General features: G+C 32.5%; 1 protein-coding gene across 1 annotated transcript; it reads left to right on the top strand.

The window, feature by feature from the left end:
• Window positions 1–30,512: 30,512 nt before the first annotated feature.
• On the top strand, window positions 30,513–71,749 carry LOC129958940 (glycine receptor subunit alphaZ1-like). Its single transcript, XM_056071695.1, has 9 exons — window positions 30,513–30,760; window positions 47,069–47,145; window positions 50,097–50,164; window positions 52,420–52,655; window positions 56,139–56,221; window positions 59,261–59,410; window positions 62,423–62,607; window positions 66,216–66,377; window positions 71,474–71,749. The coding sequence occupies exons 1-9, from the start codon at window positions 30,513–30,515 to the stop codon at window positions 71,747–71,749; spliced, it is 1,485 nt and encodes a 494-aa protein (XP_055927670.1).
• The last annotated feature ends 340 nt before the right edge of the window (window positions 71,750–72,089 follow it).

The raw sequence follows: 72,089 nt of genomic DNA, 5'->3' as shown, positions 1-72,089 counted from the left end.
ATCAAATAGCTGTTGTCCCATTTCATCGATCTTATCTTTGCATTTTAGCCGACATTTTTCTCCACAGGGCGGTCCAACTTTTCTCTGTGGCACTTGTTTCTTCGATATCGAGAAAGACTGGTAGGCTTTGCGAGAATCTCTTAGCACTTTTGCAACTTTCGATTTCCACTTCGCTGGTTTACGTATTCTCTTTCTACTCCTTTCTTATCTCTCCTCGGGCTTTTGGGAATTAGTTCCAGCAACCGTAACATTTTGAGGGTATACTTGCTCACTATCATCTTCGGTGTCCAACAAACTATTAGATTTCGATGAATTCGAGCTGCTACTGCTAGTGCTGGACGACGTCAACGATGCTATAGAAAGTACGACATTGGATGGGGTCTTACTTTTGTGAATCAATCGGAAATAAGGATCTTCATCGGAGTCTTCAATATCACTTTCATCGCTTCGGATTGGTGAAATAAAGTAGTTTGATTCACCAGTCTTTTGTTGTTTAAACGTGCTCGGAATAGAGTTATCAACCACGGATGAAGCGGCATGAGTTTCTGTAGATGAGACTTCATCACTACTTGATGACATCTTCAAGTCATCTTCCAGAGTTGCATGTTGAGTAAATATGATAGGAGTGATATTGCCTTTTTTCCCTTTCTAATACTATATTTATTAAAAACCATCCACGTTTCAGTGTTTGTCTGAAATAGAAAATGTTTATTTCACTAAATTGTAGGATCCTGTGCGTCAAATAAATTTAAAAAGCCATCAATATAATGTTTTCGATCTCATTAGCGATGTTGTAAAATTAGACTTGGGGGAGCTCATCTAAAGAGATCTAACTCAAAAATTAATCAGTAAAAAAGGAACAAACTGTGTAATTGCTAGAATGAAAATAAAATTATATTCAGATGAAAAGACTCCAATCGCCAATAGCCAAAAAGGTAAATTTAACTTCTTTTTTAAAGAAATATAAGAGTTTAAAAAATGACTCAACAAAACAGACTCAACTATAAATTCAAAAATGTTTCAACAATACGGCAAGAATTCTAAATAAAAATAAAAACTTTACTCTCCCTGCCAGAAATACTGGTTCAGCACAGAATGTTGCATTAATTTACTCAGCCCAAACCATCAAAATGGCGAGAACTCGAAAAAATTCTGCTTCAAATTTCGACAACACGGGTACAAATCAAAATAACTACAATTTGTTTACGACAGGAAAGTGCGCTCCGCTTGTAATACTGATTGCAACTAGAGATGTCCTGTTGTGGTGGAGAGAGAGCGAGGCTGGCTAGTTCAACAAAAGGGGCATTTGTCGCTATCTAGCGTTGAATAGTGAAGATTATTTTTAAATCTCTTTTATTAGTCGGTAGGTATTGAAATAAGAAATTTGATGGTGTGCATAACTCAAAAATTAAGATTTTTGAGTTAGCTCCCTTTAGATCTAAGTGTGCGATATGTCTACCAATTTTGGGAAAAGGGAGGCACAGACGGCTAACAGCTTATTAAAGGAAACGGATTGTATACAAATAGCTTATATATACTATAAGCTTTGTGGACTATATGCGTTGTTTGAGTCCTTAATTATAACAGGGTTCCATATTTTTTTTATTCATTATAACGTACGAACATGATGTTGTTTTGGTTTGGGCTACAAAATGCACTGGCAGAAAACTATCGATTCATCTCTTTTGAAGCATCAATTTTTCGCTTTTAGAGTTATTAAAAAATGAGAAAGAAGGTAGTTTCATTTGGCAATTTATCGCCAACAAAAGGTTGCAACTTGACACGAATGTCCACCAAGTACTAGATTCTCCTGTCTGGCCAATAAAGGTTAGGGTCGTAAGAAGTTATCGCCCGAAGAAGCACATAGAAGTAAATAGGAATGAACGCGAAACAGCGAGGTGAGGTTTCGATAGTAATATATATATATATATATATATATATATATATATATATATATATATATATATATATATATATATATATATATATATATATATATATATATATATATATATATATATATATATTATTGTATTTTTACTTTGTTGTGGTGATTTTCTTCTAATTTGTTGTTTTGTATTTTCCTTTCTATTAAAATGGTATATCTCTTGGGCCTAATTTCAGGGGATTTTCGGGTCACGAGGAATCATTATTAGACTAATGTCTGCATTTCCTCGCAGAAAAAATCCCTTTCTTTGAATCCCTGCCTGAGGGTGACCCTTGAAAAAGTCTTCAGACCGGATTCTTTTTTATATTTTTTTGGTTCAATGTTTATTTGGTTTTTTTTTTTTCCTATTAACTTGATTTTAATACTTTTGTATCAATTCATCTGTGTTTTAGAAGTAGCTGCAGTTGCGCTCTCTAAATACTATGAAGTCCTTTTTTGGTTTTAGTGTGAATAGGTAATAATTTTTAGTTGCGATTTCGAAACTGTTTTGTATTGTTTCGTTTTCATTTTAGTTTCGTTTTCAAACTATTTCTTACTATAGATTGGTTACTTATATATATATATATATATATATATATATATATATATATATATATATATATATATATATATATATATATATATAATATTTTCAATTTTTCTAATTGGCAAAAAGAAGTTTTAGAGCTCGAACGATTTTGAGATGGGGGGAAAAAACCATCGTTTCCAAATATCGACGAATGCGTCATCTGTTAGTCACGAGATTGTTTAAAACCGGTTCAAACTGGTTTTTCACGAAAAGAAATTCTGGCATAGAGAACAAAATTTTAGAACTCGATTGATTTTGAGAGGGTCGAAAACCCTTGCTTCTCTAAATGTTGGTGATTTCGACATACGAGTCATATGAGTACATTATGTTTTTCTGTCTGATTAATACCATGTGACACAAAAAAATAATGTTCTCACATGATAACTTGAAATTTGTGATAGCGGATTTCGATTTTTGTTGATTTGTACACAATATTTTTTATGTATTTATTTATTTTGTTCAAAATCTATCAGTACATTGATACTCCGATATCACATTGATTCTGCGAGTTCTTTTCAATGCATGCGACCCACAAAACACTTTAGGAACCACCGAAATAAAAAGCCCATCAAGCGAGAACCATCATTCATCCAACTTTCCCCTCACCAATGAAAACATCTCTTCCTCTTCAAAAAAAGCAGGGGCAGAGCCAGTTACTTTTCGATATCGTCATCTCAAAACGATGGATGGTCGAAGCTTCTTGTAGAAGCAAGGGAGTGAAGGTAAGGGGGAAGAGAGGAGAAATAACGTCAATCCGAAAAGATCTTGTCAAATCTCCCTCTCCAGACGACTTTTTACTTTTCTTCTCTGTGCCTCACCCTCCACCATCGTGCCTGAAGGAGGGCGTCCCCCTTCTTTGCCGGGTACCATTTCCCATCTGTTGCTCCGTTTCAATCTCCTCGAGAGGTTATTTCGATTGGAGAGGACTTATTCCGGAATCAAATCTTTGACTTGGACCTCTTCCAGTCTGAAGATGGGGATTGGGGGCCAGGGTAGAAGCAAACCGGGGATCTTTCTCCGGGAAATGGGGTTCATTCATTATGCATATTTACAAACATTCGCCTTGCTTCTCTTACGCTGGGCTTTTTGAGGATTGCTAATTTAACATTTTGGTATTTAAGTTCCATACAGCTTAAGAACTACTCGTTCAGGGATTATCTTACTACTTTTTTATTTGAATGCTGACTAGTTTCGTCTGATAATCACTTAATTCCCAAGGGTTATTGACTGCATTCAATTGTCAATATCTGAATAACCAAGCTTCACTAGACTTTTTTTTTTTTTTTTTTTTTTTTTTTGTAAAATCGTACTTTTGTTTCAAAGAAAATATTTAGATACGAATCACATACTGATTCCATACGAATACTTTTCAATCTTAACTACATATGAAGTGTGTATTTAAATTTAAAAAAAATCACGAATGCACTCAGTTTAACATGTTATTCGAAACAATCTGTTGCATTAGAGTATTCATTTTACATTTTTTTCTATTATTACTTTTGAATTATATTTTCGAATTTACACTCAGTTTTAACATAGTGAAATTGGGTCCCAAATGGCGCTATATGACATTATCAACATGAGAGCAGAAAGAAAAAGGTTCTAATAGTTATAAAAAATGTGTGTGTGTGTGTATGTGTGTGTAAAATCGAGTATTTTTCAGGAAAGACACATATATAGATAGACGTAAAAAGCAAAAATAGGAAATATACGAGTAAATATATAAGTAAAAAAATAAAACAATAAACATGACACGAACGAGAATCCGCAACACATGCTTCATTTATGTTTTTCTGGCCACTATACTGCTCTGCCAACACTTCGAAGCGGAAATTGAATATACATATTCTAACAGTTCATTATAAAAAATGATTTTTTTGTGTGCGTGTAAAATCTTGTTTATTCAGGAAGATGTCTATACTGATAAACGTAAAAAGCAAAAACTTATCGTAATATAAAATTTGATCATAAGTGTTAGAGCCGTTTCCGAGAAACACGTAATAAATTATAAATATATAATTAAATTATAATGATATTTTAATTCTAATTTGAATTTAATTAATTTCCAAGATTTTATCTTAATTTAGCCTATAGTAACTTCATTATAAAAATATTCTCTTATTTCGTGATCCAATTCCACTTTCAGTTTAATTCATTCCTCTGTAAAACTAATGCGCCTTCAGTATTACGTATCAAATGAAAGTGATACCTCCGTTGCCCTTGTCAAAGGTCAACACATGTATTCCATCTGCGCGTGGCAGAAATCCTAATTTATATAAGACTAGTGATCATTTGTTTCGCTCTTTTTCTTACTTCTTCTTTTGTGCCGCGCTGTGGCGGACGTGCCTTGTCCGCGTCTCTGCTTGTAAATAATTATGCTTTAACGAAACGGATATTAAAATTAACTTAAAAATATAACATGTCTCTTCATGTCTTCTCTCTTTCTCTCTCTCTCTCTACATATATATATATATATATATATACATATATATATATATATATATATATATATATATATATATATATATATATATATATATATATATATATATATATATATATATATATATATATATATATATATATATATATATATATATATATATATATATATATATATATATATATATTGAAGTATCAAATTGTGTAAAGCCGTGCTATTTAAATAGATTTGCATTTCTTTTGTTTATTAAACACATGAAACTTCTTAATGGAGTCGAGACCCATGACGCCATTAAATACTTAAGTGTCTTTCAGATTACTTTTGTCATTTGGGGTAACGTCTGCTTGGGAATCAGTGTACTACTCAGCTTGTAACCAGTTCAGATCGTAAGCATAGTCTCTCTTCTTTAGCATCCAGCAATGAATAAAAATCAAGCAATTAAATATTTGACGAAACAACCCAATAGTTTGATTTTCATCGCGATTATGAAACCTTTTGAAAAAAATTATGTGAAAAAATATTTTTTTTTAATTTATCGATATACTGATAAAAAATTATAAAATATAAAATTGATATTATTTTTTAAAAATTTCAGTTTTGAAATGATGTAAGAATCAGATTTTTTGAAATAGTATTTTTAGGAGTTATCGCAGAAAACGGCGAAGTTTTACTTATTTTTATTTAATTGATATTCTCATTAAAATTTCATAAATGTGCTCTGATATGTACATTTCTACTCTCTAACTTATATCTGTGCCAAACTCTAGATAAATCAAAGCTTTATTTTGTAGAGAAAGTAGAGCTTTATTTTCTACCAAAATATCTTTTTGTAGAGCTTTATTTTGTACCAAAGAATGCACACATCTAGACTCTCTCTCTCTCCCTCACCTTTTTTCTCACATTCTCCTTTATAATTAATTAATAGATATTTAAAGCATTTAAAAATCTTAACCTTTTATCCTTCTTCGTATAAGAATTACACAAAGAGAAAGTATAGCACTCTTTAAAAAGTTTGACAGAGATTTATACAAAAGTGAATAAATGAAAAGTTCTTTTTTGAAATCATTCCTTTCTATCTGCTTGTTAGAAACACAGCACCTCTAAAGTGCGATAAAACAGGTAAATGCAGTTTGATTTATGGTCATTGCAAGAAAAGAGTGTCGGCGTCTTGCCCGTGATCTGGGTTTCCGGGTTCGAGACCCGGTTCGGGCACGGTTGCTCTATCTGTGAGATGTGTGAATGTACCCCCCCCCCCCAGTAAAAAGGAGTTGTGAATGTGGCGCATGAAGGTAGCTTAGTCGTACTCTTGGCCCTAATTGGCGTTACTGAAAAAAACAAGAGACGCTCACTCGGCTTAAATCGCTGGCAGATAGCTGTCAGCGGGCTTGGAACGTACCATAAGTCACAACAACATGAAAAGTGTAGATTTCAGTCAAACAATTGCGAAAATTTCTTTCTTAGGAATAGGTACTTGATAACTAGAATATACATTGAGCTAAATAGATGAAATTCAGAATAGAATTTTATTGAGATAGATCCATATTTATATGAAATTTCTTGAAATATTCTGGTATGAAGTTTGGAAAAAAAATGTTCTATATTTGTTGAAGAATACTCAAAAATGTTTTGATCTAGAAGTAAGAAATTTGATACTTGTTTTTGCATCAAATTGTAAATTTATATCAAATTTTGAACTTATCCATTCAGAAGACATCTGTTTGTTCAGATATCCAAGAATAAGTTAGCACAATCACTACAAAAATGAAGACAGCTAGACGAATAAAATTTGGTGCACAGATTCAATATATAAAGCCAAGATAAGCATCAAATCCTTCAATGGGTCGTTCTGTAATTTTGTATGCATATAAATACAATAATTAATAAACGTAACAAATGAAATTTATCTTACAATTTTAACATCTAAGGTATAGCCGGCGTCCTTGCATAGGGGTAGCGCATCTTCCCCACCAGCTGGGAGTCCCGGGTTCGAATCCAAGTTCGGGCAGGGTTGTTCTACATCTGTGTTCTATCTGTGAGGTGTGTGAATGTGCCTCCCTGTAAAACGGGCTTGTGCAAGCGAATGTGTGAGTTTCATCTTCATATGAATTCGAAGTCAGACTTCTGCCCTCGTGTGCTCAAGTGTCTGTCCCCTCAGAAGCTACTGCACCCTCTTTCCGTGGTAACGCGGAGACGACGTCATCATCTAAAGTATAAAGGTTTAACAAAATTTGTAACTATTAACTGTATAACTAAGAATAACTATCTAAGAATTAATCAACTATCGGTTTATACTTTCACAAGCACGTAAAGATGATAGTTCAAAAACACAATGACTTGAATATGTGATATTAATTATGCATTTTCTGAGTGCAATTGTTGTTCTGTATCGTATTTGGTTTCTATCAGTCGGGGCGAAAAATCGACTCCAAAATATTAATTCGGTTTTTTGGTACTTGTGCATCAACCGCATTCCAGTAATTAATCGCCAAAAAAAGCTCCAAAAGTCATATGCTAATAGACCCTTTCGTACTTATTGTCCATTAATGTCGCATAATTAATAATACACAAATACATTCATTGGAAATTATGCGAGGAAGTTTTGAACAGACCACTCCTGCTGGTTTATTATGGTAACTAACTGATGCAGAGTACTAATGAATGAAAATAATTTACTCTCTCCCTACTTTCTTGCATACTTTATAATCTGATTATCTTTTAGTTAGATTAAATAGCACATTTTAAATCACTTTACAGATAATAGATATGTTTATTGAAAATGGGGGAAAATAAAAATAGATACAGGGAAAATTGCACGGAATTGAATTTGGTATGTATAATTGAATTGATATATATATTGATATATATATCATTGAATAGGTAAAATTTTGAATTTTAAGAAAATATAAAAATTATATCTTGTGGAATAATTTTCTCAAAAATCTCTGAGTAAAAAACGAAAAAATTTTGATTAATTTCTAATTAATAAAATAATTAATTAAATTTTGCTACTTGAAGAGTTGATAGTATTCTTTCCCCTGTTTTAAATAAACAGTGCGAAAAATTTGATTGAATTCAACGCAGTTGTTTAAGAAGTGACGTGGAACATATATTCAACTATAATGATAAAACAAAAATACTTTGAGCTAAAGAAATGAAATTTGGTTTGTATTATTCACATTAATTTTTTTATATTTCTGTCAAATTTTTAACGCAATAACAGGAAATCTTTCGGTTTGGCTGCATAGATATATTTGAACACTCAAACTACAAAACTGCTACATGGATAAAATTTGGCACATATATTTCCTTTTTAATATCTAATTAATTTTAACAAAATCCATCAAAAGTAGATAATCTGTCGGTTCATCCTTTTTCATGCAGATAAACATGATCACTTAAAAATGTAATGATTTGGTTAAATTAAATTTGGTTCACAGTTTAAGTATACAAAAAACAGATTCTTACTATTTCATCAAATACAGCAATTCCGTTTCAAATATTGGTCAAATTCAATTGTTTCAATTGTTGGTCAAATAAATTATCTAAATAAATGAAATTTAGTATATGATCTTGTGATTAAAATTGCAATTTTTTATCAAAATCTGAGTTCAATCGAGCGAAAAATGGCCTTTAAAATGAATATATAGTTTTCGTTACAAGGAAGTTTTAGTTTAGTTATATTAACGTCACGTTGTAAAGTAACACTTGGGCTATTTTGGGACGGACGTGGAAATTTTGAATGGCGGTCAGACGACGAGGACGACACCTGAGATGCCCACCCCCCTCTCCACACCAGAGGCATGACGCTTGGCCCTGACGGATTTAGTGAGCAACAGACCCCCATACACGACAGTTCTTCAGTGGAATCTGAAACCCTACGACTCACGAGCTGAGGTCTTACTACCAAGCCACCGCGGCTCTTACAAGGAGGTGCATAAATCTCATTGTTTTGAATTATGAAAATGACATCCATATGGCCACGGTCCATAAACTTATTTTGGGGGGGGGGGGGTCAGTGAAATTTATTTGAGGGTATGCAGGAAAGTTTCGGAGAGACCATACCTAATGGTTTTAATTTAAAGCAATATTTTGTAAACCTTGAATATATGTTCTAGAAATGCATATTATGGAAGGTGATTAATTTATTTGTGACAAATCTTAATTAAAAACTCTAACAACTAAACTTTTTAGAAAGCATGCCATACCTTCAATCCCCAATCGTTCGAATTATTCAGATTCTTTTGTATTAGAACGCAGAACAAGTAAATTAACTAAACACGAAGAACTCCCACACCTTCTTCTATTCCTCTACATTTATTAAATACAGCAGTCCCATGGCTTTTCCCTCTTCTTCTTAATGCAAATTCCAGTCGTTGCAATTGTCGAAAAGTTACAAAAAAAAGTAAATTATTGACTCACAAATTAATCCTAAACTTCTCAACGTAATCTATTTCCCTCACAAAAAGATATAAAATCTGCAAGCATTTAATTACTTAGGAAAGGCCTCTCCCACTTTCTCAGGGTTTAATTGCCAGAATAATCGAATTCCTGATGAACAACCCCAAGTATTATTGCCTTTCCCACCCCAATCAAACACTTTACATAAAACAATCATGAGAAACAAACGATAAAAAATAAAATAACAACCCCCTCTCCGCATTCAATTAAATAAAAATTTTAATAAACGAGTCAACGGGTCTCGCGGGATGCATTGTGGGAAAACAATAACTCTCATTTCCCATTGTGTTCCAAGAGGTTCGAAAAGACGCGCAAATTCGAAACGGGCGTCTGTAACCTAGGAAACCAGGAACTTCGCAGCTGAGACCAGCCCTTTAGGAAGGAGGGAGGACGAGATATGGGAGTGATAAACGGGGGTGGCTCACTTCATAGAGTCGTTTGCATGACACAAACCGTGACCAGAGGTCCCGATAGTCAAATTTTCCTCTTCCGAAATCGTTTGGTAGAATGAAATATTTTTTGAGCGTTATAGCCAAAACAGAGAAAACACTTTTGTTTGAAAAAACATATATTCCTTTTCCTCATTTTGTGAATGTATATGCAGATTTTTTATTTTTCTATTTTTTGGTTTTTATTTCTGGAAACTGTGTTGGAATTTGAAAAGAGGAAGGAATTGAAATGCTGGATGTTGAATATTATAAATTAATTTTTTTAAACATTTAAGTAATGAAAATAAAAATAAAACCTTTTTTTGAAGTAGGCGTTTATTTGTGTAATAAAAGGGTAGGAGAAGTCTTTTTAATTAAAAAAAAATATTAACATATAATTCGTTCTTATAAATTTCTAAATAAATTGAAATTGTATCATTGCAATATATAATCGTCGACGGCAGTCTGTAACTCTCGAAAGAGTTAACATACATCCTGCCTTTTGATCTGTGCCATAACCACTAGCTACAAACCGGAAGACACACTAAAAAATCTGAATGACCGGACCGCCGCAATAGCAACACTGGCGGGAACTGTGGTTGAATCCTAAGGGTCATCACCGACCACGGTACAACCTTGCCCTTGAGAAGTACACCCTGTCATCGATGGGATGTAGCCAATCCTTATCTTTTTCTGTACCAAACAGGGAGGCGAGAACCAACTACTATACCGGAAGTTTATCATCCTCAATTACGAGGGGCCGGCCTAGGGACTAATCTGTACCGTAATCGGATGCCAAATTCCAGCTTCTGCTTTGGAGTCTAGTAATTAAGATAAATTTTTTATGTTTAATTTGACTGATATATAAATGTTCAAATGACTCTAAGGATTAAAAAATAGCAAAAGTCAAGAAGCTGACGTCTGCATTTTTTAGTACTTTATATTTCTAACGAGTCATTTATTATTCATATTCTCTTCGAGAACCAAATTGAAAGTTATTGCTATTATTTTCTTTCGGCATGTTTTTCAGCGCATATTTAGTGGATCGCTATTTGTTTCGATCCGATTCGTTCGTGAAAATGTTATGAGAGAAAACAAACTTCTCCAAGAAACTAGAGAAAACTCCATTGAGAGAAAACCAACATCTCATGTTACTGTATATACACATTTAAACACTGCAAATAATATATATATTTTTTAATTTTTCACCTCTGCCAATGAATGGATTCGGTTTAAAATTTAACAGAAATCTATAATTTTATTGCTATGCCTATTATTCTATGTCTTGTCTTCTATTGCTATGAAGAGTTTTTTAGCTATCTAATCCCCCTACAGATACGTAGACATTTGTCAAAATCTTGAATTTGAATTTTTGAAAATTTACAATATTATCTCTTAGTATACTTTGCAGAAGATTACACCTCAATCACACCTGTTGCACCTCAGTTGATAAGTAATTGAGGTGCAGTATTAATCAATAACTATTCCGGTTCTTAGATATGTTACCATCAAATCCGAATTCGACAAAAAAAATCGTTAAATTATGATGATATTACCAATGGAATTTTGCTATAAAATATGTAAGAAGAAAAAATCGCATATCTCAGTAATTTATTATGATAATTTACTGGGCAAATTACTCAGTAATTAATTTATTAAATTATGATTTATAAATTTATAAAGTTGTTATTTTTCATTTATTAATTATTATTTTTGCGGTTGAAATATTTAGTTTATAAAAACTATTAAATTATTTATCAATTTCATGTTCTCCTAAAGTCCTTATTATAATAATTTGTGCAATGTAATTAATAGGTAAGGTCAATATATTTTTATTTTGTTGTACGAGATTTGCCCTGAGATCTCACAAATCAACTATGCATCATGTTTCACTTTTGGCCTAGTCGGCCCTGTTTCTCTATACCCAGCCTCTATTTATCCCATGATTTTTAAGAGGTACTCCATGATGAGCTTCCTGAAACCTTTAAAAAAAATTTAGGTGTTTTAGTAAATACTGGTTGAAATACCCAATGCTTCTCGTATGGGATTTTCACGTCTTTTAATTCACGTAAAACCTGTCATTGAAACCTAAATAAAAACTTACTTATACCATAGTATTTGAATAAAAATACCGAATGTGCTTCATAGGTGAATAAAATATTATTGATGCATCAAAATGCGAAGAACTAAGAATCTGTTTCGTATTAGAAATCGAAGCACTGGTCTTTAAATCTTATTTTATATAATTTAATGCAGTACACAAAATCTTGCTTATTATCAGAAACTTGGTTTTAAAAGAATAAACTTAAGAATTATTTTTAAATCAATAAAAAGATCATAAAAATTTTTAAAAGGATAGAAATATAAAAAAATAGTATTCAATGTCATATCGTTGCCTGGCAGTGAAGTATCTCTAAATTTTTTTTGTTTCAAAATCGTCTGCATCTATTAAATTATAAATAATTCTTAACTTTTTTTTTTTATAAAATTCATAATTCTTAAAAATTAACAAAAATTGAAGGAAAAGTGTACTGAAATTAAATTGCTATCATTGAAAAAGTAAAACTTCGAATTTTGAAATGGAACAAAAATATTTCTTGAAAGCCGAATTTCTTAAAAGTTAATACGAAGGCATAACAAAATTTCAGTTAATGTCTGATTAAATAAAAAAAATGAGAAGTGATTAGTTCAAAGATAAGATTGAAAGAAGGAATTGATTCAAAGATAGGACGAAATCAATCTCATTGTTTAGGAGATGAGGAGCATACATATCTACAATGACTTGAATTTATAATAAAACGATGATTGAAAACTTTCACAACTCTACAGGACGAAGTATTAGCTTTCTTTTTCTAGAATATTTCATCCGAGAAATTCTGATCATGCGCAAATTCTCTATTTCCCTCCTCCTTTTTCCCTGACCTCCTAATAAAAATACAGACAGGACCCTGGGGGTGAGGAAGAAAGGGAGAAAGGAAGAGGGGGGAGTAAACGAGCAAAGTGATCCGTAAAAACTGCAGCGATTCGGGTGCTTTAGAAAACATCTCCATCATGCCAGGCCCAGGGATGTTTTAAAATAATAATAATAAGCAAAAAAAAAGTAGAGGGGGTCGACAGGCACACACATCAAAAGGATAAAAAAAAGTAGCATTTGCATTTGAAGCGGATGCTCCGTTTAAAAGTTATTTTCCCAACAATAAAAACTTTCTCGTCGGGTCTTCTTTGCATAAAATGAAAGGGACTTGTAATGAGAAATATGAAACCGGCTCGGCCCGCCATGTGCCATTTCACTTCTCTTCTCCCTCCTCTGTGTTATTTATTTTTATCTTTTCCACCTCCCCCTTGACTAGGGATGTGAAAAGAGCACCCACGCTTTGCTCTTCTTCGAACTTTTGAAATTTTCTCTCTCTTTCAATCCCTTTTTTTCTCTCTCTTTTATGAAGGACTACCCCCTTGAGTGCTTACTCTCCTCTTCCTATTTTAATGCAAATATAACTGTTTTCGTGTTTGAACAATATCACGGAGAATAATCGTAACAATAAATAAATGAGTAGTAAAAAAAAGATATGGAGAATCGTGATTTTTTGAATAGATATTTGAAGTTGGATCTAGTTAAATGCTATGTTTTGATGAAATAATCATGAAACGTCCTTTCAAATGCTTTAATAACGTTACATTTCTTTCAGGAGAAAAACTTTGACATTTTCTACTACAAATGATGCGATAAATCTGTCCTTTTTTAAATAATGAGAAAAATTTAAATCGTTAAATGAAGTTAAAGGTGAAATGTTCGTTTGAGAGTTTTTATAGCATTAAAATTTCAAGAGAAAATCTTGGAACTTGTTTTGCTAAAAATATCGAAACGAATCATTCATTTTAAATACTTATTTACTGGAATGAAATTGAAATTATTAAATTGATTCGAACACTATAAATGTTAAATATTACAGATTGTTCGGTAAATATCATAATCTAAATCTGTTTATAGACATTTAGCAGACGATTCCTTTTCAGACATTTTATAAATGGTACTATTTTTATTTTGTTAAAATATTATTAAAAAGTAAAAGCAAAGGATATTTTTTAATAAACATATTTTGTTAATATTATTTCTTTTATTTTTTATATAATAGATGATGATCAATTGTAAATCTTCTGGAATCTGGCAATGTTTGTAAGATATGCTGTTAAGTTGGAAGAATAAAGAAGCCGATGGAATTCTAAAAGGCTTGGAGTATTATTTTAGTTTTAAGAATTTAAGATGATCTGCAAGCTATAGTTTGAAGCTTAAGAAAACGGGTTAGTATCCTAGAAAGCATGCAAAAACAGATCGTTGTAAATATCCTTTCAAATGCATTAATAGCTTTAACTTTCCAAAAGAAAACTTTGAAATTGATCTACTATAAATCTTTTACTTTTTTTCAAGTTATTTGTCCTAGTAAAATAGAAATTATTAAATAGAGTTTAAGATAAAAAGTGTTAAATATTATAAGTGTATATTTTAAATGTATCAAAAACATTATCATTTTCAAGAGAATGTCTTAAATGTCGAAATGTCATAATATATCTTTCAAGTTTTGAAAAAATGTTCACCAGAATGAAAATGAAAATGATTAAATGGAGTTAAAGGCTAAAGTTGTTGTTGTTTTAAACCTATTAATAGTATTAATAAATTTCAAAATAGCATTAATAAATCCATAGTATTAATAAATTTCATTTTCAAAAATAATAATTAGAGAATAAAATAAATGAAATTAAAATAATTAAATGGAGTTAAAAACAAAGTTAAAAGTGCCTTATAAGCATTTTTTAAATGAATTAATAGAATAATTTTTCCAGGAAAAAGACTTGAACGTGCTCGCTTAGAAATTCAAATTTTTAAAAAAATATTTACAGGAATGAAATTAAAATCACTAAATGGTGTCGAAATCTAAGAGTGCTGAAAGTGTTTGTCCTTTCAAATGTATTAAAAGAGTTAACTTTATTCGGAAGAAAATTTTTAGCATGTTCAATAAGAAATGCTGTGAAATATCCATTAATATTTTTTCAAATTTTCATAAGAATGAAATATAAATTACTAAATACAATTGCAAACTGGTATAGTTGAACGTTGTAAGTGTCAAACAAGTAATATATATAAAAAAAATTTAAGTCAATTCCTACTTAGGTCAACAAATTTTTTTTTGTTTTAGCTACATTTTATTAAATAATTACAATTAATATAAATATGTATATACATATGACAGAATTACAATATTAAGTGGCAAAATAGAGCTTGGTAACCACTCGGCGACATGTCGACGGATTTGGCGACTTAGGCTACCAAATAGAAATTACTGCACAAATTTAATTAATTAATTAATATTTGAAAAAAAATTGTATTAACATCAAGTGTCATCCACTACAAGTTTTAAAAAATTTATTTGAACTTGAGTTAATGAATAAAAAGAATTTTATTAACGATTTAAAATTTGAAAAAGATATATATATAGAGAGAGTGAGCTTAATAGTAGGAATTGAATGAAAAAAGAATGCCAGCTAAGTTTTTTATTTCACTATTAACTTATGTTTTATGTGTGCGTGTGGGTGTTTGAATGTATTGGAGCTATCATACCACACTGTTTGACCAAATTTCGCTCAGGTATACTTTGGAAAGTGCAATTGTATATCCGAGAGCAATTTTTTTTTTTGAAATTTTAGTTAATTAAAAATTAAATTGAATTTGGGAGTCTTGCTACTATAACTTCTTAAAAAAACTTTTGAACTTTTCAAAGTTTAAAAAACACATTTTAATAATACCAATTTAATAGGCGTGCGGTTAGTTGGTTTTAAATTTTTGCAAAACTTTTGGTTTTAATTTTGCCTGATTTCTAACAACCTGCAAATCAAACCATTTCCATTGTTTCTTCAAATATTAATCTCCTGATTTTTTTCATCGTTAAAAAGTAAAGAAGAATTGTATTTAATATCTGAGTAGTTTGCACCACAATTAAAAAAAGTGAAAGCTCAGTATCACGAAATTTGGAAGACAGATGAACCAGATATTTATGTTCTTAATAGCGCTATGACGTCATGGGATTAAGGTTCATTAAAAAGATTACACCATAAACAGAACTTAATTAAATAATTAAATTATCACGGCTTTAATTTCAGATAATTTGGTGAAATCATAAACATGAAATTATATCTAAACGATTTATCTGAAATCAAATATGAATAATATTTCCGGTGAACTAGCTAGTCACCTAAGGCGATTATATAGTAATATCTGTAAAAGACTCTTCTTTATAGTAAGACTAATTGCACAGTAAAACAATATTCAGAACTTTATTCAACAATTCTCAACCTTATTCGATATGCGCAACTTTAAAAAATAGTGAATAATTGAAAAAGAAATTTTATTTACAACAATTGATTTTAGCATTCAAAATTTCACTTCAGAAACTCGTTAAAAAGTAGATAAAATTTATTGTCTATGAAGAAACATGCAAGAGTGGTCTCTCCGAAAGATTTCTCGCTTACTCTCTACAAAAGATGTTCCGCACTTGATTGATTTGTGTTCCATCATATAAATAAAACTGAATATGCAATTTGGTTGATGTATTTTTCAATCAATTAAAAACAAAATGTGACATATAACTATAATTTTAAAATAAAAGCACATAACAAATTTCATTTATTGAAATCGTTGCCTCTTATGGCACTTGCTACGGACAATCCCGCTGTTCGAAGACAGCCGATTTAAGCCTGAGGGGGAGCGTCTTTTTATCGTAGAGTCAACAAGGACCAAGAGTACGACTTGACTACACGCACGTCACAATCCTTTTTACGGGGCGTACTTCATTCACTCATCCACAGACCGTAGTTTAGACCTAAATCATCGAAAGATCACCTCTGATCCAGTACCCCCAGTGGCATTACTCTCTACGATAAACTTTGTGACCACGACAGATCTATACGCGCGCCAGCCACCAACCACGCGGTGAATCATCGGCCTGCGGATTCGAACTCTCAACGTAAGGGACGCGAATCCAACGCTCTACCAACCAAGCTATCCCGGCCGTTGTAGTCGCTGTGCATTTTAGTTATAGTATTTACATGCATGTGGCGGTGCACACCGACACACGTTTAACTTTTCAATAAATTTGACTCAAAATTTAATGAATATCTATAGATGCCAAATCTGTGTTCTAAATCTAATTAATCTTTTGCATTTTGGCTTTCACGTCTGCATACATGCGAAAAAAACAAACTTTCAAAATTCTTTGACAGGTTTGTCACAAAATTGAACATGTAACTAATGCTAATGCTAAATGCTGAATATGAGTAATATTAATATGCAAAATATGAGTACCAAATTTTATTCATTTAATACAAGTAAACTTATATACAAAATTCTAAAAAAAATTGCAGTTATGTGCACTTGTACTCAGACAGAGAATGGATTTCGTCAAAATTTGAAAGATATCTACAAATTTGGAGTAAAGGCCACGTACCACATTTCAACCACTTAGCTTTAGACATTTATTAGTTATGGTATTGACGGATAAACATACAAAGTAGCAGATGCGTATATATACATATTTTCACAAGTGTACTTTTCAACCCCTGCGAGATCTGAAATGTTAAGAAATTCGTCGAGATCTCGAACTCGAACTTTTTGATAGTTAGATTGATTTTCTTTGTACACTTTGCTTGCAAGAAAGTATACAATAAAGAAAAATTTACAAGAAGAAACTAAATTTAAGGAATATTGATATGAATCTATTATGTTGTACAACAATTTCTCCTTATTGCCCTAGAAAGGTCAAAGGTAAAAAGAGTTATTGGTAAAAAAAAAAAAAAGTAATAGATAAAAATTCTGCTTCATACCAACATCTAAAATATGTTTTTTTTTTTTTTTTTTTTTTTGCATTTACATAAATAATGACACAAAATACCTGAGATGTTTATCCTTGAAAACAATCTAATGAACTGTTTTGTCTCTACACGCAAAGGTTACCATTCCATAAAAGGCTTTTTAGGTTATCTCTTCCAATGGGAATTCAGCAAAAATGTTTTCGCAAAATACATTGCAAAAATTACTTTAAAAAAAAAAACTTTTGTAAACTATCATAAATGCACTATTTGAAAGGTTGTGCATTTTGTTTCGTTTATAAACTACTTAGCAAAATTGACATTTAAATACTTGTTTCTTTTTGAGTGAAATGTATCATTATCGTTCGTCTGTAAATAATGATAATCGGGGGCAGGTGTTTTATACAGCTGTTAGTTATTTATACATCTCACTTTTTCTTTATTTCTTTGTAGTTTTATACTTATATAAAATAAGTTTTTTGAAAGAGTTTACTATTTAGAAAAACCTATGAATTGTAACTGAAAATCCTCACGCTGTTGCCTTGTCAACTATTGCAAACATCCTGGCAAAATCTCTGTAAATAATGAAGAGATTTATTCAATCTTTAATTCAACATTAAATGAGATAGAGCGTGAGGTTTCTATCTGACATATTTATATTTAGTGAGCTATTATGTGGCCATGAATAACGTAATCCTCATTAATTTGAAATTTACACTAGAATTTTTGATCGATTCTAATAATGGTATAAATATGCAATTGCGTTTGGTCATACATATTGATTTTTAATATGCGCTTTTGTTCTTGCAAAACAATATCCAATCATATGGCCCTCGCGTTAATAATTTAATATAAATAATCAACAAGCAATGCGAAAGTTTTCTTTCAGCAATGCACAGTCTTTCAGTTTCACATTTAGAAAAACTAAATTTAAACTAAGGAAAATGAAGTTTTAATGCTTCATTAATTAATTTTATCACTTCAATTAATTAAAAATAATGCTTATGTATATTGGCATCTGTAGAACTGATATCTTTCATACATATAACAATTCTGGCACAGATATACTTTTGAGGAAATAAACGTGTCTTTTGGAGTGATTTTTTTATTTTAATTCGAATTTTAGGTAATTAATTCGAATTAATGAGGATCTTTAATTATAATTGATTTATAAAAAATAATTTTCGTAAAATGTGATCAAAAAACCGTTTTCCAATAAATGAAAAAATTAAATTGTTTTGTAAATGTTTTTAAAGTTTAATGAATTAGTAAAATAATATTAAGGATTGCATAATTACATATGTTACTTTGAATAATAATTATATTACCCAGTTTTAATTACAAATAGCAAATTGTGATATTATATTCACTATTTAATTCAGGTTTTTCTGATGCGTTTACTTTCAAAAACATGTATGCTATGTGTCCTAAGATTGTTGCAAATAATTACTTAAACAACTGGATGTTTATTTAATTGATATATATTTCATTGATTTTTACTCATATTTATTTCTTGCTATGAAAAAAGATTAAATTTATTTTATCGAAGATTATTTTAAATCTAGATCAGATCAAAATGACACCCGCGCTAATAAGTCATTCTCCGAACTTCTGCGTCATTATAAATGAACATTTAAAAATTTCATTTCGATTCCTCTTTCTGTAAAATTAATATAATAATAACTGTATAATCTTAAATATACTGGCGAATTTTTAATAGTACAATGTGTGTGTGTGTGTGTGTGTGTGTGTGTGTGTGTGTGTGTGTGTGTGTGTGTGTGTGTGTGTGTGTGTGTGTGTGTGTGTGTGTGTGTGTGTGTGTGTGTGTGTGTGTGTGTGTGTGTGTGTGTGTGTGTGTGTGTGTGTACTAATATTAATATAGTTTATAAATAAGATTGGAGTTTCTGATAGTGTAATATTAAATAAGCATTTGTTTTTATGTTACAATTAAATGTATACTTGTAAAAGTTAGAGCATTTATCATTTTCTATAGTAAAATTTTGAAATTTCAAATAAATATATTAAAATGTCTTTTTTTTTTTTTTTTTTTTTTTTTTTTTTTTTTTTTTTGCAAATTTGAGGAAGGAGATGAAATATCAAAGGAAAAATTAAAATTTGTTCTAAAAATTATTAACAAAATTGCCAAGACCATAAACATTGACTTATAAAAAGGAAAATTTGAAATTGCCCTTAAAACCAAAGGAAACCATGTTTATTTGTTTATTTATATACGTCACGTTTTGTGCTTTATGAGACAGACAACACCTCCCACCCATTGAATCCAAACTCGACAATAAATTTACAATGTTATTAAACGAAGCAGATGTCATCAAAAACTGTAAATCTGTATTAAAATACAGTATACTGTTACAAATTTGTAATGCTGCTTCCCAGAACGGTTAATTTAATCATTGGAAAGACCCTTTTGTGATCAGCTTTGTTGGATGCTGATCGGATGGCGAATCATTAATCCCAGAACTTGGAAATTTGGCGATGAATTTGACGACTTTGGTGAAAAAATATATAGTTCTGGAAACTTCTAGAATTTTAGCTATTCAGCCAAAGAGACCTGAGATACTCCTGATTGGTCTACAATCTTCTCGTCCCGCCTCCGGGAACTATAAAAGGTCAGAAGCTGCAGACGTGTAGTCAGTCGGAGTCATGTATCGAATCTGAACTGAGCTATGTGCCGAGTTCTGACTTTTATTGAAGAAGCAGCATCGTGTTGCGTGTGGAGTAGCCAGTCTTGTAGTTGTGAGTCGGCAGCCAGTGATTAGAGATAAAGCGAGGAAACAGTGGAGAATTGCAGATGTTTGGAGAGGCCGTAGGGTGAAGCTACGTGAATTCTTTCCTTCTGCTGAATTCTGTCTGGACGTTTTGTGTGCTGTGGTTGTTTTTGCTACTGATTACTACTTGTGGGCTACTCTGTGTTGTAATATGCTGCTATGTGTTGTCTGTCTTCGCCTCGGCTGTATATATTTGTCGTCTTTATTTCAGTTTTTCGTGTTTAACAAACGCCGTCGTCCGTTACTAAAGGACTGTGTTTTATTTCATCGATCAACAAATCGCAAAAGAACCCCGTAATCCGTAACAATACCAAATTTCCTTTATCTAACTTGCTGCTTTTGTAAGTTATTGCTTTCACTTAAACGTGAATATACAAAAATGTGAATCGTTATTGCATCACAAATTTTGTGGAAGATTAATACAAATATAGAATTTTGATTAGTGGTTGCGTTTTTACTTTTTCGTTACAGAGCAATCAACGGCGGGTTGATTGCCTGTCGGTCTATACTTTCATGTAAACGCGATAACTCAAAAAATCATCAACTTAAATTTATCAAATTTGGTATGGGAATTTGTGACTACAGATGCAGTTTTGTGTCAAATTTTTGTTTTAATCGGTTGAGAAAAATATATCTAAAATACAAATTCGATTTTCGGATACTGTTCTCTGCATGCCAGGAACTATTCGCCAAAAAACTCGCCAAGGACGACACGATAAATTCAGAAACAGTGCCAAGTTCATGCCAAGAGTTAATATTTTGTAACTATTGTACGTCAATGTCATGCAATGCATTCTCTGGTATAATTTTATTAGAGAGTGTGTGAGAAAGTTTGGAGGGGACCACTCCCGCTAGGTGTATTATCGTATTTATATTTATTAGGAGAATATACAAAACAACACATCATCCTGTATATCAAAAATTTTGTCGAATCCTAATATAGATCAACAGTTTTGATGATAAATTTTCATACCAAATTACATCCATATAGCTCATTGTATTTTCGAATGAGCATATTCACATGATAAAGAGTTTTCGCTTTGATATATTTTTTCCACATTTTGATAGGAAGTTGCAAATGTAAAATAAATATTAATTACCTTGTGGTGGTAAATTCATAAACCAAATAACAACCACCGGAAAAAAGTGTACACTTTTTTCCGGTGGCTGTTATCTGGCTTAGGAAGTTACCATCACGCCCGGGCCCCCAATGTGCAAGCTGAGGTTAATCGCAACGTTAGGGTTTATAGCCGAGTAACAATGCCACTAGACAAAGATGTACACTCTTTTCCAGAGGTTGTTATCTGGCTTATGAAGTTACCACCACAACCTAATTTCATCTCAAAACATTTTTGAACTATAGTGCTTATAGACAGACATTATTCTAAAAATGTGTCTTTTGTACCCAAGCAGGTCAGAAAGTTAATTCATTCATGAAACCCTCTTATCGAATTCTTAGACAATTACAATATTTTTTCTTCACATATCTGGGATACGAGACAATGAAAATAAATAGTATTCTATTGTAATCTATAATGAAGAAATAAGTCTAAAAAAATTTTTTTTCATGTATAATTAGTTTTGCTTTGAAAAAGCAACGTTGTTAATAAGTAATGTTTATTTACCATTTTAATAGTAACTTATGAATTCGGAATGGGAAAACAGTTTCACTCTCGAAAACTGATTTACTTGCAATTTTAAGAAAAGAAATTTTCCCATTTTTTTCATTAATTTTTCAGCTTCTAAAACGAAAAGTATGTAAAAAAATGTCAGCGTTAGTTAACTAATATAAAATTTTCCTCTCTAATGAACTGGTTCGGAAATAAAATTCAGCTGCAACTGCTACAGCCGCAGAAAGTTATTGAATAAACAATAATTCTTCAATGAATATCATGGAAATGCTATGCATAATCGATTTCGTCTGCTCTTTTTGCATTTAAATAAACAAATGAATCGTCCAGATCCTTAACTTGTTTTCGAATAATGATTGTGAACGATATTCATGGTGACTTAGTAAATCGTTTTCATGCCGTTTTAATTTTAAATAATGTTGCAGCTCTATAATAATAAGTTTCTTTTTGAACTAAATCAAAAAGAAACTTCAAAAATTAGGAGTTTTAAATATTTAACTGTTAAGAAATTATACTTTAATTATCATGATGAGTTGGTTTTAATTATAACAAAATACTATAACTTTTTAAATTCTATAACTTAATTATACAAATGCTTTTTAAATACTATAACTTAATTATACAAAATACTATAACTTTTTACTTTTAATTTTTATATATATTTACAGTATGACAACCACAGGCTTTATTTATATTTTATTAAATGATAAGCCATTATAAGTATTTTTAATTTAATTGAAAATCGTATTTTATCAAAAACGTTAAGATTTTCTTATCAGGTTATTTTAAATATATAGCAAATCACTGAATTAAAAGATTTTTTTGTCTAAAATTTAGAAAAATAATTACTTTTGCAAAGTATAATGGTAAAAACGGTTAATGTAAAATTCTATTCTAAAATTTCAAACTGAAATGTATTCAACTTTTTAAAAAAATAGATGAAAACAAGCAGGATTTTTGAAAATAAACTTTCATACATATCTAATGTACGCACCACTGAACTGAATAAAGTAAGCTTTTTCTTTTTTCACATACAAAAAAAAGACGTGATAATGACATTTTAATGGGTTATTTAGAAAGTCCTTTACTATGTGTTTCATAAGTTCCGAAGGAAAAAGGAAAAAAAAAAGGAGTCGTTTCTACGTTAAAATAAAAACAAACAATACATTCCTTTACAATGCTGTTTATCACGTTTTTAAGAGAATAAAAGGGTTTTGAAAGGGGTGCTTGGCACGCTGTTTTGATCTAAAAAACGAAGCCATATTATATATTGAAAGGGAATTGAAAAAAGGAAGCATATAGAAAAGTAAGGATTCAAATAATAGTAGAATTGCTCATTTATTGGAATATGTTGATTTTTCAAACAAAAAAAAAACCATGTAGCTATTTTCTTTGCACAATTTGCAAAAAATGAATAAAAAAACTTGCGAATATCGGCATGAATTTTTAATGTGAAAATCCTTTTTCTACATATATGTAAACATATTTTTTAGCAGTTGCGTGTCCAAATAGAAGAGACATTTGAATTATTAGCCTTGATTTAATTCATCCCTGGAAGCATAATTTGAGTATAAAGAATAAGTGGTAAAAAATATGTCCGTCACCAATGCGATATAGGAGTAAAAGAGATTTTTCCCTTCGATTATTTTACTATGAGAGTTTTATAGGGATTTTTTTTGCCACGTGTCGATTTAGGAAAGGAAATTTAGGTATTTTTAAAAGAAGGTGCTAAGCGTCAAGGATTTTTATCCCTTCACTCGGAGCGTGAGAAAATGCGGAAGTAAGCACTTTTCCAGATTGCCTGTAAGATTAATTAAATAAAAAATTAGGAATTGGATCAGTAAATAAGAGAACTTTTTAAAATGAAGTTAATATGGACAAAATTAAGATAAAAATTGGGAAGTTAATTAGGATTTAAATTAGATTTTAAAATATCACTTCATATATATGTAATGATGTTTTAATTCTAATTTCAGTTTAATTAATTTCCAAGATTTTATCTTTATTTAGCCCATAGTAACTTCATTCTAAAAATATTCTCCCGTTTCGTGATCCAATTCCGTTTTTGGTTTAATTAATCCCTTTGTAAGAATATTGCGCAATCAATCTACATATCAAGAGAAAGTGATACCTTCGGTGCCCTTGAAAAGGTGTCAAAGGTCACCACGTGTATTGAATTGGTGCGTGGCCGGAAATCCCATGTTATATAAGACTAAGGATCATTTGTTTCGGCCCTTTTTCTCTTCCTTCTTACTTCTGCTTATGTGCCGCGCTGCGTCTGCTTGTAAATAATTATGCTTTCCCGGAATGGATATTAAAATGAAATTCAAAATACAACGTCTCGTCTATGTCTTCAAACCTGTATTCTGATTTAACCAAAATAACATTACATATATATAGAAAGAGAGAACACGAAATAAATTCTTTTATGATTCTTTTTTTACTATAATTTAAACTATTTCTTATGTTTCAAAAATGCAAACATGTTTGCACATTTTGTTAATGTGTTATTCATATTGAAAATTCAATTTATCAAGTATATATATATATATATATATATATATATATATATATATATATATATATATATATATATATATATATATATATATATATATATGGTATGGCCAAGTCAATGGTATTTTTAAATTATTACAGTTTTCTATTATTAACTGCAATGGCATTCCTTCGGCAGCAACGATCACATTTGGCGTCGAGACAGTTAGAACGTCGCCAAACTCCCATGGGATACGAGTGACGTGCTATTTCATCGACAATCTTTCCCGCAAGTCCAGCAGGTCAAGACACTTATTCGACAGCTCTGTCGACTCGAATTAATCAGTGACGTTGATTACTTGGACGGAAAATCAATCGAATACTATAAAAGAGATAAAAAGGGGTGGAATGAAAAAAATGGTGGTCAAGACAGAACGCTTGTTGCAAAATTGTCAAAACCTTTTTATTTGCCTAAAACATGGACATACTGAAAATCGTTATATTATCTTTGCATAAATGTTTGAATATTTCATTCTGGATGCAACCATATGGAGTTGTCTCCTCTAAACGTTCCCGCATAATAAAGATGTTATCCCAATAAATGCCTTGCATGGCATTGGCGTGCAATAATTATGAAATATTGACTTTTGGCGTAAATTTAGCATTTTTACTGAATCTGTAATGCGATCCTTGGTGAATGTTTTCATCAATCTCTGGCATGAGGTCAAAAGTGTTGCGATTGGTTATAAGCGAGGATCGAACTCGCAACCTTATAATTCGTAGCTGAGTAACATGACCACAAAACAAAAGTAACTACTCATGTCTCGTAGATGTTATCTGGCTTATAAAGCGTCACCACATTATAGTGACTCGGACGTGATGTTACTCGGCTACAAACCATAATGTTGCGATTGGTTATAAGCAGGATCGAAATAGCAACCTTATGGTTCGTAGCCAAGTAACATGACCACAAGACAAAAGTAATTACTCATGTCTCGTAGCTGTTATCTGGCTTATAAAGCTTCACCACAAAAGCATCCAAAAATGAAATTTGGCTTTCAGCCGCATTCTTCCCAACAGTTTGAAATAAAAACTTTGACATAAAACTGGATTTAAAGTTACAAAATCACTTACCAAATTTGATATATTTAAGTCATTGCGCTTTAGAGTTATCGAGTTTACATTTTTTTGAAAGTTACAGACTGACAGACAGTCAACACCTTGTTGTATTTTTCTCAAAATTTGTTATCTATACTAAAGAAGTTAAATCTGTGCGCCGAATTTTATCTATCCAACCCTCTTCACTTTGTAGTTATCATACTAACAAGCGGACAGACAGACTTCCTGTGATCGGAGTGTGCTCAAATTTTGATAGAAACTGCATATTTAGTTTTAAACCTTCTTTTCAAATTTCCTCTTTCTAGCTGAAATTTTTTTTATCTTTGTCATTGTTTTATCTCAAGCATTTTCCAAGAATGTGTTTCTCAAACTTAGGGAGGTCACAAATGTGGAGATTTGTTCAAATCTCATGTTCAAATTTTTTGGCGATTATTATACTTTCTGTATACTACGTATACGAGAAAGTAATGAATCGAACTTGGTCAGTTCGGTCATTAAATAATTCCAATTTATTTTTAATTACCACACTGTTTCCATTCAAGCTCATAACTTGTCTCATTCCGATTTTTCTAACTCAAACTTTCCCTTTATTTATAAACAGAACTGCTTATTATAAAGCCATTGGTATTGATGAAATGTTTGCAGTTATTTTATAACACATTTTATGATTTCAACAAGCATCGGGTCAATGTAGCATTACAAATTCATCGATAAAAATTAGTTCGTAATAATCTCTGAAATCATCCTCTTAGATTCTTAAAAGCCTCCCAGGATGTATTCAACAGTCGAGGAGAAACGACAGCTTCTCTTCTTCGCGAAAAAATTCAAATTTTGAAAGCACACCCTTCCAAGTCCATGGCTCGTAAAGAATCTCTATACGAGGCTCCTGAAAAACTCGTAAAAAGTTCTATGATTTACGGCGCCGTATTTTTTTCAATAAAAAGTTGGGAAGGGACTGACAAATACGGCACATAAACAAGCTTAAAATGTTTGCTGCAAATTTATGCTCGGCAAAAAATTGCCAAAAAATATAAAAAATTATTTCATTTAGTCCTGGCAATTTCGTTCTGGTATTCGCAATATCGTAACATTTTATACACACCCGTAAAGTTACTTTCGCCTTTCCGCCATTTTAAGGGAACAGAATTTTACGCATAAGGCAGCAAAAAGATGTCTCAACCCTGAGGTAAAAAGTACCCCCAAATTCCACGTTCCGGAAGTTGTTGATGTTTAGAGGTATTTTGTTTTGCCTTTGGTACGTTTTTTATTTAGTTGCGATATAATGAGTGCCAAAATTTTTGACATCGGTTACATAAAAAAGAAATCAATAGCTTTGCGATAAAAAAAAAGATTGATTTGAGTTATTTGCAGCCAATTTCCATATTTGATATCAAATGGAGTTTAAATTTTTCTCCGAAGTAATAAATTATTACGTCTATGTCTTTAAGTGAATTCATTTTGAAGTAATTTTAACGTCATGTTAAACATCTTCATGATCAACCATAAATCAAATAAAAAACTAAATAATGAAGAGAGTTAAATGCATCAAATTTGGCACACATATTAAACAAATAAAGTGTAACTGCCTGTCAGATTTGGAATTAAATTCGTCATTAAGTTAATTGCCTGATGGTCTGTATGCAAATTGTAGCAAAAACTATGAAATTCAATGGTTTAAATGTGTAAAATTTGTGTGATTTTGTGACTACTATTGAAGTTTTGGTAAAATCACAGTTTAGTGTGCCCCTTGCTACGCCAAGAATGCCAAGTCGCCAATAAAGATGGCGAATCAAATAAGCAATTCTGCAAAACAGTTACGGTTACCATTTACTGCATTAAAATTATATTCTTTACTGATAAATATTGTTTTATCTAAGAAGGGTTTTTTTAACCTTTAGGTCACTATCGCTCCTTATCTTTACAATTTTGAAATAAAGAACTTTTGCACACCAGCTGTGCCGGTCTGCTGTATACACAAAAAATGTGGAGCATGCGATTCCTTCGACATCTGACGAAGGCACAGGGTATAATTTTTTAACTTTGAAAAAACATCCTACGGCTTTACTAGAAGCGAGAGCTTGAACCTAGTAATTTCACTAGTTCATTAAATTTAAAGATTTTGAGAGTAAAAAGAGCAGCACTAGAAAAAATGAAAGCACCCGTTCCTAATAGCTTCGCTTTTGTTTTTATTAAGAAGAAATTTGAAAGAATAAATAATACACTTACTCTGTTGAATTAATTCTTCATTTGAGCAGAGAACCATTAAATATAATATCCCTCATAATAATTAATATTTTGTCCGTAATATTTTTGATTATCCCAGTTATTATATTGAATTCTCGTTGACAAATCAAATATTTATAGGAAATCCACGAAAAGAACGACAAATCGCAAAGAATTCCTTTAGAATGGTAAGATAATATTTAAATAAAAAAGTGTGAAATAAATACAAACGATTCAAAAAGCCGGAGCAGATGTTATTAGTTCCTGTACTGATGAAATTCGCAAACAGACGATTTTAATTAGAATATTATAATTCGGTAAGAATAGCAAAAGGATAAATGTTTTCCATTTATAATTCACTTTAAAAAGAACATTGAATGTTTTATTGGCAGTAATAATAATTTCAATTATAAAACGAATTTTAATTAAATTCTTTAATGGTTGTTTACCAGTTGATTATTTTTAATTTTCATTTCTTACAAAACTGATGTAGTAAATGTACAACTCAGCAAGTGAAAAAATTGTTAATAAATCAGTATTAGGGTTACTAGGGAAATTATTCGGCTTGTTTTTTGGGGGTTACTATATTGGCGATCAATTCGAAGGTACACTAAAGTAAAATGAAATCAAAGTTTTTCTATCAAATTTTAATTTCAATCCCGTAAAAAGAAAATCATCTGAAGCACAAGTGATTTTCGGGTATTATGAAAATCATGACATGGACTAATCGCCAAAAAGAATCGCCAAGGATCTCATTATAGATTCATTCAAATGCTAGATTCATGCCATAGATCTGCATCTCTTAACAACTGTTTGTCAGAGTCACAAAAAGGGATACACAAGTTTACATATTTAAGTAGGAGAGAGAGGGGAGGAAGATACCTTTATTATTCAGTATGTCGGAAAATTTTGGTGAGACTACTGCCACTTTTTTATTCATATGAAAGGTTTATCTAATGAATCTTTAATAACTGAACAGTCTCGATAATTTTTTTAAAAAGCATAAATGATCATATATGTATTAATATATTTCAATACTGTACATTGTAACAATTTTTCTGTTTCCATTTAAACAAATGAATAACCTTAAATTGGCAACCCCGATTCGCCTGAAGGCACAGGGAAAAATCTGAATGACCGGATCGCCGCAACAGCCACATTGGTGGGAACTGTGGTCGAGTCCTAAGAATCATCACCGGTCACGGTACAACACTTCCCTTGGGAAGTACGTCCCGTCATCGATGGAAGGAGCCAAACCCCCACCTTTTTTTGTACACACCAAGGGGGCGAGAACCAACCACCATGCCGGAAGCTCCTCATCCTCATTTACAAATCCCCCCCCACAGTGGAGAAAACAAATGAATAAAACGAATGTTGTTGTATGGTTTATTTTTTCTTATATCCTTAAATATCTATGATATGCTTTGGCTTTAGGATTCAAAGTATTCACTTCAATTGTCAAATACTATCTTTTTGAATTTCTGCATGAGACTTTTAAAAAGTTATGTAACAAAAATGTTTCATTTAAATACAAAAACTGTAAAAATTAATGGAATTGTTTTTTTTATTTATTTATTATTTTTTGACTAAAAAGGAATATAATGAATATGATTTTAGTTTAAAAGTTTGTCAAATTATTTGTTCATCAAGAAGCAAATAGAAAATTGGTAACATAATTCCATCTTTACAATTATGAACTATACAAAATGAAATTAAAAAGTGTCAAATATTGTTTAAATTCCAGAAATAGTTATTAAAATAAGAGTAAATTACTCAATTTTATCTTTCTAAGAGCCAAAAGAAAAAAAAGAAAGAAAATTGCCTTGGGAAAATTCCTGAGAATAATTCCAATTGAATGTTTTGCTCCATTTGATCTAATTTGCTGAATCAGCACATTCCTGAAATGCGAGAAAATCTTCTAAATGTAGCCGAAATGAAGCTGAAAGCCATTCTGGCTTAATCTAAATAAAGAACACCTTCACCATCAAAGATTTAAAACTCTTATTCGGTTATTTTCGAACTGAATAAGAAACAACAATAATAACCAGATAAGGAGCATTCACTGAATAAAAAACATCATTTGTGCTATTATCTGATGGCTAAATACACTAAATCTATGTCAAAATACACATATCTATTGTCTTACTTACTAGCAGCAAAACAGAATGCTTCCAAAATTATTATTCTAGAGCAAAAGATTTTGTTGTATCCACGAAAAGTAAATATTTTTCCATCAACCTAATAATTTAAAATGACTACCCAAGCATGACACATCGCGTGACCACCGGTCCCTAGAGAAAGCGATTTATTCTTAACTCAGAGTCAATTCGAAACGAGGGATATTTAACTAATCATCATTTCCTGTAAGAGTCAATTGATATGATAGACCTTGACTTAATAACATTCGGAATCGTTCGTACATTTTCTTCACTTCACATCACAAAAATATTCGGAATCGTTCGTCTTTATTCTTCATTTGCTATCTAAGGCGAAAACATTCTTTTGCGTGTTCTGTTTGTGCGATTTTTGCAACATCGGAAACAATGAAATAAGCGATGTGTTCGAAAGTCATTACATCGATTCAGGAAGTGACAATTGCCATTTCACAGATTCTTCAAAACAAAATCGAACAATGGAACGAGCGACTGGGATTATATAGAAATACTCGTTTTGTGTTCGTAGCACAATTTCTTGCAGACCACCAGCGTTGTGGAGTTATGCTTAGCAGCTGCAGAAAGAAAACGATATGGGAAACAGTTATAGTTACAGTTCTCTTGGTGTTAAGTGTCCGGAACTGCAGAAGGTGATTAAATTTTTCAGCAATTTTTTTTTAAATATAATTTTTTACATCATATGGCTGAATATCAATTCTTAATTTCTTTTAAAAAAATATGACTGCTATTATCATTTTTATTCTTTGATAATTTTTAATATTATACAGCAAAAAAAATTCTGAATTTAAAAAATTTTATTGCTGCTTACATTTTTTAGCTTCACCACTTTCTATTATTATTATTTCTAATGCATTTGATTTTTGGAAAATAAATAAAACAATTTGAACGTCAGAATAAAAGGTTCGTTCCTTATTGAAAATCAAATTAATGTTGAAATTGGTTGAATTTCAAAAATATTTAACAGGTATAAATAAAATTTTTGCGACTAAAAAATTCTGCTTTTTGTGTTTCATAAAGTTTTCAATACAATTTCTTATCATTACATAGTTTTAATTAGTTCTATTCATACAATATAAATTATTTACCAGAAAGTAATTTCATTTTTAATAGATACTCTCAAAAAAAGGAAGAATTTTCTGCTATAGTTAATTTTTAACAGATAATTAGTTAATTAATATTTTTCCGAATCTATTTCGAATGAAGTAGGATTTTTTTTAAAAGAATGATTCTTCGTCGGGAACTTCATCTCCTTAAATGATCCCGACTAATTAACTAGCTTTTTTCTTAATTAATTTGTACACATTTTCTTTAAATGTTTGTGGGGTTTTCTGCTTCATTTTAATTATTTTTAAAATCAAATAACTCCTTTTTTTTTTTAGTTTCTGAGATTCTGTTTCATAAAAAAAATTCCAGAAGGGCTTCCAATTAATTTTATTCCAATAATTTAATAATTCTTCTTTCCCCCCCCCAATTAAAATCTTTTTCAAAAAATGCGACATTTATCCAACAACTGAGTTCAGAAGAAATGTATTTTAAGTTTTGTTCTTATATAAAAAGAATATTTGAAGTAGTTAGTAATCTCAATAAACGATATAATGACTAATTCGCATTGTAAATTATTTTTATTAATTACATTTCGAAATATATTAACTCTATGAAACAAGTGAGTCTGGTCTCTCCAAAACTTTCTCGCATATTCTGTAATAAAGATGTCATACCAGAGAATGCTTTGCATGGAACTGGTGTACAATATTTAAGAAATATTATCCTTTGGCGTCAATTTAACATTTTTATTGAGTCTATCTTGTCATATTTGGCGATTTCATCCATCAAGCTCTGTTCCTTTTATATTTATCGCGTTATATTATCTGTGCACCACATTTTACCTATATAGCTCTCTTCGTTTTGTAGTTATCTTGTTAAATTATATTCGAACAACCGGACAGACAGACTTTCTGAGACAATTTTGCTCAGAATTTGATAGAAATCTACACATTTTATGTAAAGACCGTACACCAAATTTCATGCTTCTGGATCTAAGCGTATTTGAGTTAGCTTTGTCACAGAATGCAGACAGACGGACGGACATTTTTGGTAAGCAAGAAGGTCTAAAACGTAGATATTCGTCGAAATCTCGAGTTCGAATTTTTTGACGATTGCTATACTTTTTTATACTATTTATACGAAAAAGTAAAAATTATAACTTTTTTTCTTTATTTATGTTCTTGTAAATCTTTTTCAAACTTTGCAATAAAAACAAGCAAAAGTGTCTTTATCTATTCTATTTTAGTTACAAGTACGAGGCAAACACTATAAACGTTAATTTTGATGCATTTACACTTTGAATTTATTCATAATTACAATTGGGTCATGTTGGTTTAGGGCCAAAGTTTCAATTATAGAATTACGAAACAGTCCATACAAGACTAGATACCAATTAAATTCAGCAGGCAAGCGTAAGTGGCGCTTATTAAATTTAAATGAGTGAATTTAATCAATGAATAAAAGATCGAACTAGCCAGGACAAATTTAATTTCCAGTGTAAGGAGGAGTTTTTAAAAAATGAATTACGGCTTCCCCAAAGTGTAAAACTAATTTAATTCTTCATTGTCAAAGGTTCTCCATGTTTAAGTGCTGTTTCTGAGTTTAAATTTTCATATTTCTCTTCAATATTTTCAATCTATAAAGTCTTAAAATTCCAAAATAAATGAAATGTCATACAATTTTGATTATTAGAAAAAAACCTCTTAATCTGTATTCGATAAAAAACTTAAACTATTTTTGTCATTAAATACTAAGCTGTCTTTCACACTGTTCCCAAAATAAAAGTGTTCTTCAAGAAAATGCTAATTTTTGAATTGTCCCCGGAGCTCTCTTACGTTTTTGGAACCATACGCAAAAATTAATTAATTATTATTAAGAATAATAATTAATTAATTTTTGCGATAATAAGAAATGCGCAAAAGTTACTTTAATTTTATCAAACAGCCTGTAATGTTAGATTTTAATTTCTACCACTTATAAAGGAGAATCAGTTTGCATGGTGGCGCTCTTTAGACCAAACCGTTTAACTTAGAATTATGAAATTTAACACAGTTATAATATGGAAGAGAAAATATACACCTTGGAGCGATTCTTTTTGAAATTTAATTATAATTTTAATTAATTAAAAATTAAGTGAGATATTCGCTCTTTTCTACTGTAACTTCAGAAAGTATAAATGCACAAAAATGATTTCTGCAACATTTTAAAATTTAAAAAATTCATTTCAGTTCAGTTTCATTTTTTTGCAATAAAATCTTTTTTTTTTCTCTCTCTCTCTCTCTCTTGGAAAATTTGGAATCATGTGAAAAAGTCATATAACGTAACATATATATATTAATCTGAGCGACCATTTGGTTCGGCAAGATAATTGATTTTTTAGGCTGTTTAATGATTTATGAAATATGTTTTTTTAAAAAAAGCATCTTGTTATTGGATACGGCTAAAAAATGTGAAAATTCAATTTAATCAGAATATTACAAATTAAAAGATGTATATATCACGAAATAAAAGTGAAATTGAAAATTCTAGTACGAAGTTAATGATTAACAAAAACTCGCGATTATTGTTTTGCTGGATGACTTTGAATTTCTATTGAATTGAAATTGATATCATTAAAAAGATAATTTTCTGCATCCTAAAATAATGATAAAGAACTTTTTTGTGCGATTTTTGTTTTGGAAGATATGAATATCATTTTCTATTGGCAAATCATATCGATTACCCATCTGGCGACGGTTAAGCCTGTTTTTGCATTCTATTAAACTTATTGTTTGAAGCCTATTTCTTCGGGGTTTTTTAATCTTCTTTCAGTTGGCCGAATGCACTTTTTGGATGGCACTATGGACCATCTTTAAAACATTTTTAATAATATTTTGCAGTTCCATTAATTAGATAAGCGAAGCATATGATTCAGTACAACTGTAAAACGGTTCAATGAAACAGTTTGAAATGAGTGTGATTTCGTCTCGTGTGTCTAAATTTGACTGTTGCCATTCTACAATTAGTAATAAAGGCGATTTCTGTAGCACCAAGTTAGCATTTTATACACATATATAGATTAGTTTCATTAGAATTATTGAGCTTGTTCAAAACAATATTTGAAGAAATAAAGCTCACATGATCACAGTAAATCAAAAGGAATGGTCTCCCCAAAACTGTCTCGCATACTGTTTAATAAAGTTTCATTCTCCACATTGGAAAAGGCCATGAATTCCATTAATGCTCAAATTTTTATTTTCAGACTACCACATAATATAGGGAACATAGTAACCACATGATATGTGTGCTGAATAATATAGGGAAAAGACGGAATATATATCTTAGCCATCACTTTTTTCATTCAAATACAAATTTGACACAAAACTACAATTTTAATTACAATCTTGATAATAATAATAATCGTAATAATAATAATATATTTTAGATCTCCTTAATTTAAGTCCTTGTGTTTTTAAGCTATCTTGTTTACATGCCTGCTAAAGAACAATCTGACAGACGATCAGCCTCTTGATAGCTTGATGTAATATCAGCACTTTCTTTTTGTATGCTTCGTAAATGAAAATGTAGTCCTCTCTTAATAATGAAGAAAGTGTGCATCATTTGGTTCTCTACTGGTCAAATATATCCAATTTAATAGAATTACAATTTGTAGTCTAGGAAATATACATCTAAGAGAAATTTTTTGAAGTTTTATTTAATCTAATATGAAACGATATTCCGGAATTTTTCCACTACAACTTTCCACTATTTCCGGAATTTTTCCACTTTCGATTATTCGAGAACATTAATGTATTAAACTGATTTTGTTTTTTCTTATGGCACTTGCCATGAACAAGCCAGCTGTTACGAAGACGGCGATTTTAAACCCGTGGGGGAGCATCGCATGTTTTTTTAGTACCACCAACTAGGGCCAAGAGTACAACTTTGCTACTCACGCATCACTCATTCGCTTGCACAACCCCATTTTATAGAAGGGCACATTCACAGACAGAACAACGGAAGAACAACCATGCTCAAACCGAGGCTCGAACCCAGGATGCCCAGATGACGGGGAAGACGCGCTACCCCTATGCCAGGACGCCTGCATTAAATTGGTTTCTTACCTTTTTAAAACCCAAAACATTTAATAAATGAAATTTAAACCCGTTTTCATTGTTTCGTCAAATATTTAACATTGTGGCTTTTTCCGTCATTGAAAACTATATGAGAAATATTCTAGTATTAATTGCATAGTATAGAAGAAAAATCAGAACATGAAATTACATTACGAGAAAAGACAACGAGCAATTTGAAATAGATTGCCCGAACACTTAATGGCACTTCTATGCCATGGAATTCGGCTACTTTAGGAAGACTACAAAATCGCAAGTTCACAACTCCTGCATCCCCCCTCGATCCTCCTAAGGCACAGGTATAAGTTTAAATGGCCAGTCCACCGATACAGAATTGGCGGAAATTGAAATTGAGCCTTAGTGACCATCTCCGGTCACGGTACAACCCCTCCCGTGAGAGGTTATTCCCATCATCTGTCTATGTACTCCCCCCCCCGGGTTGGTGAGAACCAACTACCATACCGTAAACTTCTCATCGTTAAATCTGATTTGCCCCCTGATGGGGGCAACTCAGAATACATGACAAACAATAAAATAACATTTGGCGTTCACAACAAACAATGTCAATCTCAATAAACAGAATATTTATAAAGCTTCTGTTATGACACATTGTATTGGCCATTACAATTTAATGCTTAAAAATACTTTATTGAAGATCACAATAAATATTAAATTAGGCACAAGTAATTGAATGTAGATAAAAATCAGACACTATTCTCCACTAGTCAATTGTCGTCAAAAGAGACTAGTAAAATAATAGTTACTGAAACTAATTTTATGGGATTTTTACCCGCGAATCTTTTAATATTTTATTCCGGTATTTTCATTATTATCTGATATAAGACTATCGTATGCTGAAAGAAAATTATTATCAAATGGCAATACAGTCCCTTTGTTTTTTTTTTTTTTTTTTTTTTAACAAACAATTTCACTAAACATCTCTTAAACTCTTTAAAAATAAATGAAGCGCTGTAGCCGACTAAAATCGATAAGACGATTTCAGTTAAACGAGTTTTCAAAACGCATGAATAACATAGCAACTGTAGGAAACACCACTTTTTCGAAGAGGGTGCAATAAAAAAAATATTCTTCAGCTTAATATGTATACTTATTGAGAAATATTTGCATAATTCTAAGTTTTTAACGATAGAACTAAAGTATTTATAGTTAAATATTCATATTCCTAGTTTCGAATAGCCTTCTGAATATTTAACGAATGAGCTTTTAGTCTTTCTTCCTTACTAGATGCTTCATTTACTTTAAACTCGCAGACAATTTTGTATGCCTCTGCGTTATATAACATGTGCTACCACGTTCATTTAAATAGTTCTGAATACTTGGATGATCTTTACTTATTTTTTTAAAAAAGAGTTCGTTTTAAAAGAGTTCAGTTTTGGTCATCAGTCATTTGTGTAATCATATCTTACATTTTTTTACCGATAACCCTTTAATTTTGACGAACTGCCTTTATAGCTCTCTAAGGTACTTGAAAATGTGTGCTACTTTGTACAGACGTGATGTGATTATTGCAATTATTTAGGTAGAACGAGTTTGAGAAGTCTTTGATTATAGCAGTAAATAGCTATTACATCCTTTTATACCAATTATAGAGAAAGTATAGTAATCAGCAAAAAATTCGAACTCTAGATTTTGACGAATCTCCACTTCTTGAATTCGAAAAACACATTTTCGAAAAATGTCCTTCCATCTCTGTGCGACTAAAATAACTCAAAAACTCCTTGAGATATACGGATGAAATTCGATATACGGTCTTCAAATCCAATTAACAGATTTCTGTCACATTTTGTGTCAGATCCATTCAGAGAAAGTCTGCCTCTCTCGCTGCTCTAATTATAGTTAACACAATACAAAGCTAAGAGAACTAGATGGATAATAGAAGAATAAAATTCATTAAATGGATTTAACATCTATGAAGTAGACGTTTATCAAATTGAGAGTCAAATCCTAGAAGGGATTGACCGTCTGCGAATCTGTACTTCCAGAAACATGTTGTTGCTATTTCTAATGGCACTTGCCATGGACAACCCGCTGTTACGAAGACTGCGATTTAAGCCGGTGGGGGAGCGTCTCTTGTTTTTATAGTAGCGCCAACGAGGGCCAAGAGTACTACTTTACTACTCACGCATCACTCATTCGCTCGCACAATGCCTTTTTACAGTGGGGCACATTCATACATCTCACAGATAGAACAACGAAAGAACAGCCATGCCAAAACCGGGACTCGAACCCAGGACACTCAGATTACGGGGAAGACGCGCTACCCCAATGCCAGGACGCCGGCTCAGAACCATATCAACGCGGTAATTAAAATACAAAATGAGATAAGTATAGAAATTTGGTATGTGATTTTGAAGCTACAAGTGTAGTTCTGTGCATAGTTTTTGTTTCAATCGGTATGAAAAAATTAGAATGAAATACAAATTTGCTTTTCGGATCCGATTAACCGCATGCCAAGAAGTAATCGCCAAGAAAAAAACTTTCCAGTGTTGCCACCACAGATTCAGTAAAAAGTGCTAAATACACGCCAAAAGTCAGTATTTCATAATTATTGTACGCCATTGGCATACAATACGTTCTCTGGGATAACACCTTGATTAAAGTATATACGAGAAGGTTTGGGGCGGACCATTCCTTCTGGTTATCATATTAACTAGAATGTTAGCCGCCTTTCTCAACCAGCTTCCGCTCTGGCAATATTGGTTGTATTTCATTTATATTAAATCTCTGAGACCTTTCTTACTGCTCATGATTCTTTCAAGAAAATATTTTTAGGCATCAAATTATCACAGATGTTAAAAGTTGTTTTAATAACTTTAGACGTGCTCTGTTTATATTATAAATAAACCTTCCTAATGAAGTTCAGTTCCCTTATATCCAAGTGAAATTAAAAATTCTAATCTGGATAGATTATTAAGAGATAAAGATGCAGTTTAGAGATAGATTATCCTTCCAGAAAATCTATCTTTTGTTGTTGTTTCTTATGGCACTTGCCATGGACAAGCCGGCTATTTCGAAGACAAAGATTTTAAGCCGCAGGGGGAGCGTCTCTTGTTTCTTTAGTAGTACCATCTAATATCAAGAGAACGACTTAGCTACACACACGTCACAACCCTTTTTACGGGTTGTGACGTCACAACTCTTCATTCTCAGATCGTAATTTAAACCTGAATCAGAGAACGATCACACCTGATCCAGTACCCCCAATGGTATTACTCTCGACATGTAGGACTTGGACGGTAGACTTGCCGGGGCACCCGTCCTTGGAATAGGACTATCCCTTTAATGACATGACTGGCTGATTACACTTGACTTTTAGGTATGATGGCATGAACTGTGGGGGGTCCTGATGATACGGTGGAAGGAGAGAAACTGGCTTAATTCTTCAAACAAATTTTGGACTTTGCAGGTGAGGGAGAGTGGGAGGGATGTCTTGGCCAATAGGAAAGCAGGGTAGTAGGAGAGGGTGATGCAGGAAGGTCTTCTGAGTTCGGTGAGAGATAAACTATTGTTCTTAGGTGACCAATCAGGATGCCAGGTTATTGCAGAGGGATGTCTTAACTTTTGGTGGGGCTTAGCCGATCAGAGCGTTGAGGATAATCATCTTTTTCTTTTCTTTGTTATCTGTTTTATTGGCTAGCTTGGCTGCTTCTATTAATTTGGGGAATTCTTTAAGTACTTCTTTTAGGATTTCCAGGAGGGAGGGGAATTCTTCATTAGCTGTCAAAGTAGGCTCCGAGTTCTGTTTTCGAGGTGGGGAGATGGGTTGGGGGTCTTGATTTCTTTAAATTTTTCTTGATATCTCTGCGTAGGATGGACATGAAGAACTTTGTGATTACAACAGATTTATACGCGCGTCAGCAACCAAACATGCGGGGAATCTTCGTCCGGCGGGGTTCGAACTTGGGAGGAGAACCTAAGGGACGCGAATCCAACGCTCTACTAACCAGGCTATCCCGGCCTATCTATCTCTTCATTGCACATTGCCTTTCGCAGCACTGTGACCTCCCTTTTTGATTCCACATATAAATTGCACAAACATAATCGATATTTTTTTTTTTAATTTTTAACATTGGGAGGTAATTGTGTAGTTAAATGACAGAGAAATAAAGAATCAAAATTATAGTTCACTATATTGTTAGAAATTATGAAATAATTCATTATATTGTTAGAAACTGTGCAAGTGATGTTTTTTTTTTAATATTGACAGAATTCAGATAAAAATTAAACTTGATCGGTGCTTAAAAGGGTCAATTTTTAAATTTTGAAATAAGACAAAAATCATTTTTATAAATATTTTCGAAAGTGAATGAGGAAAAGTAAGAAAAACAATTTTAAATATTAAAGAATTTTGAAATATTATCGGTGAATTACACATTTTTATTATCTAAAGAATATTTGGAGAAAATTGGCAGCTATAGCTAAATTGTCTTCCCTGCAGAGCAACAACACACACATTCTGCTTTATCATTAACACAGAATTCTTTGATTTCTGTTGGTGGGCAATTGTTTTCTTCTTTTTATTTATAAATGTTAATGATTCTTCGAATTGCCGACGTCCTGGCATAGGGGCAGTGTGTCTTCCCCGTGATCTGGGCGTTCCGGGTTCGAATCCTGGTTTGGGCATGGTTGTACTTCATATGTGTTCTATCTGTGAGGTGTGTGAATGTGCCCCCCTGTAAAAAGGGTTTGTGCAAGAGAATGTGTGTGAGTTTCGTGAGCTAGAAGTTAGACTTCTGCCCTCGGTTGCTCAAGGGTCTTTACCCTCAGAAGCTACTGCACCTCTTTTCCTTGGTAACGTGGACACGACATCATCATTCTTCAAATTATTTAATAAATTCATCCCAAGGAACGCCTTGCATATCATTGCCTTATAATAATTATAAAACGTTAATTCTTGGCATGGAATCTATCGTTTCCTGCCTGACAAGTTATTTGGCCATTCATTTCTAGCATGCGGTTCATAGTATCCAAAAATCGAAACTTATTTCACCAATTTCATACACAAGTTTGCAAACATAGTTTACAGAATACCAAATGGGAATATAATTTAAAACGCTATCTTTATTTGGTGTGATGAAATATAATTAATCAAAGTTCATTCACAACACTTAATAGATGCTATGGCGCGAACAGCTCGTCGCCAAAATTAGTTAGTAACAACTTTAAAGAATAAAGTTTATTGATCACTTTGGGACATTACAAAGAAGAAAGATTACAAGGGAAAGAAGAAAAACATGGCAGCCAAAAATGTGCGGAAAAAAATAAATATTGTAAAACCAATTATCTTGATTATTTTAGTTCCTCAATCTAAGAAGTAGGCTCCAATATGATATCAGAAATGGTCTCTCCGAAAATTTCTTGAAAACTCCCTAATAAGGAAGTTACCCCAAAATAAAAACTATGGACTTTGAATAAGGCTGTGAACACCACAAGGGTTCAGATATAAATTTTAGAATACCACCGATGAACATTTTGTGCTTCGTAGTATAGTGAAGGAAAGCAAATATGCATTTTACAAGAAACTACAATTTTAATGATAGGATCAGATACAAAAGTTCATTTATTTAGGTCATTTCCTCTCTTTTCTGTTTTTAGAGAGTTAAATTCATGAGAAAGTACAGATACACAGATGAAAGTTGTGCAAAAACTGATGCGGATTTACACTTAGATCCCATTGCTATCAAATTCATTTACTTTACTTAGTAGCGGATTGAGATGCGCGAGGATAAAACCTGGGACCTTGTGGTTCGCAGTCCATTAACATGACCACGATACAAAAGCAATTGCTCGGGTAGCATAGTTGTTAACTGGCTTATACGCTTTCACCACAACTTTCATATTTCTTATGAATGGATTTAGACCAAATTTTGAACGAAACTTCATGAATTCATTCAATTTTTGATAAATACCTACAAATGTGTTGGAAATATTACATGTCAAATTTTGCCATTCTTGTTGAATTCGTGTTTAAGTTATCATGTTGGCAAACAGAGAGACATTATTCCAAAAATGTGTTTTTCAGATTCAAGAATGTTTGAAACGTGGAGATTCGTCAAAATTTCGAGTTCGAATTTTTTAAGGATTGCAATATTTTGTCTTTATATATTTCATATACGATAAAGTAAAAAAAAAAAAAAGCCATTCTGGGTGAAACGTTTTAAGATGGTTATTGCGAAATATAGCTAATACGGCCAGAGCTGCGAATGGGTTAAATAAAACAGTATAAAGAAGGCTTCAGCTCCTTTACTTTCGAGAAATTTTAAGATACAAAAATAACACATAAGAAAAATGACCTTAGCCTCTCTTGAAATTCGCTCGTTTTGTACTTTCACCAGTCCAGCTCTATAATCCTCTAACTGGAGAGGTTGTTTATGTCCTGAACTGCATCCGGGTGGTCATTCTGCAAGATCTTTCACAAAAGGGCTGGACTCTAAACGATAATGACCAGCAATGATAATAATCATAATCCACTTCTCTTCTCTCTTAATGGAAGTGATCATTGCCAGTAAATAGCCGAGTTTGACCAGCACAGGTTCCTGGTTTGCTGTGATCAATCCCGGAAAGGATCTTTTTGTCCACTTTTTTGTTGGTTTTATTAAGCACGTTTTCGCCGGAGATATGCTGACGTTATCACCTTATTTGCGCGAGGAAAAAATAAAGAAAATTTTATTTCTGCGGGTTTTTATTTTAAGTCGTTCTGTTCGAAAGACTGTCTTGTAGAAGTTAATTGAGTTGTTTGGGTTCTATTATTGAGACAATTTCAGATTGATTAAAGTTTCTGCTGTTATCTGTTTAGGTGTTGATATTTTTTAAAATTTATTACGCTTGAGTTCCTAATAAATGTGTAAAAATAATTTAAACAGTTATATAACATTATGATTTAAGCTATTTTTGAGAATAAAACAATACTGTAAGTTAACTGAAAATGAATATAATCCAATTCGTTTTTTACTTTTGTGATACTTTTTATATTAATTTTTTAAGTATTCAACGATAAAAGGAAAAAATTGACTAATTGGAAGCTGATGGACCACAATAAAAATTAAATTTATTCAAAACTTCGTATAATGAGTTATAAAAATATCCAATTAAAAATGAGTAAAGCAAATGAAAAAGAAAATGATGATCTTTAAGCTAAAAACAGCAGTAAAAATAATTTTAGTATTTGTCAATTTTGATAAAAAATGCATGATTTATAAACATAGATGGGTTTTTTTATTAAAATCATTATAATCATTTCTAAAAATTTAAAAAAAATATTAATTTTAAATATTAGCCATTTTTACGCTAGTTCACCGGAAATGTGGACATAATTGAATTTCGGTTAAAACTATCAAGTATATGGTTGTATATAGACATATATAGATAAGAGACATTATATATATATATATATATATATAGAGAGAGAGAGAGAGAGAGTAAATGCATTCTTTTGAAAATTTCACTCTCTGTTTTTACTTTTTAATACTGATTACATATGCATATAATGATATCTCTTAATCAGATTTAAATCTTTATTAATTTCCTAATTTTTATCTTCATTTAGCCCTTATTAACTTCATTCTAAAATGATCTCTTATTTCCTGATACAATTCCCCCTTTTTTTATTTAATTAATGCTACACGAGCTCTGTAAAAATGCTTAAATACTTACTTTCACAAGCTCTAAGTGAAGGGATAAAAATATGTCAAAGTAAGCGAATTCTGTTAAATGATACCATATTCCCCTTACCTAAATCGACACGTGTAAAGAAATCCCTATTAGAATCTCACAATATATAATCATTGGGGATAAATATTTCGGTCTCTTCTGCTGTTGTATCGCTTATGAACGAACGTCAGTTCGTCCTCTCTTCTTGTACATAAATCATGCCTCCGGGGATGGAATAAAGCAAAGTTAAAAAATTAAAAGTGTCTTCTCTCTTCTCGGCCACAAATCTGCTTAAAAATGAGTGTGTTTACATCATATATATCTATATATATATCATTACTTCAATTTATATAAAACATCGTTTATTACTTCAATAACATTATAAAAAGGGATCTTCTGATCACTTCTATAACAATGTATTTAAATGTTGTTTCCTTTCAAATCAAATTCTAAATTTTGTTGAACACTTTTCATTTGATTCCTTTAGCAGAGAATATTTGACGAATGGACACAGATCATAACCTTCCCTCCAATGTTGTAGCTAAGTAAGTTATTTAATATTGGGCCAAACGATTACAAGTCGAATGCCGTTTTGATAAACACGTTGCAGAGGACCCGGAAGGGGGGTTGTCCTTCCGCCCATTTCCGGGGAAAAGCCGATAAAGGCATTAAGGGCCAGTTATTAATGGTCATTACTGGACATTTGCTCTCGGGTATTAATCGAAGGCAGCAAACGAAATTCCCGTCGAGGAGTAGCTAAATATCGCCTGATGCACCCCAGCAGTTTATCTTAAACCTCTCTGTTAAGAAGTTGCTTCCTAATAGTGATTTATGGCTGTCTCGGGAGGCACGTGTCATGTATGCTAATATCTCGGAAGATGTTTCAATTCTACACCAGAGGGAGTTTAAAGATACGAAACTAAGGCACTGGAAAGAGACTATTTTCATACCATTATAACCATTAAGGCATAATTTTACATAGTTGTACCACTGGAATATTCCTACTCAGATGTCTGTAGTCTGGAGATAATAATTATTTGTTTTCGTCTTGATATAATTTTCAATATATGGTAATTTGAAAAGTGCAAAAATTCTGATGAAAATGACTAATTCCATTTTTATTTTTATTTTGTTCCTATATATGAGATAGAAAGAGAGAAAGTATTGAAATCTTTAAAATAGTCATTCGACTTTGAGATTTTGCCGAATTTCCACGCTTCAGCCCTCCCCCTTCCCCAAGGCCGAAAAACTGGTTTTTGAAATTATGTCTGCTTGTGAACACGATAACTCAAAAACACTTTGAGCTAGATTGATGAAATTTAGTATATAGTAATAACACCAAATTTTTGGATTTCTATTAAAATTGGAAATCATTCAGATCAATTTTAATCTTTCAGCCGAAATATGCCTATCAGACTGTCCGAATACAAGCAGATTCAAAGATCAAAACATAAAAAACTAGATAAATAAAATATGTATACGTTAAGCATCTAAAACTCAAATTCTTAACAAAATTTGAACAAAATCCGACAGGGGATGACAGCATGTTGATGTGTATATTTGTATGTATGAAAACACGATTACACAAAAGAACAATAATTTATATAAATGAAATTTGATATGTGATCTTATGACTACAATTGGTGATCTGTCAAAAATTTAGATTTCTATCGGTTTGAAAAAAAAGAAGTCTAAAATACATATTCAATTTTTTAGTACTTGTACGTTAATTCAAATCACCAAAATAATTTGCAAAGATAGCACGATGGATTAAATAAAAATGCTAGATTCATTTTTGAGTTATTATCTTTATATGCATAAGAAAATATCGATTGACAGATGTTTTGAAAACTGGAAATGTGATTCGTATCTGCATTTCAGACGATAAATTTTGGAACAAAGTTTTATCCATAAAGCACTTCCGAAAAATTCTTGGAAATAAGATTATCTGCCTGTCTATCTGTGATCAACAACAACAAGAAAAAAACTCAAAAACCCATCAAACAAGAGAGGTGAAATTTGGTATATAGTCTTGGTGATAAATTTGTAGGTTTCTGCCAAAATTTGGACAAAGATCATTAAAAATAAGTACGGCTGTCCTTGTTCGTGCATATGAACACAACAGTTAATGGAAAAAAATGTTTTCGAAATTTTTCATTTAAACTGAAGATTTACATCAACTTAGGGATCAATCTGGGACCATTGGTTTGTGTATTCATTTGAACGTGAGAGCGATAATTGAAAACCGCAATGACATAGATTAAAGTATTTAGAATACAGATCCTGAAGTTAAAGTTGTTGACCTTCGTCAAATTTTTAATCCAGTCAATTTAAAGAAAAGCGTATAAAATTCATATTTTTTTTAAATTATATTATAAAGCACAAAATGTGCTATTTTGCTTTTTATCATCTGAAAATCGAGGGGAAGGCATTCACGCTTCGAAGTTCCATGACCTTCGAAGGTTTCCTGTTCGCTTCTCTACAATATCTGATCAATAGTATATGTTCAAGATGCTTAGCGGAGGATATAGGGAGATGAGAGAAGCGGAGTTACATTTTATTTTTACGGCCCCTGGGTTTACTTGGCACCTTTCAGATTACGCCAAATTTGCCAAGCTGTATTAGACATACTATTATAATGGCTGCATTCCCGGGTTTAATTGGTTATTTTCAGATATTTTAGTCTATGGGTTTACTTGGCGATTTTTCAGATTACGGCAATGATGAGTTGTCAATTGCCTATCGCTAAGTAGGCGATGGTTTCCTTCTTTCTAAATTTTATCATTGGGCCCTAAAAGTTAACAAGTACCCAAAGACATTGCTAGACTATCTAGAATCAAAGGAGGGAACATTCTAGCTTGCCATTGTCATTTCAGATGCTATTTAGCTTAACTAGATGATTTTTCCAACAAATTTCGGATGGCATAAAGCCTTTAATATGTATATGTCTTTCCGCAGTTAACGAAGATGTGATGGACGATTAAAATTTTCATCAAACCATATGGCAGCAACAGGAGAAATAAAACACAATGCAATGTTTTGCACTCATAATAGTGTAGTTTTCGCTTATTTGTCTCTAACCTTGTACCTTTCATTAGTTTTATGGAAGATACATGTGAATATCAACACGATCTAATTTTTATTAATATAATTGTTTTCTCTAAATATTACTAGTAATACTACTTATATTAATTAATTAATAATAATAATAATAAATATTACTCATAATACTAGTAAGACAAGTAAATAATATTGTTTATGCACAGAAGTATAAAAACTAAATAAAAGTAATTACTCAACATATGATGCAGCAATTAAATAATTCTTATTTTTCTATGATTTTCGTACCTTTATTAGATAATTTATGCAGTCATTGAAAATTGTTGCTGAACGTTTGTTACTTTCCCATCAACTACATATGGGGAGATGATTACTTAATGCCCGAAACGTATAAATAAGTAAGCATTAACGGAATATGTGATTTCGCAGCTAATTTTTTTTAGTTATATCAAAATAATATTAAGAAGAAACACACACAAAAAATATTTTTAATAAATTGTAATTTTTATATTTCCTGAATTTAGGTTTCAGGATTTGATATTTTCCCCTGTATATGTGTTCCAGATTAATATTACACAGACTTAGTCTGTACAATTTGCGAACTCGCACAATGCGCAAGCAAACGACTCATGTTGATTCAGGCCACACCAACAAAAACGCCTTTCTGTTATGCAGATTCAATTTAATTTGTGTAAAAAAATTAAATTCAAAGAGAATCGTTTTCATTTGTATAAACAGTTGTTATATTTAAAAATTTTTTTTTCTTCTTCACAATTGTTTTATTGTCCATAAAATTTCTTTCAGAACGAACATTTCAGAGTTCATTTCTAAAAGAATTCATGATGCCGATGAGGAAAAGGGGTCCTAAAATCTCAATTTTTTTAAAAGTGTGTGTCAATATTTAATAGCATAAGAATCCTTATTTTAAAGCAGTTTATAAATCGATTTTAAAATACTTTATCCACACTCATATTCCCCAAGAAAGAAAATTTTACAGCAACAAGTAATATGGTTTAGCAAGTATATAATGATGTATTTTTCATTTTTTAGTGAGTCCATGGTGGATTCCCTCTGCAACGCTCTACTACCTGATGGGTACGAAATATACAAGGCTCCGGACGAAAATGGTAAGAGTTTTTCCTTTACTTTTACTGTTTTTCCTAAAAATATTCAATATGGACTTTTCAGTGCATTTGGCATAGAAGTAATGAAAGCTCAAACTCAATGTTACGCAAAACAGACTGAATTCATAAAGACTTATGTTACAAAACTTGAAACTATTGTAAATATTGATAGAATAATGAGAAGATTACTGAATAAAATCTGTGATTACAAGTGTAAATTTCAGCACTTTTTTAACAAGCGACGAGGAATTGTGTTCTTTTAATATCTCATAATGATTGGTTTTTAATTTCCGATGCAATATTTTTAGAATTATTTTAAAATTCGCCTGACAAAGTGTCCCAGAATTCCACGCACAAACTTGAGGAGAGGTAGAGAATATTGCTAGAAATCAAGTTTATATACAAAAGTTAGGACCAGATTGTTAAATACCCAAAATAGGCAATTGCTTAAGGACTTATATGGTTAGAAATCATGTTCATATAGAAAAGTCAAGACCAGAGTGCTAAATGCTCAAAGTGGGTAACGACTCACAACTGTAGAGACCCCTTAACCTTCGTGAAGTTTTTCTGCAGTATTTTGTAAGTTATTTAGAATTTGAGATCTTTTTTTTTATTGCAAAAGACGTACACTCAAATTTATTCAAATTAAAATCAAATTCTCAATTTAGGACATTATTCTAGAATCATTCCTAATTAACTTCCAATTGCACATTTAATGCTATGTTATTTTATGATTCTAAAAGAATTATATATAACTTTTCGATCCAGTTATTAAACATGACTTTCACTATGTTTGAAAAGCGTTTTATTCTTTGTTTCACTGTTTTATTTAAAATTATTTTTAATTTACATTTGTACATTTTTTATTATACGCATTATTCAAAACAGCGTTTTTAGAGAGTGATCGACAATTAAGGATTTTGGTGATTTAGTTTGTCAAAATTTGTTACCTCAAAACGCTTATAAAACGAGCGGGTGTGGTTTCGTCCAAACTTTCGGACTCAACCTTTTATAAAGGTGTTATTCTAGAGAATGCCTTGCTTTCTCTTCTCATTAGGATATAATAGTTACGAAATACTACCGTTTGCTGTAAATTTGGCATTTTTATTCAATCTGTCATGTGATTCTTGGCGAGTTTTTCGAATATGAATCCCTAGCATGCGGTTAATATTGCCCAAAAACGATTTGTATTTTAGACACGTTTTTCCCAACCAACTAAAATCGAAATTTGACACAAAACTGCACTTGCAGTCACAAAAGCAGACTTACATGCTTCTGAAAATACAGACCGACAAACGGTCAACCCCTTGTTGGATTTGGCTCAAAATTTGACAGGTATAGATGTTAAATCCAAGTATCGAATTTTATTTATACAGCTTTCTTCTTCTTCTTCTTTCTTTTTGTTTTGTAATTGTGAGATAACTTATATTAGAACAGCTTTACTGACAGACTTTCCCTAAACGGAGTTTGTCCAACCATTGATGTGTTATTGTTGTTTCTTATGGCACTTGCCATGGACAATCTCGCTGTTACGAAGACAGCTATTTTAAGCCGGTGGAGGAGCGTCTGCTGTTTTTATGGTAGCGCCAACTAGGGCCAGGAGTGCGACTTTGCTACTCACACATCACTCATTCGCTTGCGCAACCCCTTTTTGACAGGAGAACACATTCACACATCTCAGAGATAGAACATCGCAAGAACAACCAGGCCCAAACCGGGACTCGAACCCACGGGAAGACGCGCTACCCCTATGCCAGGATGTCGGCACCCATGATGTGAAGATCGTATATCAAATTTCATCCCTTTGTTTCTTGAATTATCTTTGTCACAAACAGACTTTTTCCAAAAATGTGAACATTTTAGAACGTCGGGGACATCTTAAACATGAAGTTTTATCCAAATCTTGAATTCGATTTTTTTTAACAATAACAATATTTTCTCTATACTTCGTATATGAGAAATAGGGCCGGTGTCCTGGCATAGGGATTGCCCGTCCTCACTGTGATCTGGTCGTCCTGGGTTCGAGTTCCAGTTCGGGCATGGTTATTCTTTTGTGTTCTATATGTTAGGGTGTGAAAAAGCCCCCTTGTAAAAAGGGAGCTGTGCATGCGGATGTGACGCCTGAAGTAGCTAAGTCGTACTCTTGGCCCTAGTTGGCGCTACTGAAAAAACAAAAGACGCTCACTCGGCTTAAATCGCTGACAAATAACTGTCGGCGGCTTGTTACGTGCCGTAACTCAGAATAACGAAAAAATAAATCTAAATAAATGGAAAAAATGTTTGTTTTAGAAAATTTGTATGTGGAAAGGGGACCCAATATTTTCAATATCTAAGATTCCTTAGAAGATTTAATCCGGACCTGAGGAAAGATTGTTAGGAAATGCCATTCTCAAGAAATATTGTATAAAATTATAACAATGGCGCAATGCATTGCAAAGCTTTTTATTATCTTTGAAAAAAGACCAAGAATCCCTGAATGGTCTGAAAGAGTTTGCATTGATGCCCACATGATACTTACACCATATAAATTGCTGGACAATCTTAAAGGTAATGGACATTTCGCAGATATTAAGAGCAACGATAATGATTCGTGTTATCATTAACGTGCCAGAATCTACTGCTATTTTCCCGAGATTGACTTTCAAGATATCGTAGGATTTAAAAAATCAAGAGGAAACAAAACATATTATCAGAGGAAAGAATAAGACAGACAATATAAAGATTATTCAAATTTTTTTACTATCAATTTTTGTACAAACAAAGAGTATTCCTACAATTACCCGTATTATTTTAAGAATGTAATTGAAAGTAGTCTCGATATAATGTTTAATTAAATAATAGCTAGTTTCATTTTTTTATGATATCTTGTTTTACGACACTTCATTTAAATTATGCATATTATCTTTTTTTTTTTTAGTAAATCAAAAATTAATAACGTTTTTTCCATATTTCAGGACAACCCATCAAGGTTCTGATTGGATTTCAAGTGTTGGATATCGGAGAGATAGACGAAGAAAAGATGGTGATTTTATTTTATTTGAACTTATTTATATATTACTTCAATGGTTCAATATTACTCGTGCAAAATTTCAATCAGCTATTTAAATAATTTGGTAGTTGATAAATGCTATTAACCACTTTCCAGAACCATGTTCGTTTCTTTCGCTTCCCAAAAGGCAATTAATACAGATGAGAAAGAATATCCTAAAATTAATGCCATTCACTCAGAAAGTCTTCTATCACGAGAAGTGCCTAATGTAGAACTGAAACTCCGAGTAAAATTTATAGAAAGGTTATCAAATCTGAAACTATCCAAAATCAATTATCCAAAACCTTTTAAATAACAGCTAATTAATGTTATGAGTGCTGTATTTCTTAAAGTATATAAAATAAGAACTTGAAAACAGTGCGAAGTAGAAGCATGGTTTCCTTTTTTTTTAATATGTATATAGAACCGATAAATGCCAGCAACACCACACTATAACAGCATAGTAAATAATGAAATTAATTCAAGGATATATTTTGTGGGAGGAAAAAAGTCATCACATTGCGACACATTATAACGGAGGGCAAAGAATGACCCCTGCATTCAGTGCGAATCTTGCAGAAAGGAGAACAATGCAATGTTACAATACAGTATAAGGTAAAGTAATATATAATGCGTCAGTTCATTTTGCATCAGAAAACAAAAATAACAACACAGCAAAGTAGAAGATAATGTATAATGCATGTATTCAGGTGTACATCTTGAAGAAAGGGAAAATCATGATATTACAACACAGCAAGATCTTCAGGGAGTGAAAATATGATATTATAACGCATAATGCTGGTGGGCAAAGTATAATGCGTGAGTTCAATTCCTCAGGAAGGATAAAAACATGATATTAGAAGACAGCAAATTGGAGGCAACGTATAATGCTCGTATTCAATTGAAGATCTTGAAGGAGTGAATTACGTGATACTGCATGAAAATACATGATATTACAACATAAAGAAGTGAAGGGCAAAGTGTAACGTACATATTCAGTAACTTATTTTAGAAAAAGGAAAAAGACATGACATTACAACACAGCATGGCGGAAACCAAGATACACTGCATGCGTCCAATTTCGCTTTTGGAAGGAAAAGAGCATGATATTACAACAATGTAAAGAGAAAGGCGACATAAAAGCACATATTCAGGTGCATATTTTGAAGGAGGGGGAAAACGTAAATCAACATAGCATGACTCCGTGCAACGTATAATACACGTGTTCAATTCACATGAGGATATAATGCATGTATTCAGTCAAAGATCTTGATGGAGAGAAAAAACATGATATTGCATCACAGGATTCTGGAGGGCAAAGTATAATGCATGCGTTCAATTCACATCAGGAAGGAAAGGAACACGATATTACACAAAAGCTATGTGGAAGGAACGTATAATGTACGTATTCAGTCAAAGATCTTGATGGGGATAAAAGACATAATATCACAACATAGCATGCTGGAGGGCAACTTATAATGCATTTGTTCAATTCACGTCAGGGAGGAAATGAACATAATATTGCAAAACAGCCAGGGAAAGGACAACGTGTGATTCACTATTCAGTTGCATATTTTCACGAAGTGAAACTATGATATTATAATGCAAATGGTGGGCAAAATATAATGCATGAGTTCAATTCTTCAGGAAGGAAAAGAACATGATATTAAAAACAGAACAAAGTGGAGGTAAGATAAATTGCACGTATTCGGATGCATATCTTAAAGGAGGGAAAATACATGATATTACAACACATAATGCTGGAGTTCAGCGTTTGCGCAACAAAAGGGAAAAGAACAGGATATTACGAAGTAGCCAAGTGGAGGGCATCGTATAATGAAATTATTCAATTAAAAATCTTGAAGGTGGAGAAAAAACATGATTATACTACACAGCATGCTGGAGGGCAACGCATAATGCACGTGTTCATTTAAAGATCTTAATGGATATAAAAAACATAATATTACAATAAAGCATGCTAGAGAGCAAAATATATTGCACGTGTTCAATCCATCAAGATGGAAAAGAACATGATATTGCAAAAAAATAAAATGGAGAGCGACGTATAATGCACGTATTCAGTTGCACATCTTGTAGGAAGGCAAAAAAAATATGATTACACTACATGGTGAATGGCAGCGTATAATAAAATGCCATATAAAATGCAACTGCGCTTATCATTTTATGTGCCAATTTGTTCTAATTTGAAAAGTCCTGTCTTTCATTGTGTTTTGTCCCCACATCCACAGGATTTCAGGCTCCACGCTTTCGTAATGAGCATATGGAACGACTCTCGCCTCCTCCTGGACAAGTACAGAGACAGCGAGGTTAACGAGTTCACCATCGTGTACGAGCGATGCCGACGGTACATCTGGACGCCGGACATCTTCTACGAGACAGCCAAGCAGATTGAAAACTACGAGAAGACATCGCCCAGCACTCTTCTCAAAGTTCTGCCGGACGGAGCCATCATCATGTCCACAAGGTAAAAGCATTGCAGAGATGTCGAAATTAAAAATAGCTGATAAATACCCTAACAGGAAACAGATCTACAATTAATTATGTGAATAATAATAAAACAACGGAAATGCCCCCCCCCTTGACTTTTCGAATACTGGTCAGTCAGAATCTTCTTTTCTGTTAGCCTTCTTTGCATTTCTTACAGTGCAGAAGAGTTGGAGTAGTGGAAAGTAGAAACTGGCATTTTCTTAGAAGTTAAGCAGCGTTCACACGAGGCCAACTATTGCGGGTCCGATTGACGAAAAGTATCCCGATGAGGCAACTGTTTGCCATTGTGATCTTCCTGAAGGCGTGCCCTTCTATTCCTCAATAATTGGCCTCAGGTGAACGCTGCTTCAAAGCAGATAGTGAGTATGAGTGTCCCTTAAGAGAAATATTTTAGTAACTGAAAGTTTTACAGTACGGAAAAGGAGAAGAGGCTTCTATAAAAATATAATTACCCTCCACAAAATTTAAAGATTTTTAATAGAATTGATCAGCTTATTTAATGAAAGTTTGCAATTTATTGTGGAAACTTTTTGGAAATAAATGTCTAACGTTCAATATTTTGGAAAATAAATGCTTGTTGCCCTTTTTAAAAACACCCTGTATATACAAACAAATTTTTTATTATCTGCAGTTTTGATCTGATCTTCATTAAACATGTGTTTTATAAGAAAAGAGAACGGTCTATGTCCAAGAATGTTGGACATAGGAATTCATTGTTGTTGTTAAATGTTGGAATTAATATTGTTGTTTCTAATGGCACTTGTCATAGATAAGTCCACTGACTTTAAAAGTCAGTGATTTTAAGCCAAGAGTGCACCTCTTATTTTTCAGTATCGCCATCTAGGGCCAAGGGTACGACTTAGCTATACACACGTCGCAATCCTTTTTACTGGGCGAACTTCATTTATGCATTTCATTCGCTCATCCACATACCGTAATTTAGACCAGATTCATAGAATAATCACCCCTGATGCAATACCCCCAGTGGTAATATTCTCGACGTGGAGGACTTTGTGACCACGATAGATTTATCCGTGCACCAACCACCACACACACGGGGAGTATTCGGCCAGCGGGATTTCGAACACGCAATCCAAAGGATGCGAATCCAACGCCCTACCAACCAGGCTATCCCGGCCCTTCCAAGAATTAAATGAGGAGTGTAATGATGCGTTGGGCATCGTAAACAAATGATTGAAACTGAGTACACATTTTGGATGTCTCCCTCGTCACAGATTGGATCTAAAAAATTATCACATTAAAACAATTTTGGCCACTAAACCCGATAACAAAATTTTATTTAAAAAATTACTTCTCCTCTTTGAAAAAGATCCAAGACACAAGTCAGATATACAGTTTAAATCTGCGTCCAAATTTCTTTGGTTCTTTGGTTTTTTTGCATTGCAGCGCTCACACGTATAAAGGCAGACAAAAAAAAACAGATTACCTTTAAATGTATTTCAGGACAATTCCTCCAAATTTCTTACGCCAAATTTGCGTATTGTTCACAATTGACGACATTTGCGCCCGGCTTACGGAAAAGTACCAAATTTTGATAGAAATCTACAAATTTTGTATTAAAAAAAATTATTAAATTTCTGATTCAATGCGTTTTTAAGTTATTCTGTTCACACATAAGCATAATTCAAAAGACATGTATTTTGGAATGAGTAAGTCTGAAATATGAAAATAAATCAAAATTTCCAATTTTTGGACAATTCTATTACAAGAAATACAATACAATACAATTCATATACAAGAAAATTGGTTTAGTTTAGTTACATTAACGGCCCTTTTTGAAGCTACACGAGGGATACTTTGAGACGGACCTCGTAATTTTGAACTGCGATCAGATGACAAGGATTACACCCAGGCTGGCACCCCCCTCTCCACACCACACTACAACAGCGGAAGGACGGTAGTGCCGGACATTTAAAGTGAACCAGATCCTCTTACACGACGGTTCTTCAGTAGAAACGGGTCTCGAACCTGCAACCCTACGGATCCGAAGCCTAGACTTTACCACCAGCCCACCGCGGATCCCAAAAAAGTTGGTATCTCTATTCTAAAGCACTTTTGCATTGATGTATTTAGGCTCGCGTCTCCTTTCCGCCTGCGTCCCGTGTGAACGATTTTTATATAATACAATTCACATTTAGAACGCAAGCCTAAAAACATTATCATGTTAAAAAAAAGAGAGAGAGACAGAGAAAGCGAAAATTCTGCTTTGAGATCGATGTTAACAAAAAAAAAAAAAAAAAAAATTCTTTCGTCATAACTTTAGTATTGGAAAATGGATGATTTTTTAAAACAATATTGTTGTTAAATTGTTGTCTTAAACAATATTAAAAATATTGTTACAAGATTAGTTTAGAATTAATTTTGAAAAATTATAAAAATGGAATTAAAATTTATCAGATATAAAATTGATACGTCTGAAAATCTAATTTATTGACTTTTAAAATAACATAAAATTGATTTTTTTAATAATATGTTCCAAAGTTGTCAAGGCAAAACGTAAAATTTTTTAATTAATTAAAAATCTAACTAAATATTTTCAAGTCCTATTTTAATGAGCATCTACTATACTAGAAACAAATATATACCAAATTTTACCAATTATATACCGCCCGAAGGCACACGGATAAAGAAAACTGAATGACCGAATCGCCGCAACAGCAACACTGGCGGGAACTGTGGTTGAGTCCTAAGGGCCATCACCGGCCACGGTACAACCTTTCCCGAAGGAAGTATGTTCCGTCATCGATGGAAGGAGTCAGATCCCCCACCTTTTTGTGCACCCTCAAGGTGGCGAAATCCAATCGCCATATCGGAAGCATCTCATCCTCTTTTCGAGGTGCCCCCCCTTGGTGGTTTGTTTACAAGGGGAATTAAAAAAGGAAGTTAGCTTATGTGCAATTTGAAAAAGATTATCCAGATACATAAGATTATATTGGTATTATGAAGCCACTCAGTTCCACTGTAAAGGTGCATGTACTCAATAAACAGAACAGGGATAAAGTAATTAAAAGACAGTTTTGTCCCTTTTTGAGGTTTAAAATTAGGAAAGCATGAATATCAATGTATGCATAAGAAATTTGACTGAAATTAAACGTAACAAATATTCTAAATACGGCTAAAGCTATATAAAATATATTTTAGACTTTAGATTATTTGTGAATAATGCTTTATTATAATCACACAATTAAACTATGAAATTTGCATGTAAAATTACAATATCTGAAATGAAGAAAAAATAATTTTGTTAAAATGAATATGAAAGTCAATGCCTAGCGGCTTTTAGTGATTTCCCTAAGAATGACTAAATTTTAGACAGTTATTTTTTTTCTTTTCCTTCTTTCTTCTTGAATGTTCTTAGAAATCTTTTAAGAAGTATTTAAACAGCTGAATGTTTTGTTTTTTTAGTATTACTTAGAATGTGATATTGTATTATTTTTAGGTACTCGTTTAAAGCTGGGTGTCACATGAATTTCGAAAATTATCCATTTGATTCTCAGCAATGTGTGTTTTTTGTGTCCTTAAGTAAGTTCATTCAATTCCATCAAATACATCAAACTCTGCACTTAAATTAAGTATTCAAAATTGTAAATTAACCCTATTTTATAATTTTTTTCCAGGGATATAAAGCCCGATTATATGCAATTAAAAATGAGATTACTTGAGAAATTATGTGTTTTATTTTATATAGTTTACGTTTAATACACTTTATGCATATGCGTCTTTTCATTTCACACTTTCATCTTGGTTAAGAGACAGTAAAAAAAGGAGGTATTAAATCAAACAGATGGTCCGAAGAACAAGCATGAGTTGTGGCAGCGAACTTGTTAAACAATTTTTTTGAGAGGATAAGAAAATAAAATAAGTTATTTTATTGAAACTAAAACAATTAGTATTCCTGGAGAACCAACTGGTCGTCAAAGACAGCTAGTAATTAAATAGATATTTCTATTCTACAGAAGAGGAACATCGCAGTTTCATTCGGTGAAGAAGCATCCCATTTTTATAATATCTCTAATCAATCACTTGGAGTCAGTTTATGATTAAACCAGACCTGAACAAAGGCACTAATACTTTCTTTACTTACACTTTTTATCTCCGCAATATTACTCCCTGAGGCACTTATACTCTTCTCGCCACTACCTATCCCTACGTTACTGCTTGCGAACTCAAAATAGGAGTCCCCCCCCCCTTGTATCAAAACATTCGATTTCTTTCTGGATTTTCACAAATTATTTTAATAGAACAAAATTTAAATAAACACAGGAATCATCGTTTTTCAGTTAAAAAAGTCGACATTCGAAACAATTTTGAAACAAAAATAGATGACAAAATTCATAGAATGAGATTGATTCAACCACTTTTCCCTCTTTCCCCAAAGTATTTATTAATTCTGCATTAAGGCCACCTATGTATTCTAGTACATATTTTCGAATGATTTTGTTTCATTTCTTTTCTAACAGATGGCAGCACAAATTCAAAGATTTAACAGAGACACTCTACTAGATTACGTTAAATTTTTTAGAACACTTTCGAAAATAATTATATTTGTGAATATTTGAATTTAAAAAAAGCTTGAAAATGCATCTGTGAAACCAAATTATACCAGTTAATCGATAAAAGATTTTTTTTAATGAAAAAAGGGGCTTTTCTTTGACTAAAAACTGATATTAAGCAAAAATCTTCTAGTTTAGAGATTTATCAAATGACTTGCTTAAATTTTTTCATATAGAAAGATTTATGTTTATAGACTCATTCACCCATTATAAAGAATTATAGAATATTTTACTTAGTCCTTGAACTGAAAAATAAGCTGCATTTCTATCCCTTCTTTAAATATTGAAGTTCGACTGATAAAAAACACAAAATTAACATTTTTTTTTTTTTTTTTTTACATTGTGAATTGTTAAAACAACTATAAAATATTTCTAAATGAACGGATTATTTATTCTCTAATTCAGGAACTGCAGAATATATTGAGAAATTATGGTACTAAAATTGAACAAAAAATATTTATTAGATTTTAATTTATGAGGGTTTTTTTAAGATAATTCTATCAAAGATTTGAATTTGAAAATATCTTATCTAAAGGTATATTAAAACGCATGCAAACGCAGATATAAAGATCTGAATAATTTTCCAAAAAATTGACTTAGAAACAAAATTATAACGATTTTATAAAGAAACCTATTCGAACATTAAGAACATTAAATTACAAACGTATTCATAATTTGCAAGAAAAAAAAATGACTTTTTAATGTAACCATGTACCTTAAAAGCACAGCAATAAAATGGGAGAGTTTTTAAATGCCATCTACGAAAATTAATCTAATATTAATCTGTATATTACGAAATTAATCTGTATATTTCATTACCAGGAAATATACAGATTAGTGTATAATATTTGCAATTTGTGATGAATGTTTTTTTAAAATACACTTGAGCTCAAAAGCACAAATTTTCCAATTATTTCAGTAGGATATTGGTGAAGAAGATTTAACTACTCGGTTCGAGGAGGTCATGCGAGATGTAATCATTTAAAAACATTATTTTCGACAGCTCTACCAAAAATTAATTTTGTCAGTAATTATTATGTCAATAATTTTGTTATATATGTACAATGACTCAGTTGTTTTCCTTAGTTCAGATCCAAACAATTTATTATAGGTGGTAATTAACATATTAATGTAAACACATCTGGAAAACCAACCTTCAATCGAGTTTGTTTTATTTTGTAAAATTGTATTTTTTAGGGGGGAATATTTAGATACGAATCCCATAATGATTACATATGAATATTTTTCAATCTAGCCTACATAAAAACGGGTCATTTAAATGAAAAGAATCACAAATGCACTTAGTTTAACATGTTATTCCAAACAATCTGCTATATTACAGTATCCATTTTGCAGTTTATCTATCATTACTTATATTTTAAATCTTGCATTCAGATTTTCCACAATGAAATCGGATCGGGTGTGATACTATTTGACCTTATAGAAAAAGGCTCTAAAGATGATGATGCCGTGTCCGTGTTACCACGGAAACGGGGTGCATTAGCTTCTGAGGATAAAGACCCCTGAGCACCCGAGGGCAGAAGTCTGACTTCTAGCTCAAATGAAGAGGAAACTTACAAATCCGCTTGCACAACCCCCTTTTTACAGGGGGGCACATTCACACACCTCACAGATAGAACACAAATGAACATGCCCGAACAGGGATTCGAACCCAGGACGCCCAGATCACAGCGATGATGCGCTACCCTTATGCAAGGACGCCGGAGAAAGACTTTAATAGTTAGTTATAAAAGACGTTTTAGGTGTGTGCGTAAAATCGCATTTTTTTTTTTTTTTAGGAAAAGCACTTGTATACATAAACTTAAAAAGCGAAAATATTAAATATAAATATATAATTAAAAAATAAAAGAAAAAAACCAAGGACGGTCAAGACACACGTCATTCATGTATATAACATGTTCCTGTATATAACATGGATTTTTCTTTGGGGCTGACACTATCATTTTATTTTTCATATTTCTTTTGTTTACTTTTCTGATCGTTTCAGTGACCTCCTCCGACTCCGTTGCCGTCTTGAAGTGGGTGGGGGAGTCCAGCTACCAGATACGTTCCATCAAGATGATGAGAAAAGCCCAGCCACTGCAGTTCTTTTTACGCGAGCCCACCGCTGATACTGTGACTGAAGTATTTGCAGAAGGTACGGCGCACCATCTTGACATTTCTCGCTTAAGTACAGTACACTCCCGATTATCCGCGGAATTGGGTGGCGCGGCCACCGCGGATAATCCGAAAAAAGCTAAAAACGGGTATAGCGAAAGAGAAAACAGTCATTCCAACTTTGAAAAATCGTTTTATGTACAATAAAACGTAAAATAAAAAGCAGGAAATGTTTAACTAACGCTTAATATTTTAGTATATCACTCAAAACTAACCTAAAATGCATTTTGTTAATGAAAACAGAAAAGTGCTTTGTACTTACGAGAGGCGTCAAGGATACACAGAAAAATAAATACATATGTACTGTTTTAATATTGTAATGTATTATGTAATTACAAATGCATAACTGTAAAACTCCATCATTTTGAAGAAATCAGTCATTTGAATTTGCTTCTTGCTTTGGAAGCATTTTCTCTTTGTTTGGAAGCAAAAAATAAATAAATAAAAAGTACTTAGTGCGGCAGGCGCGGATAATCCGCTTCGCAGATAACCCGCTCGGGGATAATCGGCAGTCTACTGTACTAGGATAAGGAGTTTTATTGTGGAGAATCAATTTACTGAGAAATTTATCACACATTCTTACTATTTTCTAGTATTTATAGTGTAATCTACTGGATTGGTCTCCCCAAAACTTTCTCGCATATTCTCTAATAAAGGTGTTATATAAAAGAATACTTCCCTCTTAGAAAAAATATCAAGTAACATTGTACCAATATCCTTCCGACATTGGCCAGAATTCAAGTTTAGTTTAGTTATATTAACGTCCAGTTGTAAAGTAACACTAGGGCTATTTTGGGACGGACTTCGTAACTTTGAACCGCTGTCAGATGCCGAGGACGACACCTGAGCTGGCACCCCCCTCTACACACCACACCACACCAACGGGAGGACGGTTGGTCTGATGGATTTAACGTGCAACAGACCTTCTTATACGATGGTTCTTCGGTGGAATCGGGTCACGAACCTGAAACCCTACGGCCCACAAACCGAGACCTTACCACCAGGCCACCGTGGCCTTGGTCAGAATTCAAACATCGAACAACATTGTAGGAATATCATATAATATCCTGTTCTAATAGGGCTTGCATGGTAATGGAGTACAATGGTTACGGAATATTAACCTTTAGAGTGAAAATAGTATTTTCAATAAATTGATTTTATGTTCCTTGGAGAGTTATTTCGCGATTAATCCCTGGTATGCAATTAACAGTATCCGGGAATCGAATTTTTATTTTAGTCGAGTTTTTCCCAACTGATTGAAAAAGGATTTTGCATAGAATTACAATTATAATTACAAAATCAGATATCAAATATGATATCTTAAGTTTTTGAATGTTTGAGTTATCACGTTCTAAGTACAGACCAAACAGACGGCCAACGATTTGTTGAATTTGATTCAAAATTTGAGAGATATCTAGACCAAAGGTGGTAATTCTGTATATAGAATTTTTGCCTATCTAGCTCTCTTCGTTTTGTAATGACCGTACTAAATTATTTTCGAACAGCCGGACAGATAGAATTTCTCTCACCAGTGTTTGTTCAAAATTTGATAGAAACCTACGCATTTGGTATAAAGACCGCATGCCAAATTTCATCCGTATAGATCAAGCTGTCTTTAAGTTATTTTTGTGATAGATGGACATTTTGCAAACATGTGTTTTTCGAACTCAGCCTGGTCTAAAACGTGTAGATTCGTCAGAATCCCGAGTTCGAATGTTCTGGCAATTACTATGCTTTCTCTAAAGTAAGCATACGAGAAAGTAAAAGGCATGGAAATCGTTGGTAATCAATTCGATAACATCGAACTACAAGTTTTAAGGTAAGCGACTACGTACTATGTGTGTGTGTCTGTTTTAATTTGACAAGATACTTACATTTGTGTATTGTTTTCCAAAATAGATTAAAAAAGCACTCATGAAACAAAAATATATCTGTTTAAAGGTCAAAAGTGTTTTGAAAATTAAAAGAAATAAGTTATTTTTTTTCTGTCTAAAAAGAGGTTTAACGCAAGAACCTTCTATTTAAATCTTTATTGATCTTAGGCCTTTTGTTAAAAACGTCGACTTTCAAAATGAATGTTGGAATGAGCACTATCTTGAAGGTCTTTAATGAATGAAATATATCTCGTTTTCATATCATGGAAAACGCAGGCAAATGTAAAAGGACTGCTTTATTGTGAAAATAAGCAGAGTTGACTTATGTAATAATTGGCTTTCAATCATTCGATGTTGATTACTTGTGAACGGATCCTGACTTACTATTTGGAATCATCCAGTGAGGAAACAAGAGAAACATTTAATGGGCGGTGAACCCTTCCTCACCACTTGAAATAAACTGAGTGTCCATCCACCATTTCCCCTTCCTCTGAGAAAAGAAATGAAAGGGCTTAAAGTGTGGTCAGTTAAGCGATGAATTTTAGAAGAATCAGTAAAAAGGCAGAAAAGAAAAGGTCTCAAGAACGAGGTGGATCCGGAATAGAAATCTAACAGCATGGAGGCTGGAATGGAAATTTCAAGGATGAAAACCTAGGTTGTGATCACAAGAGAAATAGATTTAATTTCAACGATAACGGCAACCAATCATCTGCATTCAAGTTTTGTATTTGTATTTGTTACAGTAAATATAATAAACCGGTATTTATGCACAATTATCAGTGATTATTCATAATCACCAATAAATTGATTGGTGATTATGAATAATCACTGCATAATCGCCGAATTAACCACATTTACCGTAACATACGATAACCAGTTTTCAATCTATATTTTAATTATATGAATAATCGATAATTAAGAGTAACTTACGATAAGTTGTTAGAAGGTTCATTTACAGAAAATTCTATAAAAATAACCTAGTTATCTTATTGAATCTCCTTTCCAAAATGTTCGATTCATTTTATGCCAGCTATTATTTTGTAATTGTAACCTTTCTTCTATGATCAATATTCTTGTAATTTATCCTGTCTTCAGCATTTCTTTATTTTCGTGAGCAGGGAATTACACCAGCCTGCTCGCCAACTTCCGGATGGTGCGAAGGCTGACGGGTAGCATCATGAACACGTACGCCCCTTCCACCATGATAGTCACCATGAGCTGGGTCACCTTTTGGATCAAGGTGGACGCGGTGCCCGCCAGAGTCGCCCTCAGCGTCACTTCACTTCTCACCCTGTGCACACAGGTAAGGCTTCTTTATTGCGCACTCAGCGACGAGTCAAGTTTTCAGCTTGGTGAAAGTCCTATGTATTATAATGGCCTCTGGGTCCACTTGGGGTGGTAAAAAATTCAGAGGCATGCGTGCCAAAACAATCCACTGTAACTCGCAGTGAGGCCACACGAAGTACCCAGAGCTTTATAGAAATCGGGAAGAGATTTATATCTTCTAAATGAATTAATTTTCGAACCTAAGACTATGCCCATGTTTCATCAAACAAAATCAATCGACTGGTGGCGAACATCATTTTTACTTCTGTGACAATTGCCTTCTGACATGTATAACACGTCATTGACGATTCTGCGACAAAAGCCTCTAAACATGAGTGGTACGTCGTTCCACCGCAAGTAATTAAAAAGAACAGAAAAACGAGTTTTCTCGGGACTGGTTCTTATTCGGAGAAAAACAAAGGTGTAGGAGAGTGGATAGTTGAAGTAATGGGTTTAGTGAATAACCACAGCAGGTCCCTGGAGGTATCTGATGAGTTAAGTGGTTGAGTTGTACAGAAAAATGATATATTAAAAAATGTAATTGTTAATAACTTAGTATAAAGAAATTGAATAGTATTTTAATCTAGAGATATTAAATTTTTTTTCTGTTCACACGGAAAAGGCTCCTCACACAGTGATGACTCGAATTACCAATATGGCGAAAATTTCAACACGTATTGTGATATCCAACGAAAGCAGACACAGACAAAATAGACGACCTTTCTCCCACTCGCAGTGTCTTATTCTTGGTGAAGTGCAAGAGGTAGGCAACTCATGCAGAGAAGCATTCAATCTGACAATTGACCAGGAGAAATGGAGGCACGCAATGAAGGATTTAGAAGAAAAGCGATGTGTTTATAACTTTTTTATTATTTATAACTCTATCTAATCTGCGACTGTTGAACCGCAATTTTATGTTGCAGTATTATTATGGACATTTAAATAGCCCTTTTTATCACGGATTGATGTGAGCGAGGATAGAACCTGGGACCTTGCGGTTGGCAGCCGAGTAACATGACCACAATACAAGAGCAATTGCTCGGGTAGCTTTCATCACAGTCTCTCCCTCTAATGTGTCGGAGGTGAGACGCACAATACGGCTGTTGAGTGGTGATGTATTAGCTGTCGATTCTAATTTCCGTAGCGTCAAGCGTTATGACGAACGCGTGTGTGGGTGAGTGGTTGCTGATGCGTCAAGAAGCTGCGGCCTCTTTTTTGTGTATATTGCTGCGTCAAGTGAGTCTGACGACTTTGGTTACCGGTTGATGGCGCCACAACAGCTGTAAGAAGGATCATAGACCGACGTCATGTGACGGGCGCATCCCCCTCACAACCACTCTACCGGCAATCTGTGTTTTCGATTCACTAGCTTCCCAGTATGCACCTCTGCCATAGCCCAACCCTCCAACCGATCCAAGACGACCTCGCTGACAGATGCAAGCCTCCCATTGGACGAGAGACGCTCCAAGACAGGACTATTTAAGACGCTGCTCCCTGCCACCAACCTCTTTCAATACCTTTTCCCACTTCTGTGTAGACCATTTTCGCTAAGCTCCAAGTCATAGTCGATCCGAGATGGCGCCCTACGGGCGCCGGCGCTCCTAATTGATTCCTTGTGTTGACGAGCGAGGATAGAACCTAGGACCTTGTGGTTAGCAGCCGAGAAACATGACCACACTACAAGACGATGTTCGGGTAGCGTCGCTGTTAACTGGCTTATAAGCTTTTACCACATGACCTTGGCGTAATTTACAGTAGTAGCAGTATTTATAAACAATTTAGTTTTAATTACCTATTGATTTTTTAGAGAAATCTGAAAGAATTTAAAGCTCTATCTTAAATGAAATTAAAATAAAAGCGCTTATTTATCTTGGAGAGCTATTGCTTCAGATCTGACAGACATAGAAAACATGTATTATGCCTTTCATTTCTAATTCGGTCACTAGTAATTCTGTGCTATCATTTTAGATCCTCAATGATTATAAATAGGGTATTACACTTACTTAAATAGCAATCATTACCACCGTAGTTAAGTATTTTATAAAAAGGGTAAATTATATGGAAATGGAACCATAAATGTACTGATTCTAGTTCAAAATTCTACCATCGTAATCGATGCACTCCCCAGTCAAACGATTTGAGGACTTCCATAGAAAATACTTGAATTTCTTAGTCCTGCAATATTACAGTACCTGTACAGTTCCATTCCGAGACAATCCTGTAAATGTAAATAACGTAATTGGAAACAATCTTTTCTCTATTGCAGGATATCCAATCGAAGAATACGGACTGATTTTTTAAAATATGTATTAACAAAATAAGAAAGATAATAAAATCATAGTAAATATGGATATAATTGTTTATATCTTTCTTAAGAAATTTTACAAACTGATTTTAAATTCAAGGAACAAACCGTAAAATTTAGAGTATAAATAATATAGGTAGGCATTGCCAATAACGTCAACCAAAACTATTAGGGATTCACGTTGTTGGTGTATTTCGGACTAATCATTAAACTTGCGAAGATATAAGAAGAATATAAGAAAGCCAGATTCGAAACCCGATTCTACTGAAGAACGAATGAACAATCAATAAATACAGGGAAATTATAAATAAAACCTATCCCGATACATTAAACCGTAACTATCATAGCATTCACAAGAACGGAATAGAATTTAAGTTCAAGGAATTTTGAGGTATGCGTTCAAGAATCATATGAAAAACAGCGGCTAAACTCTAACAGTTACAGTTACAGTGACAGAATTTCAAAATTTTCAAATGGCAATACCAACTTTTTTATTGGAATGTGTTCTGCATAACAAAAAAAAAACAATAAATAGAAGAGGAATGGTACCTGTCGCCCTAAACTCACCAGTTCTAGACAGACTACGCAAAAAACTGTAGTGTACCAATCAGAGACGTGAAGTTCAACAGATTCCTCTCGGCATTGTACGTGCTTTGGTTCTAGACACTATCTGCCGCATGCAAAGTGTCATCGTGTGATTGAAGTAGATCAATTGGAAAATTTATGAAACACAAAAAGACGACTAGCTTTCTGTTGCTTCCTTGCTGCTATTGGTTGTTTTCCCTTTACTTCTTAGTCTCTCTGGGGATGGTGATCTCTGAGGATCATGTTGCATGTACCGTTCTAACGCTATTTATTGTTTTTTGCTATAGGGAACACATTCCAATTAAAAAAATAGGTGCCGCCGTTAGAAAATTTTGAAATTTTGCCACTGTTAGAGTTTAAGTGTTGTTTTGTATGTGTTTCTTGAACACATATCTCAAAACATCTTGAATCAAAACTTTATTCCGTTCCTGAAAACAGTATGATAGTTACGGTCTCATATATCGGAACAGTTTTTTTTTATCATCACCAGGTACATCTGTGCCAAAGCCCTTCTTTTTACGCTGTGGAAGTTTGGCGAAGGGGGAATATTTCTGTCGCCATTTCCATAATACTGTGACGATTTAAAATAATGAGATCCGTCACCAGAGCTGCTTCAGATCGTGACAATAACATAACAAAATTAAATTAAGCTAATGAGAACAACTGGAGTTGCAAATCTCTTAAAATTTTTCCAGGTGGAACAGTACAAATCTCAACTGCCTCCAGTGAACTACATCAAAGCGATGGATATCTGGCTCTTCGTCTGCATCCTTATGGTATTTTCCTCACTGCTGGTGTTTGCCGTTTCTTACCATATTCACACCAGAAAATGCAAAGAGTGTTCCAAAGATGGAAAGGTGAGATATGCGTTCAAAAAATATCTCTGTATAAGCATGGCAAGCAAGTTTTTAAACTAATATTTGTCACTCTCAAATAATCGCTACTTTCTAATATATGAAGTATAGAAGAAGAAAGTATTGTAATCGTCAAAAGAAAAAAAATCGAACTTGAAATTTTGACGAACCTTCTGGTTTCAGACTTCCTTGAATTCGAAAAAATATAGGGTGTTCATTAATTATTGTCGGGGTTTCCGTACCTCATAACTTTCGAAGAAAAAATATTACGCAAAAACCGATTACGTATTCGTAAATTACAACTCAAAGAATTTTATTAAGGATATTAAAGTGTAAAGCTTGCACAATTTGCACTTTGTAGGCATTCATCTGAAGGCGATTATGTATTCGTAAATTCGCTGAAAAAATTTTGACTTTTGATAATCGTGCGGGTTTTGCGAGCCCCATATTCTACAGTTATGTTTATTCACTTTTTCTGACACATGAAAAGTGGATTCGTCACTTCGAAGAACCATTTCCGAAGGTAATTTTCATCATCCTCAATTCGAGTCAAAATTTGTTCAGCGAATTTACGAATACATAATCGCCTTCAGCTGAATGCCTACAAAGTGCAAATTGTGCAAGCTTTACACTTTAATATCATTAATAAAATTCTTTGAGTTGTAATTTACGAATACGTAATCGGTTTTTGCGTAATATTTTTTATTCGAAAGTTATAAGGTACGGAAACCCCGACAATAATTAATGAACACCCTGTACATTTCTGGAATCATATCTGTCTGTGAGCACCAAAACTCAAAAAACATTTTGAACTATTTGGAAGAAATTTTGTCTTTACACAAAATTCCTAGCTTCCTATCAAATTTTGAATGAAATCCATTCAGGGAATGTCTGTCTGTCAAAGTTTCTGAATTTTAAATTTGAGAAACAAATTTTGAACTAAATCCGTCTTGGTTAACTCAAAAACACATTGACGCAAATAAATAAAATCTGGCTTCCCTACAATTGTAGTATTACGTATATGATTGTTGTTCTGTGTCAAATTTTGGTTTCAGAAAAATTATATCTAAAATATATATTCTATTTTCTGGTATTTGTTTATTAACCCAAATATTTATTTTCAAAGGTCACATGCTGATAGGTTCTTTCACAATTACAGATCTCCAAACAGAAATAATACTGGTTTTCCACTCTATACAACTCAGCATGATGCTCTGAAAATAAAAATCTGAGCACTGTTGCTTTTCTTGATCTTTTAAGTCTACAGTTTTAAAGAAATTATAACTATAAAAAACCATTCCGAATTGATTGAAAGCGCATGGAAAAATCTAAATTACCGAATGCTGCTAAGGATGGGAACAAGAGTGAAGTCCTAGAGGTCATCACCGGCCCCAATGTAGCCCTTCTTGTAAGTGGCCTGCCTTATCATCGGTAGAGGGTAGTTCACCCTACGCCATTTCTGCTACTTTGACTTAAATATATCAAATTTGGAACGCGATTTGGTAACTATAATTGCAGTTTTGTGTCAAAATGTTAGTTTCAATTGGTTGGAAAAAACGCGTCTCAAACACAAATTCTTGTTTGAGATACTATTAACCGCATGCCAGGAAACTCTCCAAGTTTGGATCACATTATGGATTCAGTAAAAATTCTAAATCCACGCCAAAAGTAAATATTTGTCAACTATTGTACGCCATTGCCATGCAAGACTTTCCCTACCTTATCCAAAGTCCACATTTTCTTTGCAAGAGAGTGGGAAATAATAGTTTCATTAGAGATATGCGAGAAATTTTAGATAAGATAACTTCCACTGTTTGATTTCTTGTTCTAACAAACAGATAAAGTTTTCAAAATGTATTTACTGGACTCTGAGAAGTCTTATAGTTAGTAGATATGCTTCAAATTCTTGGGATTGAAATGTCTGATTATTACAAAGCTTTGTATAATTCGTGAACGAGAAACTGAAAAACTTAACATAAAATTTAGTATTAAATTTCATCTTCTAGAAAACAAATACGATCACAGGAAACTAAATTCTCTTTGAAATTTTGTTTCTAATTATTGGTACAATCCAAACAAATTCCAAACGAATGTATCGAATCTCTGATGGTCTGATAGAAAAGTCAATATTCTATAAATATATCTTCCAATTCAAGGAAATATAAAATACTTAACTCCATTCAAACTTAAAGATAACAATTATAGTGCTTGCTGTTAATTAACTATTAGTAGATACACATTGTGTTACTCGCGATAAAAATTTATTTATATATTTTATTTTTAATGTAATAAAACACTTTTGTAAATTCCTTTTATCATACGAAATATTTTTTTAATAAAATTAAAATATCATTTGAAGCAAACAATTTGTTAAAAAAATTATTACGAACTAATTTGCTATATAATTTAATATATTCTTTATATTATTTCTCTAAATTTTGTTCACAATCACTAAAGTATAAGAAAGATTTTAAGAGAACATTTTGAGACAGTTAATTGAATATTTAATTTTTCATTAATAAAAATAAACCAAATCGATAGTTGCTGCTGATCGTCTGCTTTAAAAGATTTTATTAAAAGTTTGCTGTTTTGGCAGCAACTTTTAGTACACGTTTTCATCCTTCAATTTAATATATATATATATATATTATTTGTTCCTAGAAGCTTTTCTATCCTAGTTTCCATTTGAATTTTACCGATGGGCTTCTGTTTATTTTTTATATGAGAATCATTAAATCTGTTTGTTTTTTTAAATGTGAATCTTTATATCTTTACTTTAATATTAACAAAAGATATTGTTACAAATCTGTAATTTTGCTACCCGGCATGAATAGTGTCATCGTGAGAAAGACCGTTGTAAGATCTGTGCTGAGCAGCTGCCGCGTCAATGACCTGAGAGCTTGGTGACCATTTGGCGACTTGGCAACGAGTTTGGCGACTAAATGGATACTACTGGAAAGTTTGAGGGCTTTCACGATCCATCCACTAAGACCCGAGATACAGCCAGGTACGCCCTGATTGGTCTGAAGATTCCAGCCCCGCCTCCCGGAACTATAAAAGACAAGCAATCTGAATCTGCAGGGAAGAAGTTGACGCAGACCTCGCTGTGCCCTTGCAATTTAAATTGCAGACAAATAATACATAACGCTTTTTTTTTCCCACGCACAAGAAAACAATACTTCCAAACTAAAATAAACCATGTATGATGCACTGTAATTACTAAGGTCAGTTTCATATCACTCCAAAGTGAACCATTTTTAGATTTACGGATGGTGGGGCCTGCGGCCCCAATGAGCCGTAATCCCTCTCAACAATTCAGGGAAGAAGTTGTGTGGATCGTCAGAGAAGTCGTGTGTGAGAGTCGGAGTTGCCGACAAGTAGAGAAACTGGAGGATTAGACAGCAAGAAAGCTGCTGAACTATAGCGATTAAATGCGCTGAGTTATAACGATTTATTGACGGTATTTGTAGTAGGAAAACTTTTTGTAACAATATGTATAAAATAAAAAAGAAATTTTAAAAAATAGATTCATTCAGAATCTTGCTGTTGCCTAGCAAAGGAATGTCATTTTTATTTCAAAATCTTCTGAGTCAAATGTTTCAAAAATATTTTAACAGTTTAAGCAAAAGTTAAATAGTAATGAAATGAATATTTTTAAATTGAATTTATCATTATTTATTCTTTGAATATGAATTTTAAATTTAATGAATTTGTATTTTGTATAGAATTTTAAAATAGTGTAAAAACAATTTACAGAGTAATATACCTTTAAGTTATTGTGGAACAAAAGGCAAATTTTTTATCAATTTGGTTAATTTTTAGTTAACTGCATATTTAATTTTTCTAATTTGAAAAGTTAACAATTTTTGATTATCGTCTAAAATAATAAATGAGCAATAATTGCTTAGGAAAAGCTGTGGGACATCATAGCCATAATTACTTCTATTTGCATTAAGATATAAGAACCAGCGGGAGGAGTCCCCTCTAAACTTTCTCTTTCATAAAAGTTTCATCCATGAGAACACCTTACATAGCACTGACGGCCCCTAGGCAGATTAAATCGGCGCTGTCCAAACTATTGGGCCTTTGGCGACTTTTTGAATGAATAGCATGATTTCGGTTGCGCATGGCGTGAAAATGAAGGGTAATCTTAAGTCGTAACAAACCACTGGGAATGGTCTCCGCAAAACTTTCTTGCATACACTGTAATAAACTTGTCATGCCAGATAACCCTTTACATGGCAATAATTACGAAATATTTTTTGGCGTGAATTTAGCATTTTTACTGAATCTATCCTGTGACCCTTGGCGAATTATTTGGCGATTAATCCCTGGCATGCATAAAAGTATTCAAAAATCTAATTTGTGTATTAGACATGTTTCTCTCAACCGACCAAAACTACACTTGTAGCCACAAAATCGCATGCCAAATTTGATATATTTAAATCATTGCTTTTTTGAATTATCGAGGCTACATGCTTCTGAAAGTAAGAAAAATAGACAGTCAACCCATATTTGAATTTGGCTCAAAATTTTTCAGGTTTTTACACTATAAATGTTAAATTTGTGTACATAATTTTATCTATTTAGCTCTCATTTTTTTTTTTTTTGTAATTAACTTGTTAACTCATATTCAAACAGACGGACAGACGGACTTTCTCTGATTAGAATTTGCAAATTTAGTGTAAAGACCGTATATAGAATTTCAACCGTATAGCTGGAAACCTTTTTGAATTATCTTTGTCACAGCCAGACGGAAAGTCGGACATTTTTCAAAAAATGTTTTTTTTTTTTTTCGAACTCAGGAGTGAATAAAACGTGGATTCGTCAAAATTTCGAAATCATTTTTTTAATGATTATTGTACTTTCTATATACTAAGTATACTAAAAAATAAAAGAAGGTAAATTTTTTTGACCAAGTCTGATTAACTTTTAATTAACTGTACCTTTAACTAATTTTTGAAAAGTGGACAATATTCTTTCTCGTCTTAAATAATAAATGAGCAAAACTTGCTTAGGAAAAGCTATCACAATCACTTCTATTTGTGTTAAGATGTAAGAAAAAATATGTAATCTCTTGTTCATGCTTTGATTCACAGCCTGATGAGAAAACTGAGATCCTTTTCAAGAAAGGAAGAAAAATGAAACTCTATCCACTGATCACAGGAGAAGACAAGCAAATCAAGTTCATCCAGTCTTCCAAGAGCCCGGGCTCGGAGATCAGTGTCAAAGAATGCCAGATATGCCTGGACAGTCAGGCGTGGGGCCCTCGAGTAGACGAAATATGCAAAACATTGTTCCCTGGCTCATTTCTCCTATTTGCAGTTGTGTACTGGGTGCATTACTTAAGAATATACAACGATCATCTGTTATGATTAAATGAAGTTATTCATCAATAAAGTACTACACGGAACTTTTTAATGGATGATTTCAGTCATGGAACATTCCCTCCTCCTGGAATGAATATTTTATTATATAGGGTGTTCATTAATTATTGTCGGGGTTTCCGTACCTCATAACTTTCGAATAAAAAATATTACGCAAAAACCGATTACGTATTCGTAAATTACAACTCAAAAATTTTATTAATGATATTAAAGCATAAAGCTTGCACAATTTGCACTTTGTAGGCATTCAGCTGAAGGCGATTATGTATTCGAAAATTACAACTCAAAGAATTTTATTAATGATATTAAAAAGATTAATGAATTTGCA

Source organism: Argiope bruennichi, chromosome 2 (assembly GCF_947563725.1).
Source record: "Argiope bruennichi chromosome 2, qqArgBrue1.1, whole genome shotgun sequence".
Taxonomy (NCBI): domain Eukaryota; kingdom Metazoa; phylum Arthropoda; class Arachnida; order Araneae; family Araneidae; genus Argiope; species Argiope bruennichi.
This window is presented reverse-complemented; position numbering and strand designations above follow the sequence as displayed.

What these genes read in the sequence shown, in the direction of transcription:
- LOC129958940 (XM_056071695.1), top strand. Translation starts at nt 30,513, where the DNA reads ATGTGTTCGAAAGTCATTACATCGATTCAGGAAGTGACAATTGCCATT. An exon ending in AGTGTCCGGAACTGCAGAAG is followed by an intron (nt 30,761 to 47,068) that starts GTGATTAAATTT and finishes TTCATTTTTTAG; the next exon opens with TGAGTCCATGGTGGATTCCC. An exon ending in AGATAGACGAAGAAAAGATG is followed by an intron (nt 50,165 to 52,419) that starts GTGATTTTATTT and finishes CCACATCCACAG; the next exon opens with GATTTCAGGCTCCACGCTTT.